This window comes from Pogona vitticeps, chromosome 4 (genome assembly GCF_051106095.1).
Source record: "Pogona vitticeps strain Pit_001003342236 chromosome 4, PviZW2.1, whole genome shotgun sequence".
NCBI lineage: Eukaryota > Metazoa > Chordata > Lepidosauria > Squamata > Agamidae > Pogona > Pogona vitticeps.
The window spans coordinates 183981695-184053783 of NC_135786.1; the positions used below are offsets into that span (position 1 = coordinate 183981695).

The 72089-nt window shown below is 40.4% G+C and overlaps 1 long non-coding RNA gene across 1 annotated transcript; it reads left to right on the plus strand.

The window, feature by feature from the left end:
• The first annotated feature begins 19042 nt into the window (after window positions 1–19042).
• LOC140706391 (uncharacterized) lies at window positions 19043–39062 on the plus strand. The gene is made up of 5 exons (XR_012086033.2): window positions 19043–21773; window positions 24491–24681; window positions 30840–31077; window positions 32207–32516; window positions 35656–39062. It is a non-coding gene; the product is annotated as an uncharacterized LOC140706391 (long non-coding RNA).
• Window positions 39063–72089: the final 33027 nt, after the last annotated feature.

Here is a 72089-nt window from a genome sequence, read left to right on the forward strand (position 1 = left end):
TGGTGATACGTTAGGAAGAACAACATTCAGAACACAGCCAAACAGCTTGGAAAATCCACAACAACCTAAGGTGCTTGCCTTGAGAAGAAACAAGAGTAGGGCATGTATCTGAGAGAAAGCAACATTTACTTACTGCTGTGACATGTTGAAAGTGTATATATGGAGGATAATGATTGGAGAGAACTGGGGATTCCTGTCCACCCTTTTAATGGGGATTTGAGCAGGATGAGAAGGAATCAGTGGCTGAAAGCCTGTTGCACATTTCTATGTATGTAAAAGCTGATTATGCCATCAGCCGTGGTCTTTAATCTTTAGTTTAAGATCTCCCTTTTGGCCAGACTTCACAAGGTTCCCTCTTGACCCGGGGAAGGTTTTGGGAGCCTTGATATGGTGGCGGGGAGCCATTATATCTGAAAATTTCTGCCACTGGTCCCAATCCCGGTGGTTGGACCAGTGTCATCGTTTTTGGTATAATAAAGGCTTGCTTGCTTCATCCTGGAGCTCCCAAATATCATCCAGGTCTAAGGGGATCCCAAGGGAGCTTTGGAACCTGAGGGGGGGGGTTAGGGGAAGTTTAAATTATGGATTAAAGTATGTAGCTGATGATTTCATTGGCCTTTACACACAGAGAATTGTGCAACAAGATTCCACTTATTGACTCTCTGAGAAGAAAGATGGATGAAATGCTTTCAGTTTTTCTGTATGGAGGTTGGAACAGAAGTCATCAGAGAAGGAAGCCCATCCCATGACATCACTCTGATTATTGGCCTGGGCCCAAGGAACAATCCTTCTCCTGGGGTCAAAGGAGTTCCCAACCTCTGATTTACAGTTGTACATTGTTTGACCTTTGGGTTGAACTGTGCTCAAATCTGTAGTGCTAGTATTATGACATTTAAAGGCTATTCTGCTGATGAGCTGTGTTAATGCTTCAGCAGCTGCAGCTACTTGTGATGAATAGCTTTGGCATTCACTGCAAGAACATTAACTAGATGAACCCATTTCAGTGATAAAGTAATTCCTTGACCTTAAGGAATTCTACTCTGGTGTTATATTCCTTAGTGCAAACTTCAAACCAGTTTTCCTCATATGTTGTTAACATGGACAAATATAACCATTTACAAATATGTAACAACCATGCATACATACATGCTTAATATATATAAATGATTCCTATATGTTTTGAACATCCTAAACAAATTAGGCTGAAATCCACTCATTTTTGTAGGAGTTAGACTGAATAGAGCTAGTTTTATTCTATTATTTGTTCACAAAGTGTATTAATTAATAAATTAGTGTATGTTAAGTTCTCATGACTGAACACAACATTTGGAGTCTTTCTCTTACAAGTAGAGACATTCTTTGCTCAAAATGTTGTTTACAGTTGTGATCCACATTGTGCACATTCCATTGTATACACTAGAAATTAGCTTGCAAGCCCTTTACAAAGCAAACTTACATCTACAATATCTACTTGGAGTAAGCCTAGGTGTATTTAAGAGTACATGCTGCCAGGTATAAGTATATAGAATTGCAGTCTGATGGTGTATATAACTGTATTATTCATTACATTGGTGTGGAATTTCCACTATTTGAAGAAATAAATTATATTACACAAAGTTGAAACAGTAATAGTATTGTTGTTGTTGTTTAGTCATTTAGTCATGTCCGACTCTTCATGACCCCATGGACCAGAGCACACCAGGCCTTCCTGTCTTCCACTGTCTCCCAGAGTTCGGTCAGATTCATGTTGGTTGCTTCGATGACACTGTCCAACCATCTCATCCTCTGTCGTTCCCTTCTCGTCTTGCATTCACACTTTCCCACTGTGTACTCATAAGGGATTTGGTTTAGATTATACCTGACTACCCTCATCGTTTTTCCTATGTTCTTCTGTTTAAGCTTTTGCTATAAGAAACTGATGATCAGAGCCACAATCAGCTCCAGGCCTTGTTTTTGTTGACTGTATAGAGCTTCTCCATCTTTGGCTGCAGAGAATATAATCAATCTGATTTTGGTATTGCTCATCTGATGATGTCCATGTGTAGAGTCACCTCTTGTGTTGTTGGAAAAGAGTATTTTTGATGACCAGCTTGTTTTCTTGACAATACTCTGACATCCAGGATGTCAATGTTTGACCACATCCAGCTTACCAAGGTTCATAGATCTTAAATTCCTGGTTCCCATGCAGTATTTTTCTTTGCACCATTGGGCTTCACTTTCACTTTCACTTCTAGGTGCATCCACAGCTGAGCGTGCTTTCGGCTTTGGCCCAACCACTTCGTTAGCTCTAGAGCTACTTGTCCTTATCATCCACTCTTCCTCAGTAGCATGGCTGGATGCCTTCCAAACTGAGGGGCTCATCTTCCAGCATCATATCTTTTAGCCTTTTGTTTCTGTCCATGGAGTTTTCTTGGCAAAGATACTGGAGTGGCTTGCCAGTTCCTGCTCCAGGTGGATCGTGTTTAGTCAGAACTCTCCACTATGACCTGTCCGTCTTGAGGGTCCCTCCACGGCATAACCCATAGCTTCTCTGAATTACTCAAGCCCCTTCGCCACAACAAGGCAACAATCCATGAAGGATTGTTTCTGCATACTGAGCTGGAAAGGTGGAAAAGACATGAGGAGAAACATTATCAGATCTAAATTTTTTAAAATAATTTTAAAGGCTTAAAAAGAATCATGGGGTGAAGAGTCAACGCTTTCTTCCAGTTTCATTTATGCTTGGAAAGCAGCATTACTGTAAAGGTTAAGAAATGACCTCTAAATATTCTCCCTTTCTGCCCTGAATAGATTCAGGGTCCCTCCATTTCACAATTATTGCTGACCTTTAAAAAGGCAAGCCAGATCCAGATCCAGAATGATTGCCATCTTTTGCCTGCTCTGAATTAATATTACTTGTTAGCATTAACAAGTCTATGCGTAAGAAGCAGAACGCGTAAAGTAAAGTTACTTCAACTGAGTACTTTTTTCATTATTCAAAAATTTCTAAATCATACAAAACAAATGTGTTTCCTTTTTTAAAAAGTCAAAAAGCTACATGCTGCTGGCCAAGGAAACTTAAGCAGTAAGCTACCTCAAAACACATCCTTCAGCTATAAAAGTAATTAAAGCCAACAGTTGTCTTATGAAAGGTATAGAGTTATCCCCTGTTACTACACAATTATATCCCTCCATTAAAACAGAAAAAAAAATACTGCATAGGAACCTGGAATGTGAGACCTATGAACCTTGGTAAGCTGGATGTAGTCAAACAGGAGATGGCAAGAATAAACATTGACATTCTGGATGTCAATGAACTAAAATGGACAGGAATGGGCGAATTCAACTCAGATGATTATCATATCTACTATTGTGGGCAAGAATCCCATAGATGAAATGGAGTAGCCCTCATAGTCAACAAAAGAGTGGGGAAAGCTGTACTGGGATACAATCGCAAAAATGATAGAATGATTTCAATACAATTCCAAGGCAGATCTTTAAATATCACAGTCATCCAAGTATATGCACCAACCACCAAAGGGGCTGAAATTGACTAATTCTATGAAGACTTACAACACCTTTTAGAACTAACACCAAAGAAAGATGTTCTTCTCATTATAGGGGACTGGAATGCTGAAGTAGGGAGTCAAGAAATAAAAGGAATAACTGGTATGTTTGACCTTGGAGTTCAAAACGAAGCAGGGCAAAGGCTAATACAGTTTTGTCAAGAGAACAAGCTGGTCATCACAAATACTCTTTTCCAACAGCACAAGAGGCGACTCTACACATGGACATCACCAGATGGGCAATGCCGAAATCAGATTGATTACGTTCTCTGCAGCCAAAGATGGAGAAGCTCTATACAGTCAGCAAAAACAAGACGTGGAGCTGATTGTGGCTCTGATCATCAGCTTCTTATAGCAAAATTCAAGGTTAAACTGAAGAACGTAGGAAAAACCATGGGGCTAGTCAGGTATAATCTAAACCAAATCCTTTATGAATACACAGTGGAAGTGAAGAACAGATTTAAGGAACTACATTTGGTGGACAGAGTGCCTGAAGGACTATGGATGGAGACCCATAACATTGTACAAGAGGCAGCAACAAAAACCATCCCAAAGAAAAGAAAATGGAAGAAAGCAAAGCGGCTGTCCAACAAGGCCTTAGAAATAGCAGAGAAGAGAAGGGAAACAAAATGCAAGGGAGATAGGGAAAATTACAGAAAATTGAATGCAGACTTCCAAAGAATAGCAAGGAGAGACAAGAGGGCCTTCTTAAATGAACAGTCCAAAGAAAAAGAGGAAAATAATAGAAAGGGTAAAACCAGAGCTCTATTCAAGAAAACTGGAGATATTAAAGGAACATTTTGTGCAAAGATGGACATGATAAAAGACAAAAATGGTAGGGACCTAACAGAAGCAGAAGACATCAAGAAGAGGTGGCAAGAATCCACGGAGGAATTATACCAGAAAGATCTGGATATCCAGGACAACCCAGAGAGTGTGGTTGCTGACTTTGAGCCAGACATCCTGGAGAGTGAAGTCAAGTGGGCCTTAGAAAGCTTGGCTAACAACTAGGCCAGTGGAGGTGATGGCATTCCAGTGGAACTATTTAAAGTCTTGAAAGATGATGCTGTTAAGGTGCTACATTCAATATGACAGGAAGTTTGGAAAGTTCAGCAGTGGCCAGAGGATTGGAAAAGATCAGTTTTCATCCCAATCCCAAAGAAGGGCAGTGCCAAAGAATGTTCCAACTACCGTACAATTGCACTCATTTCACACACTAGCAAGGCTATGCTCAAAATGCTACAAGGTAGGCTTCAGCGGTATGTGGACCGAGAACTTCCCGAAGTACAAGCTGGATTTAAAAAGGGCAGAGGAGCTAGAGACCAAATTGCTAACATGCGCTGGATTATGGGGAAAGCCAGAATCCCAGAAAAATATCTACTTCTGCTTCATTGACTACACAAAAGCCTTTGACTGTGTAGACCACAGTAAACTACAGAAAGTTCTTAAAGAAATGGGAGTGCCTGACCACCTTATCTACCTCCTGAGAAATCTATATGTGAGACAGGAAGCAACAGTTAGAACTGATTATGGAACAAGTGATTGGTTCAAAATTGGGAAAGGAGTATGACAAGGCTGTATAATGTCTCCCTGCTTATTTAACTTATATGCAGAATACATCATGCAAAAGGCTGGACTGGAGGAATCCCAAACCAGAATTAAGATTGCCAGAAGAAATATCAACGACCTCCGATATGCAGATGATACCACTCTGATGGTAGAAAGTGAGGAGAAATTAAAGAACCTCTTTGTTGTTGTTGTTTAGTCATTTAGTCATGTCCAGCTCTTCGTGACCTAATGGACCAGAGCACGCCAGGCCCTCCTGTCTTCCACTGCCTCCCGGAGTTGGGTCAAATTCATGTTGGTAGCTTCGATGACACTGTCCAACCAGCTCATCCTCTGTCGTCTCCTTCTCCTCTTGCACACACACTTTCCCAACATCAGGGCCTTTTCCAGGGAGTCTTCTCTTCTCATGAGATGGCCAAAGTATTGGAGCCTCAGCTTCAGGATCTGTCCTTGCAGTTTGCACTCAGGGTTGATTTCCTTCAGAATGGATAGGTTTGTTCTCCTGGCAGTCCAGCGGACTCTCAAGAGTCTCCTCCAGCACCACAGTTCAAAAGCATCAATTCTTTGGCGGTCAGCTTTCTTTATGGTCCAGCTCTCGCTTCCATACATCACTACAGGAAAAATCATAGCTTTGACTATGCGGAGTTTTGTCGGCAAGGTGATGTCTCTGCTTTTTAAGATGCTCTTAAAACCTCATTAAGAGGTTACAAAGAACCTCTTAATGAGGGTGAAAGAGGAGAGCGCAAAATGGTCTGAAGCTCAACAGCAAAAAAAACTAAGATCATGGCCATCGGTCCCATCACCTCCTGGAAAATAGAAGGGGAAGATGTGGAGGCAGCGACAGCTTTTACCTTCTTGGGCTCCATGATCACTGCAAATGGTGACAGCAGCCACAAAATTAAAATATGCCTGCTTCTTGGGACAAAAGTGATGACAATCCTAGACAGCAACCTAAAAGCAGAGGCATCACCTTGCTGAGAAAAGTCCGCATGGTCAAAGCTATGGTTTTTCCACTAGCGAAGTATGGAAGTGAGAGTTGGACCATAAAGAAGGCTGACCGCCAAAGAATTAATACTTTTGAATTGTGGTCCTGGAGGAGACTCTTGAGAGTCCCCTGGACTGCAAGGAGAGCAAACCTATCCATTCTGAAGGAAATCAACCCAGAGGGATAAGTACTGATTCCGTAGAATTGCCAATGGCTAAAGTAGCATTGAATTACCATGGGTGGTCTGGTATAGGGAAAGTGGCTGTGTCAGATGAAATCCCAGCTCCTTGTCTGATTGGTTTGGTTCTCAAAGCATGTGCAGAGTGTTTTCATGGTAACCCGCTTTCAGGGGAAATAGACTGTAACCACTGAGGAAAGCATGGGAATCCCAACCACTGAAACTTTCATTGAAAGACCCAGTTTAGGGGAACATACTGAAATAAGTGAGACTGCTGATTTGGTGCTGATGAAAAGTCCTAATAGTTTCTCCTTTTTTTAAGGAACAAAAGGAAGATAGCACCTTAAATAATTGCTTTGAAAAAGTTAAGGAGATTCCCATTCTACTGTCCCTTGAACATCCAAAGAGGTATTGTGTGGACCAAAACCTATTGTGTAGGGAGGTTTTAATAGCACCTTGTAGGAGTGGATAAGGGCCCCACAAACAGCTTACTGTCCCTGTTAAATACTGAGAAAAGATTCTGGAAAAAGCACACAAAGATGTATTTGGAGCACACATGGTGTCTCTTGCACTAAGCAAAGGGTGGTGCAGAATTTTTATTGGCCAGGGATGAGGCAGCAAATTAAGCAATATTGCCAAACCTGTGATACTTGCCAGAAGCGAGGTACTGGAAATGACATTGGTATTTTAGCCAGATCTGAGAGGAACATAAATCCCATCTAGAGGTCATGTTGCAAAAGTTATGTGATGCCGGTTTGACAGTGAAAGTGGCTAAATGTCAAATTGGGAACTCTGAAATAAGGTACCTAGGGCATCTAGTCAGAGGGGGGATGATCAAACTCCTGGATGCTTCTCACCTGTCCTTTACAATTTTAAGTATTTCTTTCATTGTTCATTTCCTTTTAGTAAAGGAATAATATTTTTGTATCCTTCTCTGATAAGGCACTGTAACAGTGAATGATCAGTATCACAATCCACTCCTGGTCTTGTTTTGGCAGAGAGAATGCAGTTTCTCCATCTCCTGCTTCCAATTACGTAGTCTTTTTTATTTCTGTGTTGACCACCTGGTGATATGCACAGGTACAGCATCTGTCTGGGTGCTTGAAGCATATTTTTCCAATAAACAGATTGGTCACTTCACGGAAATCTATGAGACATCCTCCTACTTCCTTTCTGTCCCTTATACCAATTTTCCAACAACATTTGGTTCTGCTTTGTTCTCTTCTTTTGCATTCCAGTCATCTCTGGTTATAAGCATGTATTGTTTGGGTGTGTGATCAATTTGTTCTTGAATATTTGCATTAAAGCTTTCAGTATCATTTTCTTAAGTTACATCAATCTGTAGTTGGAGCAATTGATTTGAATGATGGTTACATTGATTTTCCACAGTCTGATTATTTGGTCAGACCTCACATTATAGCCTCTAATTGCCTGTGCTACATCTTGCCTCAGTATTAGAGCCACTCCATTTCTTCTGTGTTTGCCATTTCTAGAGAACAACACTTTATATTTGTCTGGCTGAAAATATCCTGTTCCAGTTCACTTTAGTTCACTGATATCAAGCACTGCAATGTTCATACATTCCATATCTTGCTTTATGGCTTCCAGTTTACCTTCATTTATTTTTGTCATGTTCCATGTTTTAATTGCATGTGTTGTACAGCATCAGACTTTCACTTCTATGCATGCCAGCCACTCAATGTCCTTTCAGTTTTAACCTAGTTGTATTATTAGTTACAGAGCAATTCATCCTTGTCCTTTGCTTTCCCCCATTTTCTGATAGAATGCTTTCAAACCTGGGAATATTATCTTCCAGCACTATCTCTTGTTTCATTTTGGACTGTCTCACAATAGAGTTTTCATGGTAAGGAAAGTTCATAATGGATTTACCTTTGCCACCTTCTGTGTAACACTAACAAAAGTTTGAATGCTGCTCCTGTAGCCTCCTAAGCCAGTGTCACCTTCAGCTACTTCTGCCAACCAGTAGCTGCCTTGAAGAGGACGGATGCATCTTAATCTGGTGTTTCAGCTGTGACCATTCTGCCTTCATGACCCAGCTAGGAGTCTGGCCTCCTGATTGCATTACACTCTGCTTCACTGACACAATGAAGCCTCTTCACCACATTAAGGTGTGCATCCAAGAAGGAGAAAAACTTTAGCTAATACTTAATAGGCAAAAAATTACACATCATAAGATTCTGCTTCAGGCCATTAATTAAAGCAGAAACAAGCTTGTCAATCTTAGCTAGGTTAGAAAAAGTGTGAAACTAGAATTTTCAGTATGCAGAGACATAAGCATGCAATAAAAAGCAGGTATAAAAGGGGAGAGAGAAAAAGATCCGTGTTAATTAACTTGATGTATTTGCATATTTATATTTAAGACACAACACGTTTTATAGGTACAGATTAACTTCTTAACTTAGAGTCAATCTTGAGTATTAGCATTTGTTGGAAATATTGGTGTCAGTTATTTGAAAAGGTAAAATGGGTGTATTCTCTTGAAATTAAGTTGCCGGGGGATGCTCTTGTTATTTTCTCTTTCAGAACAAGAAGCGGTTAAAGCTTGTCTTGTAAGAGCTGGATATTGATCTTCTTATCTTGTTATGTCCTACTTCTCTAAGAATTTAGGGTCTTGATGGTTGTTCTGGGTTTTTCAGGCTCTTTGGCCATGTTCTGAACTTGTCCAGTACTTCAGTATTTTGAAATAGAATTTCATGTCCAGCTTCTTTTAAGGCATGTGCAGCTACTGCTGATTTTTCTGGTTGTTTTAGTCTGCCACCCACAACAAAAACACGCCGATCACCATAATCACCCAGTCTCCTATAAACCAGTTATAGCAAACTTCTACATGGAACATTTCGAAAAACAGGCCCTGGTTGAATTGCACAGCTCTGAACAGTAGTTTTGGTTATACATAGGATTTCCCCCCCATGGATAAAGAAATAAATATTTCAGTAAATAAATATTCACTAAATAAATATTTGATAGATATGGTGCACTTGGCCACCCAGAACCAGGGGCATAAGTTAAACAGTGAAAGCACTGATGTGGTCTACTTGTCCACAAACAGAACACCTCTAATTCAGCCTCTAGATCAGGGGGTCATAAGGATATTTATGAACACGTTACACATGACACTGTATGAAAAGGGTAGTCAGTACTATGGAAGAGAACCCTGATAAAAGGAACTGTTCTCTCTCTCTCTCTGTCTCTCTCTGTGAATCAACTGTTAATGCTTTGTAGTTATGCTTTTGGGGGCATAAGAGTTATACAGGAATTTTGAATTATACGGAGGTCTGGTGCCCCTAACCCCAGTGTTGTTGAAGGGAGAAGTGTATTGTGTTTGAGTTTGTATGTTGAGTGTTGAATTTGATAGATTTCGTGACTGGTGACAGTTTTGTGACTAGAGCTTAAAAAGCTCTAGATTGCATCTCATGGCCATGCTGGCTGCAACCTGGAAAGTAACTTATTTAAGATCTGCTCCTCATAGTTAAATTTTATGAAGGTCAACAGAGAATAGTCTATTATGAATGAAGGAGAAATTACAGTACTTTGGTTTGGATCTTAATGCAAACCAAATTAATTTCTCTCTTATTGTTTATACAGTGGTGCCTTGCTAGACAGTTACCCCGCATGACAGTTTTTTCGCTAGACATTGGCTTTTTGCGATCGCTATAGCGATTCGCAAAACAGTGATTCCTATGGGGGAATTTCACTGAACAATGTTTGGTCCCTGCTTCGCAAACCGATTTTTGCTAGACGACGATTTTGACAGCACCCTCCATGCTCACAAACAGGTGTTTTCGGGGCCTAAGCTTAGCAAGACAGCAATTTAAACAGCTGATCGGCGGTTCGCAAAGCAGCTTTCCTATGGCCAATCTTCACTAGACAATGACGATTCTTCTCCATTGGAACGCATTAAACAGGTTTCAATGCATTCCAATGGGGAAATGCTTTTCGCTAGACAATGATTTCGCTAAACAGCGATTTCAGTGGAACGGATTATCATCGTCTACAACGAGGCACCACTGTATATAATGACCCTGTGTTCACTTTACTAAACTATAGGGACTAACCACAAAACAGGCATTTTCAGATTTTCCTTGGGAGGAATCTAATTGCTATGGAGATATTGTATTATTTCCACTTGAACTTTGCCTGATTAGTTATACCAGCCATCCAGATACATAGGAGTCCACATTGTTAACCAACATATTATTAATGAAAAGCATTCAACATATTATTAATGAAAAGCATTCAATGAAAATAATACACCAATAATTTGAAGATCAAAAGTATTTCAGGTTGTAAATGTGAACTTTTTGAGAATCCATGGTAACATCATATATTTGCAAACAGTTATGGCTCACAGAGAATGCAAATAATTCCCTGGGAGTTACTCCTGATACAGAGATAAAAATGTGTCTGTGGTAGTAGAGCCACTCCTGTGAAAACATGCCTCGAGAGAGCTTTGTGTAAGAAGATTATATGTGAGCTTCAGCAGAAGCAAAATTCTTAAAGTAATATTTGTTCCATTCTTCAAGGTTATCATAAAAATAAACTATCTTCTTGCCTGGTGCAAATGATATCATTCCTTGTTACTGTTTTCTCATAAAAGGTATACATCAACTTTTTAAAAAAGTCATAGCAAAAAAGTGCCAGCAGGAAAATCTCCAGAGACTGCTTAAAAATAGCAGCACTGTGAAAATAGGTGATGTTGGTTGATTGTCAGACTAGACATTCAGAACAAACAGCAGTTATGCATTTTCTCAGATGTAACCCCATTTGATTCAGTTTGACTTACTCCTAGGCAAACGTGTATAGAATCAGGCCTGTAGTAGGGAGTAGTAGTTCCATGAACTCAACCATTAGTTACATTGTCTGGGACTGATACACATAGTGTATCTAAACAGCTCTTCAACACTGGTTAAAAACACCTCCAAGCCCCCTGTTACCATCATCACGAAAGTGTTGTCGGAGCTATTTACTGTGGGATAAACCTGGAGCCTGGCTGCATATAGTTATTGTTTTTATAAGGTTATTTGAATATAGACCTTTGTTGTTGCGTGATATATAAATACCTGCTCCAGTTGCAGAGGTCCAGGGAGCATTTTTCAGCTCTCACAATCCACTTTGGGCCTCACTAACCAGACATGTCTGGCTATTCATTTTCAGGTTTATAAAACCTCTTTTGAAGTCGGCTGGGCAAAACACACACTCTCTCTCTGTGTGTGTGTGTGTGTGTGTGTGTGTGTGTGTGTGTGTGTGTGTGTGTGTGTGTGTGTGTGTGTGTGTGTGTGTGTGTGTGTGTGTGTGTGTGTGTGCAGGCGCGCGTGCGTGCACACTTCACTTTAATGCAAAATAATCTCTCAGGAGCAGAGACAGCATTGCTTCGCTGAATGATTCTGAGATCCAGTGGGTGGCTTGGGAGATTCATGGGCTTTAGAACATCCCTGGGCGGTATATATGGCCTATGGGCCACAGAAGGCCCACTCCTGTTATATGATGAGAAACTAGGATGTGTGTCTTCCTCCTAGAATCCTAGACAATGAATTCTAGACAATGATTCCAGCAGTGTCTGTCTGGGAGCTGTTTCTGAACACAAGTAATTTAAAATAAACATGCCTTTGTACATTTAAAGACTGCAATACTATTTTCAGTTGCTACCTGTCTTTCCTAATCAAGGCCTTGATTAGGGAAGTTCAGGTTTTTCCAACTTGTCACTGGAAATATTTATGTATGATTTGAACCTTTTGGCACAAAATGGTACTGTGACAGTTTTTATTCCTCTCAACCCTTTTTCAGTGTCCACATATGACAAGGCCCATTTTTCACTTTTTAAAACTATTTTTTTTCTTTATGTGAAAAATAGATAGTGGGAATGATTCATTTTCTTGAGGACTGCTAAAAATGTGAATTGTTATGGCCTTACTGGCAGCAGTCTTTCTCTGAACTCGCTTGTCTGCTGAAGCCTCTGTGCTCTAACCTTGACCTTGGATGGTACCGCAGCCTAAAAGATGCCAACCTTAGAGATCCTCAAATTCTCAACATCTCATACAAAGCATCATCTTTTCCAAGAGGAAGCATCCAAAGGAATCTAGTATCCTCCCTCATCTCATAACATGGCATGTTCAACATAGTTTTCTGTAAACACTGAAAGTGCCATACCCCTGCAGAGAGGAACTGAAAGGAACTAGCTGAAAGAGACCCTTCTCATCCTTGCTGAGGTGATAATAGTTTCCAGGAGAAAACAGAAAAGGAGCTAGCCAGAGTGTGATCAGTTCTTGAAAGATGGCAAGGGTCATTCCAAGGCTGTGTATAACACTACAGATGTATTTCATTCATAGATGTCCTTACAGAATATATAAATGATTTTTTTTAAAAAAAATGATAGTGAGGGGAGGAAGTTTTAGGTACCTCACAAATCCTTTTAAATTGCAAAGAAGAATATAGGGTGGGGTCTGCAGCAGTCCTGTGGGGATGGAAGTCATGGCCACCAATCAGTTCATAATTCAGAGCTTGGAAAAGTTATTTCCTTGGGGAATACAAACTGGGACCCAAATGACAGTGCTGAAAGAAGAATTATTCTCTGCTTTTTTTCAGGAGAAGTGAAGCCCCATCTACAACCAGTTCTCTACCCTACAGAAATGAGAATTCCCTCACCGACAGAGCCTTCATCTTGTTGAAATTTACTTGGTTTATTTGATCCCAATCATTGCAGTCCTGATTTCAGACATTGATCCAGCACCTGGACAGTCTCAGATGACGCAGATGCATGTCATCACCGGGATAACAGTATAATGTAAGTTCACAGTAGTGCAGCATTGGAAGGGATCATGGCAGTCATCTAGTCTCCTGCAAATTTAGGAATTCCTGGTTTAAGCTCCCTTGACAGATGGCCATTCAACCTCTGTTCCAAAACCTTCACTGAAGGGGTGTCTTTCATTTTCATGGCTATTGGATAATCTGTCTTCTGCAGACACAACACATCCATCTCCTTCAATTATCCCTCACAGGGCTTGATTGTCAAGTTCTTTATTGTCTTGGTCCACCCAACATGGGAAAAGGTCTGGAAATCAAGCAGCATTTTTATGCCATTTCATTCCATTTGCTGATGGTTGCTCTTCTTTAACACAATCCAATCCCTTTGCTCCAGAAATTGATCAAAATAATACTCATCCAAACAAAAGCCAGACTGATTTGCTCCTTTATAAACTTGGTGATGGTGATTGCATCATATATACACCCAACCTGCCCTTATACAGGTTATTAATTCACAATGTAACCATAAGTTGGTAGCAGCTTGACAGCACATAACAAGAACATTATTGTCCTCCTCTCTTATTGGACAATAATAGATAACAGGGAGCAAAAAAACCAACAACAGCCTTACACTGAGTTAGACCAAAAGTCCCCCTAGATCAGGGGTCATCAACCCCCAGTCCATGGCCCAGTGCCGGTCCGTAGGCTTGCCAGAACTGGGCTGCGGATATGGATCTCCACCAGGCCCCCACATCAGGAGTGGGCAACTAATTTCTATAGGGGGCCACATGAAAAATCTGAACTTCGTTCGGGGGCCGAACTAATAGGCCCCCATTAGTTGGGTAGTAATAGGGCCCCAATTTGTGGGTAGTAATAAGCCCCATTGGGTGAGGCCCTGCAGTGAACAAACTACAAGGCTGACATAGTTAATTCCCTAAAGTTTTTTAGGACTGGAGTGACGACTGGTGGGCCAGACAGGAGCGGCTTGTGGGCCATATGTGGCTCATGGGACGCACTTTGTCCAGGTCTGCCCCACACCCTGATGCAGGGGGCGTGTTATGCTCGCAGTGGGTGTATCACGCTTGCAGTGGGCGTGACATGCAGGTGGTGGCATGTCACGCTCACACGCATGCGTGAGAGCACAACTCACACACACAGGCACAACATGCCCACCACATGAGCATGGGGGTGCCTCCAACCCCCCCGCTCATGGAGCTCACTCCCCCCAGGCGGTCCGCAGCCCCAAAAAGGTTGGGGATCACTGCCCTAGATCAATACTGTCTGTTCTGGTTAGTAATGGCTGTCCAGAGTTTCAGGCACAATTCATTCCTAGCCCTACTTTCTGATGATAGGGATTAAACTTTGGACTTTTAGTCTGCAAAGTAAGTGCTGGACTCCTGAGTTATGGCCTTTCCCCCATCTAAACAAAAGACAGTGTCTGAATAACATTCTGATATGGGAAGGTTTTATATAAGATTTTTATCTGCTGTGTCTATCTGTTGCATTGTATGATTGTTGCTGGTTGAGGATTTTGTATCTCATATTATTTTTAGTTCCTTTATCTGCTCTTTGTGATGAAAAAGATTTAAGTTCTTATATCTTTAATTATTTAAATAAACAATAACTTTAATGAAGTAATGTACATCTTACTTGACAAATACTATAACACATATACCACACAGTTGATGTCAAGTACTATTCAGCAGTTGCAGCTCATGGAGACAACATTCTTCTTACGGGTAGGTACTACATAAAAATGAAAGTCTGGAGCTATCTTTGCTAGAGTAATTGCTCTGCTTAATAGTATTCTGCACAACTTTTCCAAGAAGGCTTGACTGACATTTATTTAAATTAATAGTAACAAGCAAATTCCTAGGGTGAATGAAGTATCGATTAAGAGAATTAACAGGTTTTCCTCCAATCAATACTGATATTTACCCCTGGCAGTGGATGAAAAGGGCAGTTGGAGTTAACAAAGAACATTCTCCAGTGCTTCGTGTGTGTGTGTGTGTGTTTGTGTGTGTGTGTGTTCATCAGCCATCACAGAGCACGAAGTGAAATGCTGTTTTAATCATTCATTTGTACACGCCATTAGGTTTCTACAAAAACAAATCCCTATGATGTGGGGGTGGACGTTCTGTAATTTGCAGTGAAACTTTTGTTTTTAGGGAAACTTAAACACTCAGGCACTTCTTACAAATGCATTATATCAGAAAAAAACCCTCAGAATTCAACCAATGCAAATATCGTCTTTAATTCTTCTGGAAATTGAAAGGGTCGAAAGAAACCAATTTCATTGGAGGGTGGGTGGAAGAAGTTCACTGCATTCCTTTTCATTATAAGATTTTCTTTGGCGTGGAGGGGGGAAACTTATTCATTGTCTGTGTAAAGGCATCATTAGGTCATGCGTCAATTACTTCAAAGTAGTTCTGGAGCATTCCCATCAACATGGCTGTGAAAATTCCCCATACAATTAGGGTTCCTTCACATTATTAATGCAATGTCACTGAGGTTAGACTAGGATGGAGGCTGTCCAATCTGCCAATTGTTACACAACCTAATGGGTAATTAAGGCGAAATCATTGTTGGTAAAATTGAGGCATGAGAGCACTCTGGAAATGTAAAACCAGTGCTTAACAAGAAGAAGTCTTCATTAGGAGGTCCATTTATTTATAGGCATTTCAGTGTGACTTCACCATGCGTGTCGTTTCTGTAAGACCAGCAGAACTATCATGTCTCAGGATATGGCTTAAGTACATAAATTAGTAATACTCATTTGTTCAAAGGATATAACAGTTACAATGTAATTTGAGACTCATTCAGAAGCAAAAGAAGAAAGAAATTGTGAAACATCCTGTTATTTCCTTTGGTGGTGTGGTGGAGCAGGCATCCATGCAAATTCTGCAGTCACCCCACTCATCATGATCTTAGGCACTGAAAATGCCTCCATTACAACAGAAGGGCATTAAACAGTGCAAACAACCCCAGCTCAATAATATGATATAGTATTTATAGCTAAAAGCCTATTGAAGTTCCAGTCAGTACAATTCATGCTTCCTCTTCCAATGTACAATTTATGTGTCAATTCATTAAAACTCCCCTACATAAAAACCTCCTTTTCATCCAAGATTAGTATGTCAAAGGAAAGGTCTCTCCTCCAGTCTCTTCATTTCTTTAAATCTACTACTTCTTCTAAAATAGAAACATAAATCAGGTTACTGTAACAATAAAAACAGCAGTGAAGAAAACTCACACTGCTATACAGCACGGCAGCTGAATTTTCATTATAGCAGTTTTCTATTGTGTGTTATTAAGTGCTTATAGCAAGAGCTATAGAAAAATCAAAACATATGAGTCCCTAAAGAAAAGAAAAAAGATTGCAGAGGGAGAAAGGGAAATTAGTAAATGGTCTTATCCCGTGTTCATAATGAACAGGTGGAATGGTCAGCACAAGACAAAGTTCTGAGTGAGTAAGAGGACAGAGAGATCAAGGAATAATTCCTTAAAGGTTGCCACAATCACCCCCTACTCAGAAATAAGGAAGAAACAATCCAAATAAAAAACCAACTAGGTCAGGCAAAGAGCTTTAATTTTTCCCACCATGTTCCTGGTGTGGATTGCAACTAGAGATCGGCATGAATTGGAAAAATGGCAATTCATTTTGATTCATTATTCTTCAAAGTTAACAAATCACAAATAACAAATTTATGATTTTTTTTCTAATTGATGAATCAATTCATTTTACCTTTAAATCCCTATAAATGCCTCACCAGGCACCTAGAGATACCAAAATGACAGATAATCTTCCCGTGACGCCCCTCTAAAAGCCCAGCAAGTTTGGTGAAGTCTGAGTTCCGAGGATAAAAGGTATTCACCCACAAAGAAGGACCCCATAGGAAAGTTCCCTCCAGACACTTAAAGACACCAAAATTGCAGAGAGGCTTCATCTGACTCTCCTCTACATTTCCTTCATGTTTGGTGAAGACTGGGTTTCAGATATCCAAGTTATACACCCACAAAGTGTCCCCCTGCCAAAGTGCCCTTTAGCAACTGGCTTGGGGGAAAACCCAATCTTTACCAAACCTGGATGGCTTGTAGAGGATAGTCAAGAGAATTGTCTCTGTGTTTTTGGTGTCTCTAGGTGCCTAGGGGGATGTTTTATATGAATCAAAATTTGCTAAAAATCCATTGGTTTGTATTCATTGAGGTCATCAATTCAGATGAACACAAATGGATGTATTAGAGATTTTTGACAAGTTTTGCAATTTGTTTTTAATTCATGCCCATTGTGTACATTATAGACTGTTCATTTTAGTAGGTTTAGGGAGGGACAATGCAATCTTTAAAAAAATCAAAACTAAAATGCAGTTATGGCAGGATGAAAGCCTCTCTGCTACACATGCTATACACTGTCCATATGCAAGCAGCCTACAATGTTTATGGATGAATTGTTGTTACATGTTGTCAAGTCACATCCAACACTGTGACTCTAATAAGATATGTGAGGTATTTAACGAGTGGTTATACCTGTACCACTCCCAAAGTGAGTTTTTGTGACCAAGTAGAAATTCGAACTCAGGTCTTCTGAATCTTAGTCACACAAATCACTATGTTATACTGTAAAAAGTGAGCAGGAGTAGGTAAATTTGGAATATTTACACAGAAGGTTAAAAACGACATTAAAAATACAATAGGCCCAAGACAGACAGCACTAACAATATGGGGGGAAAGGCAACTTAATTGGATGCCAAGTCTTTCCAAATGGACCCCACTAGAATCTCTAGGTGAGGATTTGAAAATTGAGAAAACTTTTTGGAAGAAACTAAAAGAAACTGGCTATTATAGAGTGAAGGATTTATATAACCCTCAGGGGACACAGATTCCGGCACAAAATGTAGTAGGACAAGTTGGAAGACAATACTGGTTACAGACTATGGCTTTATATAATATTTTGAAACAGAGAAGGTATTCTGGAATACTAAATAAAGAGGATACCCCGCTAGAAAAACTATATAATAATAAAGAGGATAATAAGAAGGGTATTGCAAGGAAGTTGTACAACTTGATAAATACAGATAAAGATTATATGATTGGGACAATACAAACGAAGTGGGAAAGAGAAATGACATTGTCAGCATACGAAATAGATGGGTTAATGGAAGGCATATTGGAAATCAAAATGGATAAATTTAGAGAATTGGAGATGAAATTAATATTGAAATGGTATAGGACACCCCCTCAGTTGTCTTATATGATAAAAGGTTTGAATTCAAGTTGCTGGCATTGTAAGAGGAGTAAGGGATATTATGCACATCTTTGGTGCGAATGCCCTAAGGTTATTGAATTTTGGCAGCTGATTTTAGAAAAGGTGAACGCCGTGTGTAATATTAAATTGCAGCTGACTGGGAAAATCTTGTTTATGGGAGTTCTGGGGAATAATAAAGTAAAAAAACCTAAACAGAATTTATTTAAAGCTATGATTATAGCAGCACATGCAGTAATAGCTTATGGGTGGAAGGATGCATCAAAATGGACTTTGGAAAGATGGAATTGGTATTTATATGAATGGATTCAATCAGACATACTGTCGATTTTGACACAGGATAAGGTATGGGAAGAAAAAACATTAGAGATAAGAAAGAAATGGTCGGGATATGTAAGATGGGTAAGAGAAGGGGGGGCCAATAATGTTATATTGGTTAAACTCCAAAAGGTGTGCTCATGGTTGCAGATTTAAAATTAAATGGTCTTTTTTTTTTTTTTTTTTTTTTTGGGGGGGTGGGATAAGGGGGTAGAAATAAATAGGAAAATGATGACTATGTAAAGATAAGAGAAATGGTTATGTATGGATATGTTAATTAAAAAATTAAAAATAATAATAATAAAAAAATAAAAATAAAATCCAGGCTTCTTAGAAAAAAAAAAAAAAAAAAAAAGTGAGCAAAACCTTGTTAATAGAGTTCAGTGTTCAAGAAACACTCCCTATGACCCTAGCCAATCTGGGTTAAGCAAGGGGACTTAATTTCATAAATCATCCAGCTAATCCCATGCTGCTGCCTCCGTCATGGATGAATTTATTCCAATTTCTTGAAGACTGGAACAGAGAAAACCATCCTTTAGGCTTTACAGTGGGCCATGTTGCCACCAATGATCCAGCTGCAACTCATGCCTATTAAATCTCACCCAGTTTTCCTGTGGCTCCCAAAGCCTTCTTTGGGGCAAAAGAGAACCCTAGGGAGCCTTAGAACCTGAAAGAGGGACAGGAAGCTTTCAGTTCATTTAAATTAATTATTTCTGGTGCTGAGATCCAGTTTATGCCACTGTAAGTATGCCAACAAGAATTTTGCCCACCAAGTTTGCCCCGGATAAACTGAGTAGTTTAACAATAATGTGGTTAAAAATTGTGGTGATTATAAAATAGAAGGGGATGAGAGGAGTGACAAAGCTAGACCATCTACATTCAACAACCTTCAACAGTCATATCATGTAATCATCATGCAAATATTTGATTAGCTAATGTTAAATGTACAAGTACAGTAAGACACAAGGACAGTTGTTATGCTGAGGAATCTTTCCAGAGCTATGGGACACGTGGCCCTCTCTTGTCTTTTACAGAGGAGAGTCCTTCAATCTCAAACACTGCTGGTGGACAATAATTTTGAAAGTGTCCTCCATTTTAAGAGCAGTCCAAGTCTGATACAGAAGCATATGGAAGGAGACAGGAACTCTAAAATTTCCCGTACATAATTGACACCTGGACATCAAGCTTGGCATGACCACGGCCATCTGGTCACAACCTTTTGGGTGAGATGTATTGTAATTTTATTCACATTATGAAAAACATACCTAATTTTCCAGCATTTATTATTTTGTGCTAATGGATGCCCATGTTTGTCCTCTTTTTAGGTGATGCAGATAGAATACGTGCATTAAGATCTTAGATACCTGTACAAATGCATCTTACAAATCTTACTGTTTAAATAAGCATGAGCCTAGTTTCAGCCATATTCTTGTGGTTGTCTGTAAAGCCAAATTATATAGTACATTTTAAGCTGGTTGCAAAAATCCAAAGAATGATGGTGGGGGTGAATGTCATGTTATCAAATGATGGGAGGATCAAACCCAACCATCTATTTTGGATTATCAGCAGACTGTCCAGACCTCTGCTTTACCTTTAAAATCAGGATCATACAGTACATAAATAGTATTTGGGCAAATATTTTGTATCATTGTGTCTGCATACAGGAAAGAGCTCTTCCTGATGAATTCTTCTTGGTATGCAAATATTAAAAGCACAAGGGCTTAGTCAGATAAAAAGTATGGGTGCATGTATTTAATCAAGATTTCTAAAGTCTATCACTTTTGAAGCATTCATTAACATGCTTAACTTTTAAAATATACAATAAAGATTACATACCATAAAGTCAATTCCAAGATCTTCCAGGTTTGGAAATTTGGAAGTGGTTTACCATTTTGTTCTTCTCAATGCACTCTGGGGCTATGCAGCTTGCCCAAGGCTATACAGGATGCCTCTTCTTCCAGGTAACTCAGTGGGAAATTGGGACAACTGACCTCTGGTTCTGCAACCAGATACTCGACTTACTGAGCTATCCAACAGCACAGTGGATGAAAAACTGAAAATATAGGACAGAAATTCTAAAATACAATGAAGATATTATTTGAAAGCACACATGTTCTTCAAGCATGTCTCTGGATCAGGGAATAATTATCCACTAGAGACAGACACGAACTGCTGGTTTGGTGATTCTTGCTGTTTTGTTTTGTGGCCAAACAGGTGTTCGGTTCTTCCCAGTCCCGCCTCCTCCATAAAAATATCACATGGTGAAGAAACATATGAAAACTGGAAAAAAACAACAACCAAGAATGTGTCAGATTCAGAATTCCTTGGTGAAATACCTCTTTGCATTTTTGATGTGCAGATTTGTGGGAATCCGAGGGATGTAGAATTGATGCCTTCTATATGTTCATCATGTTAAAGACCTGTTAAAAGAACTGAAATCATTGAAGCTAAAGGCAGCTGATTAATCAATTGTAGAAAATGCAGTAAAGGCTACGCCAAACTATACCAAAATACTCATGCCAGACAGCAATTGATCTGAGTTTTGCTTTCAGTTAATGATGAACATATAAACCAATAAATAAGAAAACCTGTTTCTCACAGGCATTGATCCAGCTCTCTGGACTCAAATTTCATCTCTACATGTTTTGGCAAGTATCTGCCATAGTACCAATTATCCATCCCATTACTATGACTTATTACTTATAATGTCTAATTTGCATCTAAGTAAAAGTACACTCTTTCAATCTATTCAGAGGTAAGGCATCCAGGCCTTTTTGTTAGTCCCAACCACAGCAGACTGATTGAATCAATAGGATTTACATGAACCTTGGTTTATCTTTGAGCAATTGATTCTTATGTTTACCTAAGATGAGATAAGCAGTTGGATTAAGGCCATTGAAGTAAATCCTCTAGTGCTGTCATAACACTTTCTTTCTCTTCTCCTGGAGCTTTTGATGTCATCCAAAACATGGCACATGACAGTCACCTGATTCTCCAGAGCAGATTTTGAGGGTGTACTGGGGGAATTTAAAGGAGGGAAGCAGGAATGATTCCTTTCTCATCTCCCATTGGATTCGGCTCCCTGGGTTCAATAAAAGTTCGATAGGATTGCACCGCTGGATTCTGCTTACTGAGATCAATGAAAATCGCTGCCAGGTAACCGTGTACTAGACTGCAATCTTACTAAGGATGTATGCTTAAATTTGGTTCATTGTATTTTAGACAAGGCAAACCAAAAACATGACAAACAAATCGGCAGAGTAAAAGGACCTGTAATTTGAAGTTAACTGTTTTGTTTCTTCATACTTAGTTTGAGAAAACAATCAACTGTTCTGGGCACTGCTGCTTCAGTGCATTTTAAATTATTAGCACTATGACATCCAGCACAGTTGCACAAATACCCCAGTCAAGATTTGAATTCAAAGTGCTGCTGCAGAGTTATCTGGGACCAGACTATCTCTATACAGGGCAATTTGAGAATTCAGTAGTCTGAGGTGAAGCAGTGGGTCCCAGGTTTTCAAACCTGCCTTAGAGTGGTTACACCAGAAGCAGTAAGAGTACTTGGGAGCAGTGCCAGCATCTTCTGTCAGATGCAAAGGCTGTTGCTAGCAAGAGCTGCCCCTTGACACTCCAAAAAAAAAAAAGGGTGGAACAGAAGAACATGACATTGGTAGCTGCACTGATGGAAGACACAGTGTTGATAGATATTTTCTTAGATACTGAGGGAGTCTCTGATGCAACTAAATGAAACAAGATACAGTGGTGCCTCGCAAGACAAATTGTTTCGGCAATGGGGTTGATGACTCGCAAGACAAATGTTCCTATGGCCATGCTTCGCAAGACAAATGTTTTCTTTTTTTTGTTCCTGCCTCATGTTTGCTGATTTTTAAATGTTTTTCTATGATGTTAAAAAAGCTTAAGTTTTTTGATTGAATTTTTAAAAATCATCTGCACAATATGTATGGCTTTAAAGAGCACTTAATAAACCCTTTGTAAGCCAAATTTGACTTTGTTCTGACTTTTTTTGCCCATAGGAACGCATTAATTAGATTTCAGTTCATTCCTATGGGAAAACGTGTTTCGCAAGACAAATTTTTTGCAGGACAACATTAACCGCGGAATGAATTAAATTCATCTTGTGAGGCACCACTGTATATTAATTGGCAGATCTTTTAGTTCTACAGGAGGAAGCATAATCATTCATAGCTTCAAGATAAGGAAAATGCAAACAATATGCTTCTGTTACTACCCTAGCAACATGAATGCTTTTTGCTATAGGCTTTACTAAAGTATTGAGCTCCATTCACTTCCAATATGTTTTGCTATACTAGAGAACCTTTGATATGTATTTTGCTATTAAGCAAAAGTAGCTATTTGTCCTGAAGTAACCTCTAGCAGCCGTTCATTGCTGTTCAAACTTCCATTTTATGATCATACCCCTCATTTTCAAGGTCACATTTCTTATATACATTTAATTACTTAATACTTTATTTTATATAAAATTTATATAAAACTTCAACATTGCCCTCTACCACTACCATTAGGTGAATAAGGTGATGTCTCGCTTATAAATTATCTCTGTTGTTCCACAGTCCAGTCTGGCAATCTTGATACTAGTAGCAAAGAACTAGCAGTGCTTATATGTACAGTGAATAATCCATAGCAGTGCATTTGTATGTAAAAGCATCCAACACAAACTCATCCACACATTAGAAAAAAACCTGAAAAGGAAGGAGCAAGAACAGTGTTTTCAGTGCAAGAAGGGTGAGCAGACAAACTAATTGGCCTTAAATTAAGTTCTACTCCAGAGGAAGATTGGCACATAACACAAACTAACAAATGTGGAGGAGTAATGTTAAACTATCATAATCACCAGAATGAAGTACCACAAGGTATGAGCCCCGTGTCATGGTGGCTAAACTGTAGTACTGAAGTCAAGACTCTGCTTATGACTGGAGTTTGATCCCAACAGGCTTTGCTAGCTAGCTCAAAGCTGACACAACCTTCCATTCTTCTGAGGTTGGTAAATTGAGTCCTCAGCTCATTGGGGGTGGGGGAGGGCAATATGTAGCCCACATAATTAAAATTGTAAACTGCCCAGAGAGTGCTTTAAGTGCTATGGGGTGGTATATAAGCAGCACACAAGAAAAATCAACACAGAACTAGACCATGTAAGTTCTTCCAGATGTTGTTGTTTTTTATACAGAGAACAAATAGAAAAAGAGGACAGGAAGTCTGGAAGCAAACAGTTTTTATAGAATTCTGAATATCTCCCAAAAACATAATGATTGAGAAGTTCTTGATAAAATGATCCCTGTCATTAGAAGCTGGTCCTTATAAGGTTGCATCACCCATTAAGGTAAATGCTTATTTCCGAAGCAAACTAATTTATTAAATGTGAATTGAAGCAACTTTGTACTAGAAATGGTCAAACATTTCCTCCTCAGGGTGCACCGCCTCTGCATACAGAAGCAGTGTCTTATGTAGTAAGCCCTTCTGTTATTCAGTGCAGCGGTCCTCAAACTTGGGTCCCCAGATGTTCTTGGACTGCAGCTCTCATCAAGTGGTGAAGGGTTATGGAAATTGCAGTCCCAGAACATCTGGGGACCCCAATTTGAGAACCACTGTACACTTCCCTCCACCCAGAGGCATTTTACAGAGAATCAAAACTAAAGAAAGGATTTTCCCCAGACTGCTTCGTTATAGGCCTTCAAAATGTCAAGGCATATGCAAAAGTTTGTGGAAGTACAGATTCTGCCCTTGTTGCTTTGGTGAAAAGTATTCTTTCCTTTTAGAAACTGTGAAATCATTCCAGTTTGGTATAATCCAATGAGCATGTTTAATGACAGGCTTTCTATTTCTCTGATCTCTAGTAGACTGTTTCGGACTGGTATCACCAGCAGCAGTAACAGAAAAACTGGAAGAAGTCTCACTTATGCCTGCAGTCCTCCCTGCTTCTGCCTTTCCCCACTCTCACAACATCAACCTAGATTTCTGCTTACAACGTTACATAAAAGGCCAAAGTAAATAAAACCAATTCAGTGTGAGCTCTTATTGGAGACAGGTGAGTAATGTCTTTCTGCTTCTGAGGATTTTCAGAACTATGTTTTGCTTTGATCTGTCTCCACAACAAACCATCTTCTGATCCTTTCCAGTTTCTGAAAACATTTCTAAATTTTGTTGGTTGTGTAGGCTTTATAAAAATCTGTGATTCTCCTCCTTATTCTTTGGACAGCTGCAAGAGTGGCCTGCACCCACAGAAACATACATGATGCATTTAAGACAAAAGGATAACCATTCATATCAGTGATATGAATTAACGTGAAGGGATATTTTCCAGAGGATTTGCTCTGTAGCAGCACTTTCAGTTACAGTTAATTCTGTGAGAAGCAATTGCACTGTAAATATTTCCTCAGTATTCTTTATAGCCTAACATCATTAGTGTGAATCAGTTGTAAATAATGGATATATCATAACCCTCCATATATACACTCAGATGTCATCTACCCTTTGTTGAAATGAAGCATGCTTGTGAAAAATGAAATATTTATTCAAGCAGTGTATATAATATCAGTCCCACAGCAATTATAATACTTTTCTTTGACAAGTGTATAAACTTAGCTGCAACTTTGGGCAACCTAGCTGACTGAGTTCTAATTTTTATGTGGCTCTCTCTGCTTGGGAAGTTGTCATGACCCAAGTCTGCTGAATGTCCTGAACTGGGAGCCTTTCATATGTCAACGTAGGCATCACACTGAATTCTAAATGTATGGAAAGAGTCAAGCAAGGCCTATGATATTTTTCTGCATGACAAGAAGATGTTTCCCACAATGTACAGATGCTGTCTGGATTGGCAGCTGAATTTTACCTCCAAACTGGTGTCAGAACATTTTCCTCCACCACACCTGAGGGTAGTGATCAAGAAAAGCATACATAGCTCTGTCCAGCAATACTTAATCATTACTTACTAAACTCTAGCATTTGCAGTGGAAAACGTCAAGCTGTATAGTAAAGAACATACATAACACTCCACGCACTTAAAGTGCCAACTCACTATCCCACTCTTTATGTGAATTAGAACACCCCTCACATTCCCAGTTCCTCTGGATCCAATCTGCAGGTTTACTGCGGCCAGTAATATGTTTCAAGGGAATTCTTCCAACTGTGTGTGGGGGAAAACAAACCCCAAAAAGTGAGTGTGGGGATTTTGTAGTTTAGAGCTCCATTTTGTGGTTGTTTAGGGATACATCAGTGATGTTTAACATAATCATTATTTTAGTATAATCATGCATTCTCCTGTGATTCTCCTTATAATCATCCCATTGTTATGTGATTCTCGTTGTGCGCAGGCGTGGAATGCCTTAAGACTGATAACCACACCATGCCTCTATGGCCAAATTCTTATCTTATGCTAATTTTGCTTGTTTTGCGTGCTTAATAAAAACATCTGGGGTGAAGAAGGTAGCCATCTTCTTCTTCTCTACCGGTACCTGAATACTAACATGATAAAGTCTGCAGTGTCTTTTTTATCAGAGAGTTCTCTCATCAACTGTTGCCGGGCAGGCCTGGTAATAGTTCCCTGGCTACTTTCCCACAAGTGAGCAGCATAATCAGAGAAATGGGAAGTTTCTCCAGCCAGTAACTCCTGTCTAGACACCAAGTTGGCCCAAACTTTTGCTCAATGAATAGTCCAAGGAGACAACTTGTTGGTGGAAGCTTATCTTCTGAGAGTCAGTAACAGAATTCATGAGATTTTTTTAAACTGAAGAAACAGACCATGTGGTAAATTTGAATTTAAATGAATGGAATGGACTAAGGAAAAATGTAAAAAGGGTTGGAATCCTGTTCACACAGCTCTGCTGCATAAGGCTGATGATGTCATCAACCATAGACATTAATGTTTAATTAGAAATTTCTTATTTCCTCCTTAAGTTCCAAGGCTCCCTAGGACTCTCTTTTCAACCTGGGGTCCTTGGAACAGGGATGGAAATCATTAATGTTTGAAAATCACTGACAGCAGAACCTGAGTCATGGCAGTGACCTTAATGCAACAGAAATTCCCATTAAATGGAATATTTTTTTTTCCCAGAGGAAAATTTCCCAAACTAAAAATTAGACAAATTTCATGCATGTATTGAATTGGAGCGTATTTAGTAAACAATTGTCACATTCCCAGGGGGTTTCAACAGGCAACAGTTCAATAAACCAGTCCAATATCAGAAGTCCAGAAGATGCAAAGCAGATACTGTACCAAAACGCCAAAGCCAAAACACAAACCGTAGTCAGCAGTCAGAGTCCAAAGCCAAGGGTCCAGAGAACAGGGTCCAGGATAAACAGGAGTGTGGATGCGAGCCAAAGTGTTGACTTGTTGCTTCTATAAACATGTAAGCCTCTGGGTGCAGATTTTATAGCAAAAGCAGTCATCTAAACACCTCATCCTGCTAAAACTCAGGGCTGGTCGACCTGATGTTCCTATGGGAAGCGTTCATGCGAGCTTCGGATCTTCGTGTCATGAATCCTTGCTGAAGCTTCTCCCTCACTCTGGCTACTGGGGGAGGAGAATCTGGTGGTGATTTAGCTGCCTGCGATTCTGATTGCCCAGGATTCTCCTCAGCTGTAACTGACCCCTCAGATTCCAGATCTTCTTCGGCTGAACTCATGACAACAACCATTGTACTTGGTGTACCATAACCAATAAGGAAAATATAAGTCTACTTGGAAAACCCTGAAAAGGGGTGCCATAAGTCTGGCAGAACACCTCCTTCTGACCAGATCTGACCCTCTTGTAAGATCTTCCCAGGTTGGGCAGTTGAGAGTTTTGACCCTGAGAGAGGCTCGGAAATCAGTAACCAGAAACTGGGCCTTCTTGGCAGTAGCCCCGCAACTGTGGAATGCTCTCCCACCCAAAATTCACCTGGTGCTTTCACTGAGAACTTTTAAGCAATTATTAAAAATATTTTTATTTAGGCAGGCCTTCCCAGACTATACCTTGATACAACAGCTAATGTTCAACCCCGCTATCCTTTCCTTATTTTTATTTTAATGTTTTACTGATATTATTTTCATTCATCATTATTGTATTGATTAATTTATACTATAAATAAATAAATAAGTATTGACTTCACAGCAAATGATTACTATTAGCTGGCTGCATAACTCAGTGGTTGTGATATCTGGCTATAGAGCCAGAGGCTGGGAGTCCAATTCTTCACTCTGCCTCCTGCAAGTACAGCCAGCCTCTGTGGCCTTGGGCAAGCTACATATTCCTAAAATGCCCCCAAAAGAAGGGAATGGTAAGCCACTTCTGAGTATGTTGTACCTTGAAAACCCTGAAAAGGGCTGCCATAAATCAGAATAGACATGACAACACATGATGATTGTTATTAAGTGGTGAGTGTATGTATGATGAAAACAAAACGGAATAGTCTAATGAAAAAGATGCTGTGAGCATGCTTCAGTTAAAAACACAGGATTCGCTTATTGGTTGCTTCATACTAGGTGTAGAAAGAAACAAAGTATAAGGGAAATAAGTAAATACCCAAGTCCTTTAAAGAAAAAGTCAAGTGAGTGACTGACGTACAGACAGACAAGCAATTCAGGAACTTGCAGTAATAAATCTCACTTGGAAGCAGGTAAGACAGATAGTTTCACTTAAGCACATGTGTACATAGTTCCTAAGACATATAGTAAAGGTTCTGGTGAAATGACAAATGTAATTTCAGCCACAGAAAAGCTGTGTCATGATCTGCCAAACTGAAGTCAAGGCCTCATAAAGAGAAGGGCAGGGAGCATACAATGGAAATGCCCACAAGAAAGAAAATAAAAGGATTAGATGGGGAATAAAATCTATTTTCTCTTCATGTTCCAGCCTTATCATTTCCCTAGGATACTTTAATTTTTGTTCAGTATCATTCTATGTGATGTGTGCTTTCCATGTTTCATAATAACAACATTCATAATGTATAAGGAAGTGAGCTATTTTAACATCTTAGGTATCAAAAGCACTAATTTTTGTTCTTGTTGTTATAAATACAGGTTATTCTATTTAAAAACAAACAAAATTCTACCAATTATAAGTATCAAAACTTCTACAGTACATGGACTCCACATTAGATGAGCACAGGGGTAGTTTTAATGCTATGGTGAAGCATTCAGAATACTTGGACATTTCTTCAGCATCCCTGGGTGCTTGGCTGTAGGGTGAAGGTGAAGGAGGGATGTGGCATTTGCTGCTCTTCCTTTAGAAAAGGTACTTTCCATACATTGTAGAAAAGTTTTACAGTTGTTGTCTAAAATATGTGAGGAAAACAGAAAGAGTTTTAGACTGGGGTCCTAACTTCTATTTGGAACCTAATCTAACCTATGTTACTGTGCATGTCAGAATATCTAGGCTTCATTTATATTGTAAGTTGATACAAATTCTTCTCTGAATAAGCATTCACAGTTGCAGCTGCCAAATATATGGAAATATGAAATTAAGTTGACTGAAGAAATGTTACTATATAGTTGGTTCTGCAGCTGCCATCCACTGGAGCAAAAAGATTTTCACTCCTGCCCTCTTCACACAGTTTAATTCCAACTTCACTGTGGAACTGATTGCAAAATCAACAGGGTGCAATTCACCTGAAACCTTCTCTTAAATGGTGATGGGAGACTCACAGCTCTTAAGACTAGCACATATCCATGTTACTGTAAATCCTTGAATCTCAGAGACTGGCTATCCACACATGTCAGGTGTCCTATGGGATCCAAATATATAGAGAGAATTGACTGCTTGTGGAACAGTTTTCCTAAACTCTTTCTTAATTCTACTGGAAACTACAGTATTTGACATCTGGTATGGTACTAGCTTATAATTATTGTCAGCTTCTGGAGAGAAATGTTGAGTTTCAGGAAATACAATATTAAGAACGATCACTATTCACCTTTCCCACTTCATACTGACAGATGCTTCATACTTGCGATGAAATATTATAGTTCTTCCATACTTGTTTTCTACAGATGTTTGCTTAGAAAGAGACACTGGTCCAAAACTGGCTGGTTAGTTAGACCTGCAAAAGGCAAATGGTATAACTTCCAGCATATTCTTGTGAATAATCAATGAGTTCCCACTGGAATTGTCCGGTTTGAGTGAAGCCAGTGGGAGCATGCACACTTGAACATTTTTTTAATTGCCAGTGAGAACACACTGGAAGTTACTGTACACTGTTTGCCTCCTGCAAGCATTACTAAACAGCTAAATTTTGAGCACTGTCAGTTATGTAAAATGTTCTTGGATCTCGCTGAGCTTCAGGAACCCTATCCAGCACTTCTATTTAAGGCAGTATGGCAATGGAACCAATTACCTTGGGAGGTGGTGAGCACTCCAACGCTGGAGGCACTCAAGAGAAAATTGGACAGCCATCTGTCTGATTTGTGTTCCTGCATCAAGCAGGGGGTTGGACTTGATGGCCTGATAGGCCCTTTCCAACTCCATGATTCTAAGATTTTGATTTAAGCATTGTTGGGACCACTCATTTCATTGCATTTCTGCTTTATCTGATAATGGAATGCCTTGGCATGGAGGCTAAGGAGTCACATACACCATTTGAAAGGATCCTCAAATCGGGGATGAATACAGTCTGGAAGTGAGGATGTCTCAGTCCTGATGCATTGAAGTAGCATAGACAGAAAACTATCATGATGAAAATGGAAAATTCTTCAATAAAATTGTGCAGTGTGATGGCAGACTAGTTAAAAGTCCTTGCTATGTTATCTGTTATGTACTACTTTACCATGTTTCCCCTTGCTTTTCATTTTCACATGGAACCAGTGCAAATGTGATAGTAGCGCACTTCCCCCTGCCTTGAAATAACAAGAGTAATAGGTTAATCTTCAAAATAATGCTCATACAGACTTAATGGGGAGTCTTTCCAATGCCTATACATTTAGTAGCAACTCACAGAACACTGCATATATACTTACATCAATTTTAGGACTGAACATGGAATGTGAATAGAAATGCCCTGGTTTAATTGGTTGGAAGAAATACAGCTTTTCCTTGGAATTCAGTAGTAACTGCAACTGTTTGGCTAGAATTACGAACTTGTGTGGGCAGCTTCAAGGAACATAGACTTCATGCAAATGCCCAAGGCTCATTTTCATTTCTTATGCCAAAAGATTAACAATGTTATTCACTCAGTCTCTGAGGCACAACATGAATAGATTATTATTTCCTTATAGGTTGCCAGGGAAGGGAAGATGCTCCCAATGTGAAAGACGAAGGGGACAGAAAAAGCTACATTAGAACTTCCCCCGTGACAGAATACTCTGTGCCCCTTTTGAAACTGTTCTTTCCTCCATCGTCGATCTCTGAGACAGTACATCTTCTTCTCTACATTCCAACATGCCAGAAAGATCAAAGAGAAGAAGAGCAAAGTAATAACTACTTTCCTCGGTGGCTCAAATGCCTATCTTCATGGTAAGAAAATCTCTTTCTTTGTACAGTAAACTTAATAGGAATTCCTAGCTTTCTTATTTTGTGAGGCTTGACCATTAATCCAGAAGATTCTCGAAGCTCTGAAATGAGGCAGGATGGGGTAAAAACATGATTAACTGGAAGCTCTGGGCAACAGTATAGGGACAAAGAAACTATTAGTTCTAAGATACTTGTAAAGATGGCAGTCTAGGTGACAATGAACATCACAGGGTCAAAACTGGTATTATGCTGAATGGTCAAAATTATGACACGTTCCTTAGGGACTTGATTTTTATTTATTTTTTTAGAATTACACAGGCCCAGAGACAGGAGTTGCTTATATGCACTATGAGTCTCAAACACATAAATACAATTGATTTTCTAGTAATCTCCAAGCATTCAGAGGTAAGATAACTTAATTCAAGCATGGAATACTTAACTTAAAAAAAAATAATAGAATCTCCGAAACCTATTGATGTGTCTTAACTATCTATTCTACCTCAAGAGCACATTCTTGGTATCTCTTGACAGTCACAGCTGAGGTGGGCCACTTCTGAGAGTTAAGGGCTGCTTTGTCAGCTCTTCTAACCACTGGGGCTCACACATCCATCTCTCATTGTTGTGATAGTGAAATGTATGACATGGCAGCAAATAAATCTGTTTCAAACAAATACTTTCACTTTTTAAAAAAGGCAGATAGGGAATGGGCACCTTCTTTTGAAGCCAGTCTGAGTGACAGGCTTCTGAGAACATGCTTCAGGTTCAAAATAAGGTGCATATGGTGATATGTCATCTTTAAAAGAATTACTAATTTTAAGGCGCTTTTGCCACAATTGTTGTGTTCAATGGTACGGCAGTAAACTTAAAAGAAATATTACCCTGTTTTTTTATATTTGCTGCTGCCACCACTGGAGATTGAGCAATGGGGACCTGGAGTCAGAGGACTGAAAAAAAACAACAGCCCAGTGGCAGGCTTACATTGTTTCCTGCAAGCTGTGTATTGCCCACTGGTTTAAAGTACAACTAATCCGTGTTAAGTAAGTGTGCATATTTGAGAACACAGGAAATGCTGTGCTTAATCAGATCAAGGATCAACTAACCTGTTTTTTGTTTTTGTGTTTCTTTTTGCTAGAATCATAGAAACTGGGAAGTAACTCATCTACAATCTATGGAGTATGGTCCTCTTGTCTCTGCTCATCTCACTGTGTTAAAACAAAAGCTGATAGCCTTCACACTATCATGAATTTTCTCTAGTGCTCTTGCAGAACAAATCATGGCAGGAAAAGTGACTGGCTATATACTCTTTCAGGATCGAGATATATCTAAATCTCAGGTTCAGGAGAACTGCAGCAAGAGAGGACTAATGCCTGTATATCCCGCAAGGCAGTTTCTCATTAGGTCTGCTACTGTGGGAATCAGCAAGTTGGAAAAGGAATGCACAGGTAGGTCTGTAGCTTGATGCTGCAGGGATCCACTCAGTAGTGGCCTTAAGATATTGAGAGGAATCTAAGGAAACCACATCTTGCAAAATGGTCTGAAGCAAAACAGTTATTCAGGAGAATGGGGGGTGGGCAACTACATCTTCTGTTGGCACAGTCAAGTATGATTATTTTGTGGCAGCCATACAATGTAAGGTAATGAAGAGCCCCTTCTTTTAAAAGGAAGTCACATAGTGCTAAACTGAACAGCAACAAAAATGATGGTGAGGGGTAGAGAAAAACTCCAGCTATGACAGTCATATGAACACCTATGAAAACTGCACTTGAAGCATTATATGAATTCAGTGCTAAGGCACTTCCATTTTTTTTTTAAAAAAATAATAGACTATAGGAAGGTGCGTTCTGTAATGCCTCGCTAGACGACGACCTCGTAAAATGACGAATCTGCATGATGCTGAGGTTTTGCGATCGTTATAGCGATTCACAAAACAGTCATTCCAGTGGGTGCTTTTCACTGGACGATGTTTGGGTCCCTGCTTCGCAAACCGTATCTTGCAAGATGATGATTTTTACACTGATCGGCGCTTCGGAAAACGGGTGTTTTCAGGACCCATGCTTCTCAGGACAGCCATTTTAACAGCTGATTGGCGCTCACAAAATGGCTTCCCTATGGGTGATCTTCGCAGGACGACGATGTATTTTCCCCATTGGAACGCATTAAACCAGTTTCAATGCACTCCAATGGGGAAACGGTTTTTTCATGATGATGATTTTGCCAAACAGCCATTTCTATGGAATGGATTATCATCGTCATGCGGGGCACCACTGTAGTTCCCCTGTGCAGCCCTGACAGCTGACAGCAGTAGATGAAAGGGGAAGAGGGTGGTGCTAATGACAGTGGAGGGTGGATGACCATTGAGATCTGGAGTAATTTGAGGTGGTCTCTGGTTTCTTGTTCTGCAACCACCCAGGGAAAGTTAACATTGTGCATGTGAACAGAAACATCAGTTTAAATGCCAGAGCACATTTTGAATCAACCTTATTAATCTAACTCCAACCTGTCTTCCCTGTCTAGTCACATCTTAAGGCAGAGCTCTAATACTACAATGCACATATTGAGTCAGATTAGCATGTCTCACTTTTCTACTCCTTGCATCTTTACCTTCTTTCTCCTATGTATCCTTTCTTTGGAAAGGAGGTTCAAACCTTGGAAATAATATTTCCTCAGCTCCTTCAAAGTGTAGTGCTTGGAATTATGTGTTTATTTCATAACCTGTCCTTGTTCATGCATAGCTTTGTCATGCTCTTAATGCTTCAGCAATGAAGTTACTCCTGGTGCCAAGTTGCTTTTCTAATCTAGCTTGATGTATTGCTGCATTTGCCCTTGAAATGAACATTGTATTTCTCTGGATGCTTCTTTCCAGGGTCCTTCCTCATGAGTCAGTGACCTTTAAGTAGGAATTGTTTTAGATCTCCATATAGGGAAGGATAAATCTGTTAATCTATTTTCTCCAACAATCAAAATTTTAGAACTTCTCTCTATGATTTCTGAAGTTACGGTAAATAAGTTCTTATTTAAAACCTTCCCCTCTCACAAATAACATTATTTCCCATCCCTACATCCAATGTGAAGCTTCATCTAGCCTGGAAAGGCTGTGGAACGGCAGAATAAACTATATAGACAAGCATTTGATTTCTTCATTAAGAATATTTTGTATCACTTTTCATCTACAGAAACCAGTACAGTTTGCAAACCAATTCAAATACATTATAAGGCAGCCAGTGATCTTGAGTTAGAACACTCGTTTATTGTGTCTTTTATTTTTGTTAGCTCGGGGAAACAAGAGCTACATGTTTGTAGGAACACATACATTTTGTAGGGCAACAGACTAATGAATCTGCAAAAATCTTGCATAGATAACCTGCTGTAAAATATTACTGCCCCAGGATCTTAATACAAATGTACTGTCATGATTTCCCTTACTTTAGAAATCATGTAAATTCACCATAATGTCTAATATATTAACAATATACTACACATGTATCACTTTGATTCTCTAGCCAGTATGTTCTCACATAAGATTTCACAATTGGTCTGAGGGAGATTCATTAAGTAAGGGATGCTGCTTTTTGTTGATCTTGATAACTCTCTCTTTCTCTCTCTCTCTCTTTCCTTACGTTCTTCTGGGACACCATGAACTGCTTCAACAATAAGCAGGTAATTTAGTACTATGAAGTTGTGACTAATTAACATTTCTTGAGATGACTTTGTGGAACTTTTTCTATTTCATCCAGTACCTGATGGTTTCTCTCATGATTTCTGGTTCCTAGAACATCTTTCACTCATTATCCAGTTATGGAGCTTTTTTCTTTGGTATGATTATACTGTATTCTTAAAAGTTAATTTCCAAGATCTGCTACTGGAAGGACATGTTTAATTTGTTTGTCTTCTTAATCTTTGTCTGGTGGCAATGGAGGTGATGGTTATAAAGGATGCTAGAGCATAAATTTTGGGCAGTAGTGTCAGAGATAGCAGGATATAGGAATAGTAAAGGCAAAATCTGAAAGTCAGTAGCTTATAAGGCAAGCAAGATCCCAGCCCACAGCAACTCTTGTCATGGAAGTGCATTACTTGGACTGAAAAGCTGGCCTGAATTCTGAAAATTTGTAGAGCAAAGTAATGCCCCCAAGAAACCGTGTCTAATGTATATGAATATCATTGATGAGGGCTTCAAGCCTCAGTAGCTTGAAGAAATGAGAGAATCTTGGGCGGTTTAATGGGAGATGGTCTAGAATTTGAAGAAGCTAATCATGGGCTGTTGCTTAGCAGGAGACCATGGCAAATCAGGGGCCACAGCATGTAAGCTTCCTGGTAGGTTTAAGAGAGGTGCAGGAGCATCTCACCAGGTAGTCTTTGTTGACCTTCATTGGCATTGAACCTTCTTCAGCTCAGCTCACCTCAGCTGAAGGAGACACAGCACTGGAAGAACAGCTGTATCTATTTGGTGTTTCCCTTGGATTGTTGCTGACCCAGTTTTCTACAGTCCTTCTCACCGCTCATGGCTGGCCCATGAAGGAAGATAACTGACAGGCCTATTTTTGAATATAAATTAATTAATTCAAGGACTAACATTGTCCTTAGATTCAGGAATGATGCCCAGGAAGAAGGCACCAGGGCACTGAAAGTGTCACTCAACCTGTGGTACCAGCCACTCAATGAAGAACAAAACAGACCAGGAAGGCTTTCCATGAAGAAGGGGAACAAATGAGTGCTTTAGTGCTGGCAGAGACAGGTGAGTGCTTTAGTGCTGGCAACAAGGATCAGAAGATGGAGCATTTTGTAGGGAATTCCAGAGACCTTAGTCCTCCTGGTGGAACAGGTGGAGCAACTTGGGACTGGAAATGGGGTGCAGCTGATTCCAGCTGTGGAGGAACAGATAGCAGCAGCAACATCTGGCCCCATGCCCGAAGCACAGGCGAAGGTTGCAAGGAGCCAGAGGGAGCCATCCTTCAAGTCCAGCCCAAGTTCAGATTGTGAGGGGTTATCGGAATGGAGGCCTCAGTCCAAGAGGATTAAGAAGGGAAAATTTCAAAGGAAAAACTGTCGGCAAGAAAGAATAGAATCTGACTCCAGCGGCTCCTCAGGGGAGTCTGCCTCTGATTCTGGCAGGAAAAAATGTGATAGGGGATTATTGGATAGTAGGGGTAAAGGTTACAGCTATATCAAAATGGGGTCAAAAAAGGAGGGAGAGGGCAGAGTAATGTCAGAAAGGTCTGGCAGGTTTATGGGTGAATCCAAACCTGACTTCAGCTGAGGCATTAGATAGCAAGGACCCCCTGGACAGCTCCTTTCTAAAATGGTAAAGGAGTAAAATTTGGAAGACGTTTTTGTAGATGTTTTTGCATTATCGCACACTGAGATGAAAGAAAGAGATCTCATACAGATGCTAAGGAAGGGAAGAAAGGGTCTGTGGCAAAGGTAGAAACGTCATTTCACAATTGGCTTGAGGAATACACAGTATACATGGGGATGTTATAGGTCACATACCCACAGTGAGGTTGGCATTTGTCTAACCACCTGGCCAATTTCTCAAATTCTTTTGAGGAAAGTCTGTAAATTATATTCAATTTTAATTTTGCTCTAGCAGTAAGTACTCACACTTAGGTAGTTGGGTATCTACATTACACAGTTATATCCTTTTGCTATCAATTTTAACTGCCATGGTTGCTTCCTGCTGAATCTTGGTGTCTACATTTCATCAAGGCATGTAGAAATTTCTTGTGGAGAGTTCTGATGCTGTAGATAAGAACTGTGAAGGGCAAGCCTGTGGATTCCAGAAGACAAAACCATATGAGCTAAAATGGTATCAAACTGCAATAACTTTGTAGTGCAGATACATTTGAATTAAAGCACCAGTTGTGTTGTTTTGCCAAACCCTTAACCTACCAAAGCCCTCTGACTAAATATACCACATTTTGTTTTGGGAGGTGCTCTACATCTCAAGAGCAAACCTTTGGTCCTTTGGTTTGCTGTCCTCTGAAGATGCCGGCCACAGAGACTGGTGAAACGTTAGGAAAAACCACCTTCAGAACACAGCCAAGAAGCCCGAAAAACCCACAACAACCATTAAACCTTTGGAAGTTGAAAGGAACTGGGCTGGGTTTGGTGGTTCATCAAAAATAAGGTGCCCCAATATGCACATACTGAAATACTTTCAACCACAATAAAACTACCATTGGATATAACTTAGTATTATTATGATTTCTGTCTTTCAGATAGAAAATGAAAGATGAGTAACAGTGAAATGATGCATGTTTCTGGTTTTCCTGCAATGATGAGGGCTACTTTTATTTTAAAACACAGAAAACCTTCTTCTCAAAAGTAAACTTTTTAATTTACTGTGTTGAGCAGTGCTCAAGTGGCTGAACATGTCAGTTTATTTCTTCTTTTCCTTAGCTTCCATAGCACTCAACAAAACTAATTGTATAACATGTCAGTCACAAAAAATACACCAGCAAAATCTTGCCTGTCTTTCTCCAGATTTACAGAAAATAAAGCAAAACAAAATGAAACAGGGAAAAAAACCCTACCCAGCCTTCTAAGGCATTCATAAATGAGATTCTTTTGTTGATTGGGAAATCATGTTGCTGCAGAATAGGCTTTTATCCCATTGTTTATGGGATTTGTATGGGATGGATTCCTAAATATGCTGTCACTCTCTGTTTTCCCATCATTTTCTTTCCATAAAAAAGACCTGCCAAGGAAAGAAAGATGGAATGGTCACACATTATATCTTCATTGGTAGCATTATGATTCCTCCTTCTGAAAACACTGATTGAATATGGAAATTACTGCATATTTTGTTGAAATTACTTTTCTGTTCCTGGTTTTGGAACATAGTCCTCTTGATTATCAAGAGAAAAGGATAAAGAGAGAAGAGTGGCTATTTTGAAAGTGGGTTTTGTCCCTTTTAATATCACTGTTTTCACCATCAAAATGCTTAGGTAACTCATGCTGCAGAACAGATTCCTTTTATACGAATCCTTTTTGTAACTAGATATTTGGCTTTTTTTCTTCATCATATCCCCACTGAACAGTTGGAACTCAAGCCAGCCACAATGATATGGCAGCAATTTTATAATAAATCCACAAGCAGATCAACTGAAGGAAATACAGTATTAACAACAGTATAACTCTGAATTAGAGCATAATCATATATTTCAAATAAAACTGAGAATTTGGCCACTGTGTTGATTCCAGTGGCCCAGAACTGTCTTCTATGTTTTTCCATGCTCTATAGTTAACAGGGACACAAGGGGATTGGTTGGGAAGTACCCCAGTTCTCTCTCTCTCTCTCTCTCTCTCTCTCTCTCTCTTTTACTCTTTCATGGGTCCCACCTTTAAGGGACAGAAGTTTCCCAAATCTATGTAGGAGACAAAATTAGCCTCTCCACCTCCCCACCTTATGCTGACAATTCAGTCTTCCTTGGGCTATACCCTCTTCACTATTTACTGGTTTGCCAGGCATTGTTTGGTATTCTTCCTTCACTCCAGATTGTACTGAGCCTTGCAACACTTCCAATATAATTGCATCTGGCATATCATTCTGTAATTCTTTTGCTAGCCGGAGGCTTACTCCCATCCGCATGAGACAATTGCTTGATAAATGGCTTTAGAGTACCAGGCCTGTCCCTATTCCCACTTCCCTGATGTTCTGCTTTTGTACGTGGATATTTGCTGTCATCACACTAGAATGTAGCTGTTTCATTGTGCTCTTTATGGAGCTGTATAAGTAGGTGCTATTGCTACTACAGTCTATGCTTTGGACATTCATAACATGATACCCATTAGATGAACATAAATACTTTATATCAAAACAAGAAGTTTACTTCAGAACATTACTCCCAAGGGACTCATTGCTGATTGTTGTGGCGCTTGCACTAAGTACTTTTCTCTCTCCTCAGAATTTTCTGGTTGATTATTGTTATTTTTTCCTTTCAAAAAGTACCCATTCTCATTTCTTATGTTTCATTCTGTGGCTCAGGCAGAGCTTTAGCTACTTAATGGCTATAGTAATAAGAAAATAAAGTTACCCAAGGCTGATTAGCAAATGTTGGGAATCAAAAGCTGAGGAAAACAAAAGAACATGTAGGTGGAAAGGGTTTAATAAGTAAACACTCAGTCAGAACTGGGTAAAGTTTGGCCACAGATGTTGTTGGCCTATCATTTCTATCAACCCCACCATCATAGTCAATAGTGAGTTCAGTGACGTGGTCTAAACCAGTGGTTCTCAACTTTGGGTAACCCAGGTGTTCTTGAACTGCAACTCCCATAAACCCGTACCAGTACAGATGGCTGGGTGGTTCTTTGCAGTGGTAGAAAGTGAGCTGGTAAACAATACCTGGCATGCAAATATGTGTAACAAATATGATGGCCATTTACATAACACCAGAGCGGAGGATGTGCATTGCTAAACTGAAAGACAAAAGAGGAGCCTGATTTTCACACAATTACAGATGCTAATTTATATGTACAGACACCAAATAATAAATATTTTTATGATTTAAACAGAAAAAGGATTTCCCTTGTGTGACCAGATGACTCATATGCCTGATGAGTCTACTATCCAACTATGGCTAATTGGTCTCCTTCCCTGTGGGTCTAAATCAGACATGGATTGGATTGTCTTTGAAATGGAGGATGACTTCGAAATTAAGCTTGTCTTTTGGAAGCCCTTCAGATGGAAGACCATCTTCCCTGACAGAGGACAAGTAGCTATAATAGTAACAAAACTTCAACTAGTTTAAAACAAATATGAGGTGGGACACAAACTCAGGAGAGCTCCTTGGAAGGTTGGATAATACATAGTCCTCCAGATATTATAGGACTCCAGCTCCTATCAGCCTGAGCCAGAAAACCAATAGGAGGACTATGCATTGAGGAGTGTACTTTTCTCCTCTCTGATTTAAGAATTTTTCTCTCTCAGACCTGGGGGCCATTTACAGCAAGATTCTGTTTTTAACAGTGGGCAGATAGATGCTTCTGGGAAGCTTTCAAACCCATCGGTATCCCTTCCTCAGCCTGAGGAACTATGTTAAGAGGCACACTGCTTAGTAACAGGGAAGATTCTGTTCAATCTCCAGTCAAAGAGCAGTTGATGCAATTCAGGCTGGGGAATGTTTAGCCTTCTATATACCATCAGACTGCAGATTCCATCAGGCCTAATTAGTGCAATGAATTGTGAGGTATTATTAAAGCTCCATTTCAACAACATCTGGAGGGCCACATATTCCCCAACCCTGAAAGGACTAGCCACTATAAACTTGGCTAATGCTATTTTAAAGCCTGTAGTCATCACCATAACTTTTGGCACCAAACTGCCACTGGAACATTTTGAAGATCTTGTTTTCAGCCTTTTAAGACCTTCCTTCCTTCCTTCCTTCCTTCCTTCCTTCCTTCCTTCCTTCCTTCCTTCCTTCCTTCCTTCCTTCCTTCCTTCCTTCCTTCCTTCCTTCCTTCCTTCCTTCCTTCCTTCCTTCCTTCCTTCCTTCCTTCCTTCCTTCCTCTTTTTTGCATTCTCCTGATTTCCTTGCTTCCCTTAAAATGTTTTATGATAAAATGGAGGTTGTCTCTCTGGTAAGGTGTTCCATCTTAAGTTAGGTCTTGATTCCTTAACTGAATGTGAATATTATAAACATTGGATATCCTGTTTAATATTTAGTTAACAAACAGGGTTAAGGAATGATGTAGAGCATTCTGTTGAGGAATCTCACTCCGAATACTTTCTGTATCTCCTACCATGTGGTAAGGAATACAGTGTTTTTAAATTAAATTTCTTAAGGTCAGCAAAATGCCACTGTTTTGACAATCAACAGTGATCAAATAAACCTCTTGTGTCCAGATGGCTGGCTATTTACTGGCAAGGCAGTGCTGATAAATTCTCCAATTAGACAGACATTAATATTACATCACTTGAGATTCCAAGCACAGCCTGACCTCATGGAGTGAGCTGGTATATTGCTTAATCTCTTGTGCTTGTTCACAGAATATTATCATACTCTTATAGTTGATTTATCCTCTTAGTGTGATAAGTATAAAACATTTTTACCAGTGGGCAAGATAAAAATAGCAAGGTTGTTCAGCATTCTTCAGGTTTTTAGGGCCCCGGCTTCTTATTATGTAGGTTTGATGGAGAAGATAGCTTAGGCTACTGTATTTAACAAGCGGGGAGGGGGGGAGTTTACTAGCTTCACTTCCTCTATTGCTGCTTCGCTCACATGAAAGTAGTATTTTGAAGAGGGAAGACTCGTCTACTCATGAAGGCTCTCCACATGAATCAATTTTCCTGCATTCTGAGTCTCATGGAGCTTTCATTATTAGACAAATCTTGCCTCGTCAGAACTGTCAGTTTCATGAGCAAAGCAACAGGAGAAGTGCTAGAGCACCCCTTCCTTGTGTGCTAAATAAACACAGTAGCCTGCTAACATGTGCTTCCTACAGATCAGGAATCTTCAGTTCTCTCCATATTTTCCAGTATGTCTCCCACAATGGCTTATCATTGGCAATGTTGAGTGGGATTGATGGAAGATGTAGGCTAACACATCTTGAAGGCCAAAGGTTTCCCACTGTTGTCATGAGATCAACCACAGATAAGAGCTCATAGGCCAGGTATATTCTTTGAAGCATTTTTATTTTGTTTGCAGCTGATTTATCTAGCCAAGTTTTTGTACGACGTTTGATAACAGGATCATATGTAAAGAAATAAATTATTTTCCACTTGGAAGAAATAGTGATATTTTAAATGTTTCTTTTCTCTTCTGGGTTTTATCTATAATGACTTGACAGTGGCAAAGCATACTTGCACCATAAACACAAAGCCCTTATGAATATAAAGCACTGATTGTGGGGTGTGATCACTCAAGAAGTCAGTTTGGTAAATTGTATTTGCAGCCACTGTGTATAGTATAAAGTTTCTGCTGTAAATACAGATGTCAACCATCTTAGCTATAGGAAGCTTGACATCTTAAGAAACTGCATATAGGATAGTTGACCAAAATCACCGGTTCTATATGGTGTCATAAGAAGATTCCCAAAGATCTTTTTTCCCCCCTCAAAGATTTTTTAATTAATAACTTGGGATAAGGTAAGGGGCCCCTTCATGGATTGCTGCCTTGTCGTGGCGAAGGGGCTTGAGTAACTCAGAGAAGCTATGGGCTATGCCGTGCAGGGACACCCAAGACGGACAGGACATAGTGGAGAGTTCCGACTAAACGCAATCCACCTGGAGTAGGAAATGGCAAGCCACTCCAGTATCTTTGCCAAGAACACCCCATGATCAGAAACAAAAGGCTAAAAGATATGACGCTGGAAGATGGGCCCCTCAGGTCGGAAGGCATCCAACATGCTACTGAGGAAGAGTGGAGGACAAGTACAAGTAGCTCCAGAGCTAATGAAGTGGTTGGGCCAAAGCCGAAAGGACGCTCAGCTGTGGACGTGCCTGGAAGTGAAAGGAAAGTCCAATGCTGTAAAGAAAAATACTGCATAGGAACCTGGAATGTAAGATCTATGAACGTTGGGAAGCTGGAGGTGGTCAAACAGGAGATGGCAAGAATAAACATCGACATCCTGGGCATCAGTGAACTAAAATGGACAGGAATGGGCGAATTCAGCTCAGATGATTATCATATCTACTACTGTGGGCAAGAATCCCGTAGAAGGAATGGAGTAGCCCTCATAGTCAACAAAAGAGTGGGAAAAGCTGTAATGGGATACAATCTCAAAAATGATAGAATGATGTCAATACGAATCCAAGGCAGACCATTCAACATCACAATAATCCAAGTTTATGCACCAACCAGCATTGCTGAGGAAACTGAAATTGAACAATTCTATGAAGATTTACAACACCTTCTAGAACTGACACCAAAGAAAGATGTTCTTCTCATTCTAGGGGACTGGAATGCTAAACTGGGAGCCAAGAGATACAAGGAAAAACAGGGAAGTTTGGCCTTGGAGTTCAGAACAAAGCAGGACAAAGGCTAATAGAGTTTTGTCAAGAGAATAAGCTGGTCATCACAAACACTCTTTTCCAACAACACAAGAGGCGACTCTATACATGGAAATCACCAGATGGGCAATATCGAAATCAGATTGATTATATTCTCTGCAGCCAAAGATGGAGAAGCTCTATACAGTCAGCAAAAATAAGACCTGGAGCTGATTGCAGTTCTGATCATCAGCTTCTCATAGCAAAATTCAAGCTTAGACTGAAGAGAGTAGGAAAAACCACTGGGCCACTCAGGTATAATCTAAACCAAATCCCTTATGAATACACAGTGGAAGTAAAGAAGAGATTTAAGGAACTAGATTTGGCGGACAGAGTGCCTGAAGAACTTTGGATAGAGGCTCGTAACGTTGTCCAGGAGGCAGCAACGAAAACCATCCCAAAGAAAAGGAAATGCAAGAAAGCAAAGTGGCTGTCCAACGAGGCCTTAGAAATAGCAGAGAGGAGAAGGGAAACAAAATGCAAGGGAGATAGGGAAAGTTACAGAAAATTGAATGCAGACTTCCAAAGAATAGCAAGGAGAGACAAAAGGGCCTTCTTAAATGAACAATGCAAAGAAATAGAGGAAGATAACAGAAAAGGAAAGACCAGAGAGCTGTTCAGGAAAATTGGACATATTAGAGGAACATTTTGCGCAAAGATGAACATGATAAAAGACAAAAATGGGAGGGACCTAACAGAAGCAGAAGACGTCAAGAAGAGGTGGCAAGAATACACAGAGGAATTATATCAGAAAGATTTGGATATCCCGGACAACCCAGACAATGTAGTTGCTGACCTTGAGCCAGACATCCTGGAGAGTGAAGTCAAGTGGGCCTTAGAAAGCCTGGCTAACAACAAGGCCAGTGGAGGTGATGGCATCCCAGTTGAACTATTTAAAATCTTGAAAGATGATGCTGTTAAGGTGCTACATTCAATATGCCAGCAAGTTTGGAAAACCCAACAGTGGCCAGAGGATTGGAAAAGATCAGTCTACATCCCAATCCCAAAGAAAGGCAGTGCCAAAGAATGCTCCAACTACCGAACAATTGCACTCATTTCGCATGCTAGCAAGGTTATGCTCAAAATCCTGCAAGGTAGGCTTCAGCAGTATGTGGACCGAGAACTCCCAGAAGTACAAGCTGGATTCCGAAGAGGCAGAGGAACTCGAGACCAAATTGCTAACTTGCGCTGGATTATGGAGAAAGCCAGAGAGTTCCAGAAAAATATCTACTTCTGCTTCATTGACTATGCGAAAGCCTTTGACTGTGTGGACCACAACAAACTATGGCAAGTTCTTAAAGAAATGGGAGTGCCTGACCACTTTATCTGTCTCCTGAGAAACCTATATGTGGGACAGGAAGCAACAGTTAGAACTGGTCATGGAACAACTGAGTGGTTCAAAATTGGGAAAGGAGTACGGCAAGGCTGTATATTGTCCCCCAGCTTATTTAACTTATATGCAGAATACATCATGCGGAAGGCTGGACTGGAAGAAACCCAAGCCAGAATTAAGATTGCCGGAAGAAATATCAACAACCTCCGCTATGCAGATGATACCACTCTGATGGCAGAAAGTGAGGAGGAATTAAATAACCTCGTAATGAGGGTGAAAGAGGAGAGTGCAAAAAATGGTCTGAAACTCAACATCAAAAAAACTAAGATCATGGCCACTGGTCCCCTCACCTCCTGGGAAATAGAAGGGGAAGATATGGAGGCAGTGTCAAATTTTATCTTCCTGGGCTCCATGATCACTGCAGATGGAGACAGCAGCCCTGAAATTAAAAGACGCCTTCTTCTTGGGAGGAAAGCGATGACAAATCTTGACAGCATCTTGAAAAGCAGAGACATCACCTTGCCAACAAAAGTCCGAATAGTCAAAGCTATGGTTTTTCCTGTCGTGATGTATGGAAGTGAGAGCTGGACCATAAAGAAAGCAGACCGCCGAAGAATTGATGCCTTTGAATTGTGGTGCTGGAGGAGGCTCTTGAGAATCCCCTGGACTGCAAAGAGAACAAACCTATCAATTCTAAAGGAAATCAACCCTGAGTGCTCACTGGAAGGACAGATCCTGAAGCTGAGGCTCCAGTACTTTGGCCATCTCATGAGAAGAAAAGAGTCCTTGGAAAAAACCTTGATGTTAGGAAGGTGTGATGGCAAGAGGAGAAGGGGACGACCGAGGATGAGATGGCTGGACAGTGTCTGCGAAGCAACCAACATGAACCTGACACAACTCCGGGAGGCAGTAGAAGACAGGAGGGCCTGGCGTGCTCTGGTCCATGGGGTCACGAAGAGTCGGACACGACTAAACGACTAAACACACAAGGTAAGGGGTACAGAGGGTAAAGGGGGATATGGGAGGGGAAAAAGGAGGGGGAGGAGAAACACAAAACATACTGACATCCAATGTATACATGATCAAATATCAACTCGACTTTCCGCTTTTCTGCTATTTGTTTGCCCTCCAGGTTTTAACTTACATTTACATCCTAGTTTGAAACTATGTTATTTAAGTACTATCTGGTGACTCAAGCCATTTATATAATAAATCTCATCTTTCAGTTGCCTTTTGTATTGGACAGTCTTTCAACACTTCTGATAAGATATCCATTTCTGTCGCTTCCCGTATCTTCTCAATAAGTTCCTCTTGTTTCGGTATCACCGGTTTCTTCCAATTATTGGCATAAAGAATTCTGGCTGCAGAGACTATATTTATAACTAAGTAGTTCTTTGTCTACTCTATATTGTCTGATATAATACTCAATAGAAACAGTTCTGGGGTTAGTGGAACCTTACAAAGCAATATGTTTTGTAACAGAGTATGTATTCCTATCCAATATTGTTTCACTACTCTGCAAGTCCACCACAGAAGATTCCCGAAGATCTTCAGTGAATATTCATGCTTGAAAGATTTTTAGCAGACTCAAAATATCATTAAATAGTTCACCACCAAATCTGGCATTAACACAGTTGCTTTGGCAGCAGCAGTATCAGAATACACATCTGTTTCAACCAGGGTTTTAGTTGTAAGATGTAGAAAATCAAAGCATGGGTGAGCCCTTAAATGAACTAGATATAACCCAAAGGCAGAGTGCTTTGATGCTGGTGCTCAGGATTGAGTATCAAACATCAATATTAATGGGCTAAATTTAAATGAACTGTTGGGTGCAAAAAAGTATTTATCCATGCATTGATAATGGTTAATCGGCTCTTAACACATAAAACTAGCTCTTGAGTGTGTAGTATTTGCATAACAGTGATGTAATTATACTTTGTTGAGCATTAGCCTAATTAGAATCCTTCTAGCAAGGATTCCTGAGTCCAATGTATGTGCATGTTTGTATTTTTAGTAAGCTGCGTGATGAGCAGAAAATCCACTTCAAAAATGTGGCATCTTGAAAATATTCTAGCAAAAGTATCTTCTATCTGAAAATGTGACAGTGTGTTGCTTATTACTATCTGGAGTAGAAAGAAAACATCATATGCATAACAATGACCATAAAGGACAAGGACTCAATGCTGCCATCGTTTTTACATTTTAGACAGGGGTTACACAGAAATAATGGCATGCAAAAGTGGAAGATATTTCCCTAAACGTTTCACTTCCATATCGCTTCTTGTTTCTCTACCCAGCACTGTGTTCATTTCCTATGTACAGATGTATTCATGTATTTATTGAACTTATACCCAGCCCATCTATGGGGCAGCTACAAAAGAAATAAACACAGATATAATAGAATCATAGAATAATTGAGTTGGAAGGGGCCTTTAAGGCCATTGAGTCCAACCCCTTGATCAATGCACAAATCCAAATCAAAACAGATCTGACAAATCATTGTCCAGTTTTCTCTTGAATACCTCCAGGGTTGGAGCGCTCACTGCCTCCCAAAGTAATTGTTCCATTGTCATACTGCTCTAACCATTAGGATATTTTTTGATATACAGTAACAAACATAGACAAAATAAAACCTAACCCAGGCTCCATTACATAACTCTCAGGATGACAGAAATAAAAGTAACGAATTAAACACTAAGCAGTAAATAATCAATATAGGACCAATCAATATAATGTAATAGGTAATGCTGTTGCTGCTTCCTGATAAGGTGCAGCATAATGAAATAATCCAGGAATAGTTTTTCTTAGTGGCCCTATACCCTACCACATGCTGCCATGTCACCATGTTGGGATGGCAAGATTGCATATCCACCAAATGAGAAGTGAGAGGTTCATTTCTGGCTTGAGTAATGGGTAGTCCATGGGTTGCTGTAATGATTGGCTGCCTTATTGGTATACTATCATGATGGTTCCATTACAATATCTAGAATGTGAATGAATGGAATATAGGGCAAAAGTGCCAGAAGCATAGCAACATTTCAGAGGAATGGTAAACAGGTTGTGAACAGTAGCAACCATTAAACATCAGTTGATCTGGTTCACAAGATAATCTTGAACAGAAGAATGAAGAATTTCAATGCTAGGTAAATTGCTAGCAGAATTAGAAAATAGAAAATTCAACATGGATCCAGAAGGACATGGGGAAAAAACACTGAAGAAGGCTGGGAGATCAGTCAGATGTTGAGCAGAGTTAGGCATTGGAAGCAAGAATAAAAACACGGGGAGAGTTGCCCCTGAATGAAAGAGGGCACCCACTGAAGACACTTCAGTTGCTCACAAAGCAGAACACACACATATCGCTCTCATAAAGAATGCAGGCTGGTAAAGATGTGTGGAAGCCCCCACTCCACCCACTTCATGCACACAGGTTGGGATTGACCTACCCGCTGCACATGCGGACATCCTCCAGCCTGATCCTTGTCCAGATCTGTGACTGGAAGTATGCATACCTGGTTCTGTGTGGATACCTTATTCCTGCAAATGGAGAAAAGCAAACAGCAAAAATGGTTTGTAGACTGAATAATGCAGGTGGGCAGAAGGGCTTATTGTCAGGATAGTGTCATCATGTGACCTTGATAGCAGTGTCAACTGCAGAGCTGCCGCTCTTGTTTTATTTTTCCCCTTCTTTTTCCCATGCACTGGGAGAAAGTCCCCAGTAGCTTCCTAAGACAGTTACTGATAAGGAAATGAGCGAAGGTCTTTGAAAGAACAACAGGAAAGCTCCTTTCTGGGTCCTAAAAGGGCATTTCAGGGAGCCTGCTTTTTAATATCGTAGTTCCATTCACTTTCTCTACATCATCCTTTCTACTTCTTGACTCTGAAATTATTGTGGCTTCAGCCACGAGACTGATAATTTGTTTAATGACTCTGCAACAGGTAAGTCAAGGAACATTAATTTGTAAAATAAAGAGCACACTCTGCTTTGTCTTCCTGAGCTCTTCTTTCTCTTCCGCATTCTAATTGTGACATGTGAATGCTAGAGTGAAATGATTTGTGAGTATGCTTTTCTGCCATATAATGCCTCTAGGATCTTTGCTCCACTCATGGTGGCCTTGAAAATTCACAAATACCCCTGATAACGTTTGTTTTTATGCATCTGGACCAAAAACAGCACACATGTGTACTTGGCATAGCTCTGATACAGCTCAGAGTGCTGCATAGGAGTATCTGGGCGGACCACCACGGACCCAAGGCCAGCTGTGACCACTCTAGCAACCTCATGGTTGACACCATGCCATGCTCTGTCAATGCGCCTTGGGTCACAATCGACCTCCAAACTCTCTGTGGCAGCATTGCTGACCACACAATATGCTATGCAGGGAACTTGGCCACCAATGCCTGCAGATCAGTGGTCACCTGTAATATTTATTTATTTATTTTATTTACAATATTTTTTTAGCCGCACCATTGCCAGTGGCTTCTGGGTGGCGTACAACATTAAAACTTAAAAACATTAAAAACATTTTAAGAGACAGTATAAAATAGCATATATTAAAATATTTCTTAAAACATTAAAATTAATTAATTAATTAATATGAGACTTGCCTTTCTGCTTAGCCAAATCGTTCCCACCTAAGTGCACAACAACTATATCAAAAGAGAGCTCTGTGTACCCTTGAGTGACCAGGTCCATAAAACTATTCCATAAAAGTCCTTGCCAGCCTCGCCATTCCAACATTGCCCAGGCGCCAGGGCCCAGGTTCTGCCCCCAACTGGACTGAAGTGCAAACTTGGCTGCCTAAAACAAGAAACTATGACCAATCAATTAAACCCAGATCTGGCCCAACGGGACCTCCTAACCTGAAAAAAAATGAATGGGAAAACAAGCCAGCACCTAGAACTGTGGCAGGGGGCACACATATGTGCGGTATCTGCAAGAAGCTCATCTCTCCACCCTCTTAATCACTTCTATATTATAACCCATCACAATAGCTGTTGATGCTGCCCCTATTCCAAAACAGTGGATCCCAAACTTCCATCCCATAATCCTGGCCTTCTGTAGTGCCTTGGAAATTACTCTCCTAAACTGATAATTCATCAAAGGGGTCCCATCTCTATGGCAAAACCACTCACCCTCACTCAAACCCCTCTGAGCTAGGAACTCCTGCATGATGCTCACAGGGCATAATTCCACTATGGAATACTTTCCTAGCTTAATGATATGGCCTTTCCCCTGCTGGTCCAATTTTGATATTCTCAGATGAATGACAATTTGATCTTCGGAGACCACCATATCAGACCTCTGCAAAGCTGACTGGGAACCATCATGGCATGATGCTGCAACTAACTCACATCCTAAAAATACTCTGAAGAATGCAACTAACAAAGCTGCCTTAAATAAATCGGCCTCAAATTGATATTTGGAAACCTCAGACCATACTACGATAATTGTTGTAACATAGCTGGCAATATGTGAGTTCTCTTGTCCTTTTCCTCACCCTTTCCCTTACTCCAGCTTTCCTTCATTTTCCTCATATGGAAATCTGTGGTGAAATCTAGAAATCCCTGAGCCTTGCCATAAAATGCCAAGGCTGCCATTTTGCCCGTAATAGACTTAGGTGCTACAGTAGACCCCTGTGATGTAGGTGAACCCCAAATTGTAGCAGATGTTCCATTGAGGCAGGCCAATCCTGACTCAATCCTTCCATTCCGCAAAAAGAGAAAAATTCCTCACATACTGCTGTATATGCACATTGTGTGCTAGGAGCAAAGGCCAAGGCTATGGCCCAATTCACTTCCACCCTCCAAGGCTCCAAACCTCTGCTGGCAGTAAATCTGGCTGAGCACACGCACTTGGAGCCAGCGCCCTGAACTGCTCAATCTGTTGATGGGAAAGGGCATCAACTAGAACATTATTAATGCCAGCCACATGGTGAGCATGAAAACCAATGCTATAGTGCAGACAGTGCAGTGTAAAGGCCCTTACCAGTTTCATAACCCTTGGGGACCTAGAAGTGAGGGAGTTAACTATATGGACGACTGCCAGGTTCTTACACTAGAGTTAGCCCATGCCTTGCCCCATAACCACAGGGGCCCTACTTTTGGAAAAAAAACACAGAAAGGTTAGGTTGTGACTAACTCCCTGCTCCCTTCAGTCTGTAGGCCATACCCCAGCACATAATCTCCTGTGGAAATACATACTGAATTCCAGGGACCCAGCTGCATCAGTCTGCACCAGGAACTCAGCCCCCAAATACAGTACAACTTGGTTCTCCAAAAGGAGATGCCATTGAAACTCTCCAGAAACTGAAGCCAAACACGTAGATCCTCTTTCATCCCTGCTGACAGCCATCAACGATGGTGAGGCCTGCGTAGACCCACCATCACCTCACACAGCTATCTGAGGAAGGCCCTCCCTGATGCTACTGCCTTACAGGCAAAATCAAGGTGGTACACTACTTCCTGCAACTCCCTTAATGTAGCCTTTGACTTGCCTAACAGCTCCCTCAGCCTGCTCTGCAACTCGACCAGCTTCCTTCTGGAAGCCAATTGGATTGCTGAACCATGTCTATCCCTAAATAAATCAGGGTCATTGCTGGCCCTTCCATCTTTTCTTTGGCCAAGGGTACCCCTAATTCCTTGGTCATTTCCTGGAAGGCTACCATAAGCCTCTTGCACTCGGCGTTGCCCCTTTTCCCACAAAATGAAAAGTCATCTAGAGCACTGCTTGCATCATCCCTGTCCTACATCTGAGCACCCACTAAAAATGTACTGAAATGCTCAAAGGCAGCACCCGATATGGAACCGTCCATGGGCAGAGCCCTATCCATGTAAAAATAACCACCAATAGACCAAAATCCTTGGGGTGCACTGGGAGGAGATGAAATTCAGACTTAATGTTGCACTTAGCCAGCAGTACTCCCATATTGCATGTTCGCACCATGCGTCAAAGGACTATACCGGACACTGCATGCTCTTGGGGATTCCTGTCATTCACTGAATCCCCTTTGGGATAAAACAGATGATGAATCAAATGATATTCTTCAGAATCACCCCTAGTGGGGGCACCTGGAAATTGGGAACCAGTGGAACTTGAAATGGGTCCAAGACGCTGCCCTTTAAAACTTGCTTAGGAATTTTTGCCTGAACAATTTTTTCCATACCTTGCACTGACTTCAAATTCTTGGACAGCAATGCTGTTCTTTCCCCTATAACTGGGATAGGGAGCCCGAACTTAAACCCATCTAACAAATAACAAACTGCTTCCCTATCAGGGTAGTTCTTCAGCCATTCCTCCAGCAGTGCCAATAAAATTGGGCTGGGGCCCTTTAGGAAAACCTGTGGCCCCAGGAGGTGGGTTCTTTCTGCTTCCAAGTTCCCTTCCTCCTGCTCCTGCCTTTCACCACATACATAGTTTTGATGCAAGGACACCCCCCCCCCCTGCATGCAGAACATTGATGCTGGAACCTACATGGTCATCTATTGCACAATCCCTTTGCATTGAAATCCCAACAGACCAAGCGAGGTAGAACCACCTGGCCCTCAATGATGTGGGAAATTGCTCCCTTTGCACAAGGTGACTGCTGTAGAAGCAGTCACCCAGAACAGGGTGAGCTGGGGTTATAATACCCAGCTACAAGGTGTGCTAGACATCCCAGGGCATGTTTCAATTAATCACTGTATACATATGGAGCCCTTCATCATAGAGAAGCCATGCGTGTCCTGGGAAATCTGTGTAAATCCTGTGTATTAAATCCAAATATGGGAACAGAGAAAAGGCCTTGTTCGGCTGCACTCGCACTATCGTTCCTGAATAAATGAGGAAACCTAGCAGTCAGTTAACCCAACACCTATCGGGCTTGCATTTTCACATCTTCTATCACTCCCTTTCCTCTACCTTCTCTCCATCCTTCTTCTCCACTTCTCTATTCAGAAGCTCAAAAATGTTTACATATTTTTCCTTCTAGATCTTCTCCACCATTGCAGGGAGAAGGTGGTCTCCTAGTGGCAATGACTGGTCCCCTGAAGGGAGTGCATCCCTAACTACTGAATTACACCCTGTATTGGGGATGGGAGGAAAGGGGCTAACTGCTTCCTTGACCCCAGGCCCCATCACCTGCCTGGGCACTGACCACTACAGAATGTCCTGTTTTACCCACTACAATTCGCAAAGTGACACCACACAAGGAAAATGGTCTGACTGTGGAGCCTCATGGGGAAACATGCAAGCTTGGGCCACACCGTACCTAAACTGCATGCTTCTCTCAACATGTGCTGCTTTGTGATCTGATGTTGCCCACAACTGGAAGGAAATCTGCAGCATCCTAATCACTATCAATCATCTATGAAAGTGGGCTAGATTGCTGTAAAGGTCAGAAGAGCAGTGTGCCATCCTCTGAGACACAGAACACAGTGACTGAAAGCGGATGCGCTGAAGGAATATTGATAGAAATAGATCAGGAAGAGGTGGTACACCAAATGCCGGCAGAGGTGTGTTTGGTGGACAAGAGAGGGGAGGAGTTAGATTTAATATTGTGGGAGGAGATAAAAGAGGGGGAAAATGTGCGCGTATTCAGTCTGGCAACGAATGGAGAATTGGGAAGAACCATAAGTCGCGGGGTACAGACTGAGCCCATGCAGGACTTTGGAGAGGCGACCAGGCTCTTAAAGGACTTTCCTAACTTGCAGTTAGGAGGGGGATTACTGCCTGAAGCAACGCTAGCTGGGGCGAGGGGACGTGAGTTTGACCCTCTAGAATGGACTGTGGTCGTGTACCCCCGAAACCAGCATGGGGGATGGAGGGTGATCCGTCCTGGTCCCTCTTTTCTCCAGAAACTGCCCGAAGGGGACTGGGCTCGACACCCATGCTGTGGGACAGTCTGCGCGGTGCGGCGTGCCCCCCTGAGGCCTTTGACGGACAGGGAGTGCTTTGGTCCAGCTCCCTTTTGAAGGGTAGTAGAGCAACTCCTGAAGTTAGAGTGAAGAAATATAATCACCCGAGATAAGTTTGTTGGACCCGTTTGACACTGTTGACCTTACTGCTGTTAAGAATAAAGAAACTAATGTTGAAAAGTCAGAACAGCCTCTGACCCTTTTTCCCGCCTTCACAACGAGCGCGCCTCCGGCTGAAGAAGAACTTCGTTACTATTGCTTTGTCCATATCCATAACTTATAATGAATATACAACGTTCACAAATAAAAAGTAATGAAAATGGATAAATAAAAACAGGAACAAGTTTTTCTCTCTAATAACATGCTGGTTTCCTCTTATCATTGATCTTTCCTCTTCCACCACCAGCAGAATGTGAAACATCCAATTATTCAGTGACCAAAAAGCAAAAGCAAAAGGCCATGAGAATTGGCAACCCTGGAAGTACTTGTATTTTTAGAAGCAAGATACCTATTTTTATTGAGGTTGTTTTACATTTGACAGGAATAATTTATCTATATCTGCACCACATTGTTTTGTAATGTTATAAAATATCTGGAGATGGTTCTGTAATTCATCCTCTGTTTTTCCCTAAAATAATTAGCATTTTCAAATACACTGGGAGGCTCCTGGAATGAAAATAAGTTAATATTCTAGGAAGAGATAATTCACACATGGCTGTAAAATAAATGCAGTTTTTAAAAATTAAAATGTAAATTATACTATTAATGTGCAACTGATTTGGCCAAAGCTCAAACTAAATCAGGCTGCTTCAGGTTGATTTGGATCAAGTCTGAAAGGATTGGATTGGTCCCATGTGTGTCCAAATCAGATCTAGGGCTTTCTAGAGTCATTTGGTCTCTAAAAGAAAGCTAGACAGTTTGTCTTAAAAATGTTGCAACAAAGAATGCATGCATGCATGGACACACTCAATTCAAGGTGTTGTAATGAGGAGGCAGAATAGGGGAGCTTCCCAGTGAACACTGACAGCTTTACATATCTAATGCTGTTTAGAGGGACTATGTGATGTCACTGAAATTATATGTTCAGTTCTTTCATGCAACTCTTCAATATTTTGCTTTTCTTTAGCTGTTAGTTAAAAAAGCTACAGTGGCCATTCCTTAATCTTTGACACTTCACTTCTGTATCATTTGTTTTGTCCACTTGTATAGCTTAGTTTAATCTGTGTTTCACCTCTCTTGTTAATTTGTTTATTCCAATAGTAATCTGTTTATAGTGTGAATCTCTGCATGACACTTACCCTTTATTTTCATCCTCAGTCCACCCCACCCATCTAGCTGGGCTGGTCAAGAGTATCAACAGCATCCTCCAATGACAGTTTTTGAAAGTATTTCATTGGATTTAGTTACAGTATAGTTTTATGTTTACTATAGCTGTACTTTTGCTTCTTTCATCCTATCAGCACCGAATTTCAACTCTCCTTTCCTAATTATTCCCCATAGCAGTCCCATGTTTCTTTTGTTTTATTCTTGCTTATATGAACAGCGCTTGAGGTAGTGGCACCCTTCCTACTCCTATACTACACACACACACACACACACAACACACACACACACACACACACACACACACACACACACACACACACACACACACACACACACACACACACACACACACACACCTGGTCTTGTTCATTATGTTTATGCTTGACTTTGATTTCAGTCTATGTTGCTAAGAGCGTTTTCCCTCTACCCAGAGTAAATCACAATGGAAGAGAATGACATATAAATCATAGATATTTCTACAGCATAAAAAAGCAGCACACATATGAACAAATATGCCCCTTAAACCAAGATCTAAAGAACAGCACAAAATATATGAAAATATCTTTTTGGGGCAACCTATTGACTGTATGCTCTCTGACATCCAAACTGCCCACATCCCAAAGGGAAAAATGTGTATAGGTATAAAAATTACCTGTCCTAGCACTGTGAAACCTTATAGAGAGGGATTGGCCAGTTCCAAGAAAAACACTTTGTAGACCAATAGGTGTTGCCAAAAAGAAAAGAAAAGAATAGAAAAGTCCTTTAATTTACTCTGTCCCACTCCTGAAACTCATCTTGCCTTCTAGAAAAAGCCTAATCAAGACAATAGTGTTTTTGTTTAGGATCATTACGAGTAGCAGCAGGGATACAGAGGTGAACTTTATTGTATCTTACTATTGCAGGTTTGGTTGATCAGAACTGAGTACACACATACTGTTGCTTACTGAGAAACATTTGTCAGCTTTTCAAGCTGCCTTTTGGCTGCTTTAAATAATGTAATCAATGTGTCACGATATCCAAGTAGCCCCTGCTTGTTTCACCAAACTAGGAGCTCACACTACATGGCCCTCAGCTACCACCAGTTGATTACATCAACATTACCTATTATTAATAATTGAGGTCCAGGCTATATGTCATTTTAAAAGAACCAAATAGAAATTGTTTATTGATACACGTGCTGAAAGAACAAGCAATGTTGTTAACTCTTAAACAAACATTCTCCTTTATCCACTCTCAACTACCACTTTCCCGCCCAAATTCCAAAACTATCTCTCCTTGACTCTAACTTCCTAAGTCCATATCTAATTTTCTCTCTCCTAACTCTAATTCTAACTTTTATTGTGAGACACCCTGAGCAGACATAGTCTAGAAGGGCGGAATAAAAATCTAATAAATAAACAAATAAAATAACTCCCCCTCCTCCTGCTGAGTCTCTTACATCTCATGACTCTGCCCCTCCAGAACTCCCATTGGTCTATGCAGATAACATATGAATATTCATGACTTGGGGGGATGCCACACAGTGCCATCATGAAAACTGAATGGCATAGTTACAACATACTAGCACAGCTTGTATTAGAATAGAATTACCTGGCACTCATCCCACCGCTTGCATGCACATTGCTAGCCTCTCCAATTCTCTTCAATTGATAGTGATGTGATACAATGTTGTATTTTATTAGGTTGTTCCAATGTATGTGACACAGGCAATGAAAGAAATGGCCTTTCTCAAGGTTATATTCACATGATTTCCAATTAGGTAAAATCTCATCCAACATGCCCTGTGTGGAACACTCAGCATTGTTAGTAGCACATATCACAATAAAATCACATTTTTCTTTACAAATACTACATTTTTAACATTTAAATATCTAAGATAAATTTTGCCCTTTTTATCTCAAAAAAAGAGGTTAGTGTGAATTTCGGGGTCTTGTTATTGCAAAACATATAAGTGTGTCCTTAATATTAAATGCAAAAGTCATGAGCAAGATTATTAATTTTACTTAGATGTATTTATTTATGTATTTATGTATTTATTGATTTATTTGTATCTTTAAAATATTTATGTCCTATCTTTCTTTTTACAAACCAAGGTGAATAAAATAAGCATCATAAAGAATAAAATAAAAACATGCTAACAGAAGAAAAAAAAACAAATAATTTCAGCCTATTTTCAAAATGTAAAGATACATGCAACCTTTTGAAACTAGCTGTATAAAATCTGGCAGATTTACTCCCAAACTTAGTATCTGTCAAGTCTCTCCATTTTATTTACCTCAGTGCACAAGTATAAAAGTTCACAAGCACAGAAATTCCCAGTTTTCCAGTGCAAATCATACAAAGGCTTATAAATTGGTTTGGACCCAGGGCACAAATGAGATTGGATGGGAAACAAATTGTTCTGGGCTGAATCAGGGTCTACCTGGAAGCTCCAAATTAACCTCCAGATCAGACTGAAGGACCCATTCACAGCCTTACCATGAATATAATACCACCCACAGTGGGATTGCTCCATTAACAAATAGGGAGCAACATTGTTTCTAACAGAGAAAGGATTGGTGACAGGGATGGAGGACATTTTTGAATTATTTCTTCTATGTAGTCTCAACTTGTGGACAGAATGAAAGCAGAGCTTAGTAAAGTTACTTTTTTGGACTAGAAAGTGATTTTTTTGGCTCTGTAGAAAGTGATCTTTCCAAGCTCTGAATGGAGACTGGGGGTGGGGAGGGGAGGTGAGCATGCCTGTTAGGGACCCATACTGGTTTGTTCTTCCTGTTGTGCACTACGCATGTACTGAATCAGTGTCTTCCTTATCATCATTTACCGTTATGTCTCTTTTCTAAGCCTTTTCTGCCGCCTCATTCTAATAATTTGGCAGGTTGGATGTGCAAAGGAAGAGATATGCCAGTTCATTTTAACACTTTTTAAAACATAGCATTTTACATTCATAAAATAAAGTCATCAGAGATAAACTGAATTTTGCTTTCACAAATAATTATATGCCTTTTTAGTTGGACTAATAAATTTATCACCACAACATGGATCTTTGATAGGATTTGGTCTTACAGCCAGATATATACCTCTTCTATATGAAATGCCAATGGTTCCTACAAATGTTTACACGAAAAAAATTGCATTAATAGAATCAATAATCATGTTATAAAAGAGTTATGTACTCTGCATATGTGCTGAGATAGTGTCTTCCCTGTCATACAACTTGATGAGTTTCTTCTAAGCTCCATCTATCTCCTATTTTTAAAGAACTGGGCTGTCTGGATGTGCAATGGATGTGTTAAAGATCTAAGTAGTTATATGTTGGATCGTTGCTTCCCTACCTAAGGTCCCTAGATGTTCTTGGATTACAACTCTCAGAAATCCTGTGCAGCACATCTAGTGGTAAGGGCCTCTGGGAGTTTTAGTCCAAGAACATCTGGGGGCCCAAAGTTGGGAATCATTGTGTTAAATCATTTGGAAATATGGGCTTACTGAAAATGAAAGTTGAACTTCTGTATCCACTTACATAGAAGTGAGTCCTATCAAACTTATTGGTCCAAATCCTGTTGCTTAGTGTAGTAAATCACACTATAGTAATCCTATTGAATCAATGGGGGTTTAGTGAATCAGCTTCTCCATATGTTTCATAGATTCAATGGGCCTAATCTAACAGTGACTTACTATGCTAAAGACAGAGTTTAGAAGAAACTCCCAGCCATTTTCTCCCCCATCTCGTATTTCCAGTTTTTTGAATTAAAGAGATCCTTGGAATGCTGGCTGTACTTTTGATCTAATCTTTTTAGCCTGTGTCTCTCCCTGGAACATATGGTTCTCACATCTACTCCACTCTGTTTGTCTTCCAATACTTCCCTGTCAACTGTGCTGCTTCAGGATGCTTCAGGAATACCACTGACTGTAGAGCGCTGAATTCCTCTTCCACACCTGTCCCCCCAGTTTTGAGATCTTCTCCCTCTTCTGAAGCTTGCTCAGCAAGGTGAGGGATGACAGGAAGTATCACATATATAATTAAGTACATATAGAATCACAGCTTGACAGATTGTATTGGGGTGTAATAAGCTGGAAGCTATCTCACAATTTTGAGATAAAAATAAACTACCAGTTTATGTTAATAAGCATTTTAGTCTTCAAAAGTATCAGAAAATTTTGTTCTTACTTCAACAACAGTACACAATGTTTTTGAATTTTTTGTGCAGAAATAGCTATTTCAGGGAAGGAGACCTATAGACAATCCCAGCTCAGTAGTCCACTTGAGGTGAGGAGTTGGTTTTGCTTCAGATGCAAACTTTTAAAAGCATTTCACAAACTAACTTATCCACAGCAGCTTCCCATTCCCTGAAATCCAAGCCAAAACATAACACCAAGTGGTGAAAGGCCCTTATTAAGTCACAGCCATGGGGCAGGCAAGGGTTGGGATGGGGGAGTTTTCCCACAGGATTCCCAGCATTATTGCCAGGGCTTATGCAACAAGAGAGTGCATGAGTCACAGTGCCACTGCCTCAATCTCCATGGTATAATGATTCTAATGTCAGTCTTAAAAAAACAAAAGCCTAGAGAGGACCAGGGAGAAATCTGGTCAAGGCCATTACATCATTCGGAACATCTCTCCTTCTCCTCCTTCTCTCCCCCCCAGTGAGCAAGTAAGTCCTAGCCCCAGTTGGGGTAGGTAGGGAAGTTGATCACTCATTTGTTGTCTCAAGCCATTCAGTTGTAAAGCTGCCTTACACAAAAAACTCAAAACTATCTCTTCCTTCAGTGGTTGTGCTCTGAAATTTGTCTCCCTGCCTGGAGACCCAGAGAAGCATTGTAATTCCATGAGACTTTACCTGGTGCTCTGAAACCCAGCAATCCTAGTTGGCAGTTTATGTGCATCCTATTGAGTTGGTGGGTTTACTCTGGCTGGGACAAACAATTGGATTCAGACCTAAATATTTAATACTGTTGAAGAAATGTCCTTGAATTCACAATTTCAAATATAAGAAAAATATCAGTTTGCTGCTGCTGCTGTTTTATTATTCCCATGTAAAAGTAACAGATCATATAGTAGGGTTCCAGAAACTATGTGATGGGAGCAGGAGATTGTCAATATGGCAATAATGATATAGCTCAGCATCTCTGCCATTTGGACAGTTTGAGAAGAACTCTGGTCACAGGCAAGAGGCACTCAAACGCAATAGGAGACAAAAATGAGCTTCCCTTGTTTTAAAAAATGTAAGTTATGGAACATTGCCTCAATGATTAGGTCTACCTCTATCCCTTTTCTTCATTCTACTAATTTACTACATCTATAAGCTGCTTTCCAGCTTACACTACCAGTCCATGACTGCTGGAATCTTCCACCCAGCACTTTCGGTTGGATAATATCACTGGATTTGGCATTGTGTCAGAGTTTGGGGGAAATAATCTCTATGCCAAAAGAAGCATATAAGCTGCCACTTATACACTACACTTCTCAGCCAGCTTTGCGGAGGTCTGATTCCCTTGAGAATGGCAGTCAAATCCAATCCACATGAACAAGAATGATTTACTTGTGCTTATAGTGAAACAAACAAACCTTTGTCTCATACTTTCCCCTCCTCCACTGCCTGGTAGCCCCACCTAGTCATAAAAATGAACAATTTTCCTTTTGGTACAGAGCAACAAAGCAGTAGCCTATAATATTCCTTGACAGCCTTGTGAGTGGAAAGCAGTTATCTCCAGATATAGCATCTACCTCTCATAGTTTTTACAGAATTTGATAATAATCTTCTTAAACTTGTCCTGTCTCCTTGGGGGACCACTGCAGGCAGTGTCATCATACTGCAACACTGAAAGTGTCACTGTTAGAGAAAGGACTGGTTTTTTTGAGCTTAAGTATACTCAGTTTTAAAAGACCCAGCTTCTTTCTAAGAATTTCTTTTCTTGTTAGTAAATGTATAAAATAAATTATACACATATGTTTCAAAAATACAGTTTAACCATAATTCTGACCATAGCTTACTCAGATATTTTATCCTCATATTCAAGGATGGGACATTTTAGTCCCCTGGAGTCACATTTTGCTGTAAAATATAAATTGAACTAGAATAACAATGCAGGACTTCTGCAGCACTTTCTTTGGAATAGTCATAAATAGCATCCATATGTTTTAGCCAATTGCTGTGGCATGTCTAGGCTGATAGTAAACAGAACTAAAACTAAAGGTGGAAGCAATTACAACATTTATGCACCACAGCAAACAGTGGGATAGAAGGTTACAGTAAAAAAACAACAACCCACATTCATATTGTTGATAGACCAATCTACTGATTTCAGTTTCTCCAACATACAATTTTGACTGCTTTCTCTCATTTCTAGTAGTACCAGAGCAAAAATGAACCAAATACTCTTCCATCTGCCCTGGTCATATTCAAGAGGTACAACTGTTGTCAGAAAGGAGAGGGTTTTATTGCACCTCTCTTTACCATCACTTAAAAATAAAGAGACTAAGAAAAATGAGGGTGCAACTCTCATACAATGCCATAAACATGGCATGAACATACAGAGAGTCAAAGCCAATGTTTACCAAATAATCACTCAAAACTCTCTGACTGAACTGACTGATCTGTCCATTTCACTGTCTCCCATATTCAATTTTTCCCTTTAAAAAGTTATAAGTTATTGCTGTTGAATCTATGAAGAAATTATCAGTTTCTCACTTACTACAAAAGGTGTCAAACAAAATACTTCTTGCTTCATATAGAAAGTGAAAAAGCTAACAGATGTGGATTATGCAATTATTTCTGCACTGCGAACTTCATACAAACACTATATTTAGACGATGCTACATCCAGTTTGCATTCAGACTAGCGGACTATCAGTAAAGTCACCTAATTTAAAATGTATTTTTTTCTCCTACAACAAAATATTGTCAGGAAGCCTAGTAGCACTAATGATCTTCTAACACATTTTGGAGTTTAATTACTACCTAATTATCACTAGTCCAATCTATTTTAATTTCAGCAGTGAGAGGTTTTTTAACTTGTGGCAACACTAATAGTATACACATTGAACATAAAGATAATAAAAGCACAGGAGAAGCCGGTTAAAACAGATGGAAGATTGACAGGCTGATTGCAGCCTACAGAAGTGTCTGTCAAACATCAAGGGCAGTTGACAGCTCAACTGGGGTCACCCTGGCTAAAAACAAATGAAGGAAATCTTTACCTTCATTAGATCAAGAGTTCCCTCAATCATTGACATGTCTGTAACAAGGAGGTTTTCTTATAATGGTCTTGGCTCTTATTACTTTTTGGAAATTATTTATAACAATGGACTCAATGGCTGAGTCATGGAGGAAAATCAGTAAATATGCTTGCAAAACCTGGGTGATGATCAATTTGATGGTGACACATAATGCACATAAAATCTAAATAACCCTAGAAAATAAAGAAAAGTTGGTCTTACATATGCAATAAGAACTTTTCCTGATTGTCCATTCCTGTTGAAAATGATGAATGTGATATATATTTACATGAGGGACTTATACTTCAGTAAATTACATAGATTGTTTTCAATAGGAATGGGCAATCAGAAATTGTAGGTCCTTTATTTTTCCCAGTGTAGTGTAGTGGACAGAGTCACAGACTAGGACCATGGAGAGCAGAGTTCATCCCCACTTGGCCATGGAAACTCACTTAGGGAAGTGGAACTGGTAAAACCACTCCTTAAATATCTCACTTACCTTGAAAGCCTTATTAAGGTTGCCATAAATTGGTTCTGACTTGATGGCACAGAACACGAGCATATTTATATAATACACAATTGGTTAATTTCTCACAGAAGATGTGCTGGATATCTGTCCTAGAAAACAAGGAGGTTGAAATCTCATTGTGTAACTTATGTCCATATAAAGCTGATGATATCACCATTGGGGTGATTTTTCAGAAATAAAACATTTTGTGCTTTTGTCCAAAGGCTCCCAAGGCTCTCATGCGATTCTTTTCATCATAGAGAAGCCACAGAACTTGCAGGGCAGGAAAATGAAGTCTTTACTGAAAAATCACAGACAAGCAGGGTGGCTTTAACAAGGACTTGACTTTAACGGCTTTACTGAGGCTCCCAATGGCTTCCTGATGATAAAACATTTTCTTAAAAATTGCCCCACTGATGATGCATTATATGGGCTTAGTTGTACAAACATGATTTCAGCCACAACTTGGCACATGAGTGAAAAATGACCATAGACAAAATTATTCATCAGTCAGCTAAAAATCTAATTATGTTTAAGAAGAAAGCAATTTTTTGAAACTGCTACTATTAGTGATTAATTTGTGCATAAATATCAGTCACTACAGAAATAGCTTTACTAGTCCAGAATGATGGTTTAAAAAACAAAACAAAACAACTCATCTGTGATATTATTCCTTATTTCCAGCTAGTCCTTGTTTTAAGCTTTGGTGAAAAGGAAGCAGCTACATGAATTTTTGAAAACCCATTCTCACCGATCTGAGCAGAGCTCCTCTCTTTCTTTCCCCTAAATAATTAGCTAGTGCCACTAACAAAAATAATCAAGAAGTAATTTTCCAGTGGGAGGCAGGGGTGGGTGGGTTATAGAGTTCAATTTGTGAAAACCATCCCATTTTATCTTGTTTCTTCTGTTGTTGTTTTCCCATTATCCAGTCTGCCTTCTTTGTGTATTTAAGTATGCTTATATTATCCTTTCTTCATGTGTTTGTTTGTTTCTGTCTGTCTCTCACAATTTCAGTATCTGCAGCAGAGATATAGTGGGCCTTCATTCAGATCTGAGAGATAATTAGATTTCCCCTTTTCACGCACATGGGCACATGCTCCTCCAAAGACTGTATAAAATGGCTTGGCAATATTCCACTACTCCCTTTTTGTATGCAGGACTCACTCAGAGCAACAGGAAAGTACTTGGTTTTGTTTTACTCACATAGCTGCATTTTATTATTGATTGCTGAATTCAAGTGCTTTGTTCCTTATAGCATTGATAACAGGTTGTCTTTTCTGCATGTCATGCTAAATGAATTTTTAGCATGTATACATTACTGAATCAGCGACGTCTACGTTGGCTTGGGCACGTCATGAGAATGGCTGATGGTCAGATTCCAAAGGATCTCCTGTATGGAGAAATAGTGCAGGGAAATCGCCCCAGAGAGAGACCATAGCTGTGATACAAGGACATCTGCAAGTGGGATCTGAAGGCCTTGGAAATGGATCTCAACATATGGGAAACCCTGACATCTGAGCACTCAGCCTGGAGGCATGCGGTGCACCATGGCCTCTCCCAATTTGAAGAGACCCTTGTCCAGCAGGCCGAGGCAAAGAGGCAGTCACAAAAGCAGCAAAATCAGGGAGCTGAACAGGGGACAGATTGTATTTGTGTTCAGTATGGAAGGGATGGTCACTCTCAAATTGGCCTTCTCAGCCACACGATATGCTGTTCCAAGTCCTCCATACAGAGCACATTCCCATAGTCTTTCAAGACTGAAGGATGCCTAACTAGCTAAATAAATGTTCATGCAAACATAAGTCACTCTCACACACACACACACACACACACACACACACACACACACACACACACACACACACACACACACACACACACACACTGCTACTTACATAAACAAATTTCCCAACTCAACTTATTTGATCACATTAGGGACTCGGTAGAGCTCTACTGGAACAGAACCTGGTGGAATGGTGACTTATTAATAAAAATAAATGCAAAAATAGTGGGATGCAATAGGCAAACATCAGAACAATATTTTAGACATCAAACCTAAAAAAATTGCTCTTTCTCTAACCCTTTGTCCAAAAGTCTGCTGAAAGAGAACACAGTGGCCCAGAATGGCGAATTCTGAGTAGGACAACCAAACCAAGTTCAATCAAACCAAACACATGTGCTGCATCTGGATCAAATGGATCAAATAGATGCAGCAAGCCACAAACTCTCCTCAGGAATAACATTCCATGTAGAAAATTGGTATTGTGAAAAACAGTCTGTAATGGTGACTTCCGTGTAGGACAGCCCAACAAACCCATCCCATCCAACTAAAGGAGAGTGATGCAACCAGCCCCAAAACACCAGTGGGAAGGCCCTTCCATTACCTGTTCTGGGCAGAAAATCAATATTGCGAAAAACACTCCAGAAGAGTGACTTTTGCATAGGGCAATCCAATGATATTCGCCCATCCCATCTGACTAGAAGCAACTATGCAACAAGTCACAAAACAATATCAGTTCCTGGGGAATTGCTCCTGGCCCCCAAAATTAGAGACCCTAGAAAAGATCTAGCTTGGGCACAGATTGGAGTCAGGATGCATCACGTGGCCACTGGGAAATAAATTGCACCACACCACTCCACAAGCAATCCAAATTGCAACCTATTTCCCTATGAATGACTATGGCCACAAGTAGATCCAGCGTAAGTTCCTATCACGCAACACAGAAATACACTGGATTCACTCCACTCTTGCTCTCACTAGATATTCCATGCTGTTTTTCACAATATTAATTTTCATCCTTAAACAGTTATTTAGAATATGGTTCCTGAGAATGATTTGTCTTTTGCTGCATTTGTCTCATCTAGTCATACCTGTGGCATAAATTTAGTTTGATTATCCTACTTTGAAGTTATCCTTCTGAGCCACTGTTTTCCATTCCAGTGGTTTTTTGGGGCAATAAAGGGTTAATGAAAGTGTAGTAGTTTTTTTTAGTTTTGATGTGTGGAATATTGTTTTGATGATTTCCCATTGCATCCCACTATTTTTGGAATCAATTTTTATTAAGAAGTCCCCGTTTTGCCCTGCTCCTTTCTATTCCACTTGGGCTTTTACCTAATCCCATTGAAATACTTTAGTGCTAATCTGCAGGGAAACTTCACACTGAAACTCCCCAGTATGTTAATGCAGTGCTACTTACTGGTGAAGAAAATATATTCTGCATGCTATTAAACAGAGTGTTTAATTCTTTTGCTACATAATTTATGTGAAAGGTGTTCTATGCATCAATAAAGTGGCATGGTCATGCTGTTATCCTGTCCCTCACATCAAGCATGATCCCTGCTCCCACGGCCAACATGGTCATTTCTGTACAGATGTCTAGGCATGCAAGCTTCCACACAAGCTGGAACCCTGCACAATCAGGCTTGTTTGAAATTTTATAGTAGAGGTAGACAGCTTATGGCTCACCTGACATTTTAACATAACTAAGTTCTATTAATTACTATCTGAGCCCCAACCATCAACCTCACTCAAAATGGGGCACATGAGGTGGTTCCTCTCCTAACACCCCTGGGTGCTGGGTCCTCTATTCATGTCCCCAATCTTGAGCACCAAGATCTGCAAGGGAAATCTACTCAGGTTTATCAAAGGGATGCATAAAAACTCTTCAGGTTCACTCTTCTGGACTTCTTAATCTTGTCACATTGGTGTGGTTGGTTTATGCATTAATTTATAGCTCACTTTTCCTTCCATTAGCTCTAGATGGTGCATGTGGCAGACCTCCCTGGCCCTTCTTCAGAGGTGGGATTCAGCAGGTTCGCACCTATTCTATAGAACCGATTCCTAAATGTACTATTGGTTCTTAGAACCGTTTGCTGGCCTGAGATGAATGAAGGAGGAGGGGCCAGGTGACCAGCGACGAGCGGGGGGAGCGGGGCGCAATTAGCTGCCTCCCTTCCTGCGCCACACTGAGCCGTCTGAGGTGGGGTGTGGGTGAGAGAGATGAAGCCCTGGAAAGAGCAGAGGCATCAATGGGGGAAAGGAGGGGGAGGATGAGTCCTTGATGTCACTGGAGGAAAGCCGGTGGCCTCTAGGCAGAGAGGGGGGGTGATTGACAAGGCATGAGGGCAGGACACAGAGGGAAAAAGTTTTGGGGTGAGATCGCTTCAGTCAAACACACAACCGTCCTCATTTTACTATGATTTTTTTCAAGTTAAAGGTACTACTTAAGACTGTTGCTTATGTGGTACCTTTTTTTAAAATCTCAGAGAATATCCAATGCATGAAGTGGTGACGGTCTCACTGATCCACGCAAGCAAGGTATGCAATAGAAAAGTCACTCACACCACAAAGAGATCAAGCCTCCAAGCCTCATTTAGAATAACAAAGAACTCTTCCTCCTGCCCCAAAACTGACAATTTCAGGAGACAAATGGCACACAAATAGAAGGAGGAAGACAGCTATCAGTATTTTAACACTACTAAGATTTACTCTTCTTGAAGGCCATATATCCAGTGCCAAGAAAGGAAAACACATAAACATATCAATAGATAAGGGGAATCTAAACTTTTCTCTCCAGACATTCAGGCACATCTTGACCACAGGTCAACATGGGGAGGGGGGCCGCGGAGGGACTCCGAGGGGGAGGGACCATCATGAGAAGGCAGCATTCTCCAGAAAAAGACATACATGAGAGCATACTAATCAAGCATTTGTTGATATTGGTTGTTGTGGGTTTTTCGGGCTCTTTGGCCGTGTTCTGAAGGTTGCTCTTCCTGACGTTTCTCCAGTCTCTGTGGCCGGCATCTTCAGAAGACTGGAGTGTTGAGACTGGCTTTCAAGCTTCCATTTCTGAGATTACTGAAGACGTCCCCCCACCCCAAACACTCATAAATTTTCCTGAACCTAACCTATTACAACCCCTTGCCTGCCCCTCCCTTTACCTGGAACTGGAATGTAACTGTGCTATGTACTCCCTTGTATCATATAATGCCAATAAAGGTTTCTAAGAATGGGAAAATGCTTCTTTTCGTTCATAGGATTTTTAAAAAATATAAGAGACATGTAATTTTGCATATGATGAAATACAGATATGTAGAATGGTACACAACCTTTCCAAGGTGCTATATTGACCAAAATGAGTACAGGCCATGCCATTTCTGTGTGGAAAAAAATCCCGAGTGTAAAAGGAGAAAGGAAGGCCATCCCCCAAACATCATCAGGATTGATTCCATTCTTTGCAGGAGGGGAAAAGGGACGATCCACGTGTGGCGGTTTGTGTGTATGCACGTGTGAATTGAAACAGGTGTATTCTCCACACTTAAACCATCTTGATCTCAAGGGGACTTCTCCTGCATAAATACAGAGAGATCCGGGTTGTGCATAGATTAAATATCATTTATAGACCGGAAGATTACGGGGGAGGGGGAGAGTTTTTGGAGTGAGTCAAATCGAGTTTAACTTCCATATGATAAATCCGGAATTCTTTCCGGGGGAACACCCCGAGTTCTATTGAAGTTCTGTAAACCGCCTGGCAGGCACAGGGCAGGAGAAATAGTTATCTTCTTGACTTCCCCAGGAAAGCAGCTCCAACAGATCTTCTTCAACCCAAAGCAACACCCCCTGTTTGTTTCCTGAATTTAGCTGCAATCCTCACAGTAGCTGGCGGTGGGAAAATCCATATTTCTAATAACAACATATTGCTGCGAGTGATCCCTCCTGTAATAATAATAATATGAAGCATTTGGAGATGGGCTGGTCTGGAATTGACAGTTGAGACCCATAAAGTTGACAAAATACCTGTCCCTGGTAGAAACGAAAAATTTTAGCACCTGTTTGTTGGCATGGTTCAATACAGCTGTGGGCATTGTGGGACTCTCTTTGGGACCCAGCTTAGGAAGATTGTCATGTTGAGTATCTGCGCGTTCAGATTTACCCCTGCATCCTGAGTGTATGCTGGAGGCTGAAGTAAACCAGAGCTGCCCTCTCCAATGAATAGGAAACAGTTATTTGGATCCATACTATCTGTGTGTTTGGTAGTGGGAAGGGAGACGACCTTTTGTGCTCTTTATTACCTTTTTCCATCCTGACCCTGTGCCTTGCCTGCTCCTGCTTGACCGCTCCAGGGTCGGAGTGCCCTGCTCTTCCCTATTATTATGCCATGCCTTTCATTCTCCATCCAACACTGCTTCTCTTTGTTGCTCTCAGAGGATAGTTTAAACATGTGTGCCAGTTTCCATGAACTCGCCCCCCCACCAGCTTCTCATCCCTTGGCCGCCTTTTGTTTCTGAGACACTGTCACTGGACTGGTGTCTCCGTGTCCGTCTGTCTCACTCATGGGAAAAGTCATTTCCCTGCTCCCTCTTTCTCTCCCTCTGGGCACGGTGCCACCTAATTCGACCAGTTCCTCTGGCTGGGCACCTAAGGCTGCCCCTCTTTGCCACTCCCTGAGGTGTTTCGGGAGGGGGGAGCTTCATCCTTGAATTACCCCTTTTATGGCATGCCGGGGGGGGGAGAGAGATCGGCATGGAAGCAGGGAATAGTGGGGTGCGGGGGGGACAGGCATCCGAAACAGGGAGGGCAGCAGGGGGAGGAGCATGGCGTGTGTGAGAGAGAAAGCTCGGCAGCCCCTTCCATGCTCAGGCACAGCTGCAAGTGCCCAGTGCAGAGCCTGCACTCTGGGCATTGTGTGTGTGTATGTGTGTGTGTGTGTGGGGGGGGGGGAGAGGGAGTTCTGACTCTGGACAGCCGGAGCTCAGTGACACCGAAGGTCTCTGTAGGTGCCACAGTCAAAAGCACCTATCTGCCATGGTGGGTACTGTATGAGAACCAGGTTGGATGGGATGTACCGTGAGTCTGGTGTGCTGTGAAGACAACTCGCCAGCCATGCCACCTGTGCCATGGTGCCATGAAGGGAAAGAGGGAACTGAAAGGAAAAAGTGGCCACCGAGGGTGAGTGGGGGAGGTGGAGCCTGCCAGGGCTCTGCGGGAAGCCATAATCACCACCAGTGTCGCCACCAACACCAACACCCCTCAAAGCGACTGGCAAGGAGAAGCGGTGGGTGAGGGGTGGAGGGGAAAGATGGAGGAGGAGGAGACCTCAGAGGAGTCAGTAACTGAAGGACCGATTGAGGTGGTGGGGTTGAGGTGGAGTGGCGACAGATTGAAAAGAGACCATACCTTCCAAGCCAGAAGGAAGCGGGGGGGGAAGAACTCCACAACAGGTGCACAAAGGCAGCCTCCAGGTAACAGCAAACAGGGCTGTCAGTCATTTTAGAAGCAGGAAAGGGGAGGGGAGCAATTTTTGCTGGTGAGTTATAGGGTGAAATAGGAGGTAAAGGGAAGGAGAGATGTGTCAGTTCTCTGTCAAACTTGGTCATAAGCACCCACTGTGAGGTGTTTGTTTGTTTGTTTGTTTGTTTGTGTGTGTGTGTGTGTGTGTGTGTGTTTGGCAGATGCCCACGGTGAGGGTAACAACAGCATTATGCCCAAACAGATACACTTATCCAGATTCTTCATTGTGTGAGAAATAGTTGTGATGATAGGCAGTAGGGAGATCACTGTGGAAGAAACCCTTATCGGATCCCACTGTCCTGGTTATTTATTTATTTATTTATTTATTTATTTATTTATTTATTTATTTATTTATTTATTTATTTATTTATTTATTTATCTATCTATCATTAGGACATAGAACCTGTTGTTAATTTATTTGAATCCCACCACTGCCCTTCTTGACACACCCACAATGCTATTAGGTAGGTCAGACTGACCGTGGCTTAGTAAAGATCTGAGCCAGACTTCCCCAACTTTTAGTTTAATATTTTAACCACTACATGGCCCCAGCCCAAGTGAGCAAAAATACAGCTCTACTATAGATAGCAGCAAGATTGGACAGCTGAGAGGATAAGGCCATGCACACAACTATTTAGCATGTGTGCCCCCCATTAAGTGTCCCTAGGTTCCTTAAGGCCTTCATACTTCAGGGGGTGAAAGAACAGGTAGAGTAACTGCTGTTCTGGGATTGCTGCAAAATGCTTAAAAAAACCTGTGCTTTATCCGAGCAAGGAATATCTCCTCATTTTCAGGACAACATATACTTTCCTGTGCCCATTTTGCCCTTTTAATTGAATGTGTTTCAGATGCTTACATTTAAATACTTTATTTCTTTACTGAATACTTCTGTTGTTTGGAGTAGAACATTTTTATAATTGTTGGCAATTTTTTTTTAAAAAATGAGAACTCACGTTATGCAATTGGTGAAACATTATCTTCCTTTATGAACAGTGGTACCTAGTTCTGTTTTGACAATGTTCCACAAATGATTTTCATATTTCCTTCAAAGAGGAACAATTAATTTTGCTCTCATCACCAGCAAATATAAGCATAAGAATACTAATTATGCCTTATGATTGGTTAATGAGGAAATCACATAGCACTGCTTTTATGAGAAAAGATTCTGTTGCCAATGATAATGAAGTTTGAGTCCCTGCCATGCTGTTCTTAATGAGACAGTCTAATTACCTTGCTTAACCCTTAAAGTTTAGCTTTTTCCACATGATTAATTGTTAGATGTGTAATGAATGAATACTTGTTACTCATATGCAAAATCATTTTTCCTGATGATTACATATTATTTTTTAAAAAACAAAAATCAAATCAGAGTACATGATTTTCTATCTTGAAAAATGCTGCGTTTCTCACAAAGAATTTTCTAATCCATTATTTATCCTATGTTAAGCAATATGATTGAGTGGCAGTCATGGACATCCATCATCAAGGAATAATATCTCAAGGATAGCCATTGATCCTATTTTATGAAGTGCTAACTTATGATCTTCTCTCTGAAGCCATTTCCATGGTGGAGGTAGCCCTGTAAGTCTCTTGAAATTTTGTGTCTCCTTATAGACTAACAAGTGAAATAAGCCTTGTGTACTGTGTTTCACTTAATGCATCTTATAAAGTGGGCTACAGTCCACAAAGGTTTATAACCAAATAAACATGATATGTGCCTGATTGTCAACTGCACAACTAAGATGCATCCCATCAATCAGCACAATTAGCTGTGGCAATTTACATAAACTTTATGCTAATGCCAATGGGATTCCACCCATAGAATTTGAAAAGAGAAAACAAGGTTTCTGGAGCTGCTTATCTACAATTAGCACCTGAGCAGTAGACTGAGCAAACATACAGGTCACCTCGACATAGTCTTCACTCCTTTGGTGAGAAGTATTGCAATGTAGTAATTATGACATGTATATTTCATGTAGATCTGCACTCTCTTTTGTCCTATTTGGGTGAGAAGATTTCCTCCTGTATGGCTACACATCAAGCTGCATTATACTGGGCAAAACATCACATCATAAAAGTGACTCTGTTTTGACATCATGTTCATGCCTGATTGACTGATATTCCTTGCACAGTGTGCAGGCTGTTTTGTATCCTACCCACATCTACAGCTTGATGCAACATTGCCACAGAACAAACCCACAAAGTCAGGCAGGTGATACAGATTTATTTATATATTTCTGAGATATATTTTTAGAATCTCTATATTTAGGAGTATCTAGTTAATAGGTCCTGATTAATTGAAAGGTAAACACTATCAAGTAAGAAGGCTTGCAATTTAAATACTGCTTCAATTATCGTGTCCTAAAGTGTCCTGGGGCCTTTAGTTTGGTGAGGTAGTTGGAAATCTCTGCTAGAGCTCTCTAATGCACTCTTTTGAAATAAAACACTAGAGCTTCCAAACAGA